Here is a 60,948-nt window from a genome sequence, read left to right on the forward strand (position 1 = left end):
CACTTCATGTGAGTCCATGATATCATGCTATACATGGATCCATGTATAAGCATGCTATGTAATATTTATAAAATGACTGAGCAACCAGGCACAACCTTAAAGCCTCTGTTTCTAAAATCTTGGTGCCAGACACGACAGTAAACCTTCAGAGATCTTAAGTAGTCTCATGTTACCTCAGTGGTTCAGAGCTATTTTGGAGGCACAAGGGGACCTACGGTATATGACCAGTGATTATAAGTCCTGTAATTGTCCCCTTGTTTTCCCAAGCACCCCCAATATTTATCCTGTGAGAACTGCACTACCTCTGCTGGCTTGTCTTTTACCCTGGTGCATCCTGGTGCTTGATTTCTCCTCCCCAGGTGGAGAGGTGTCAGCATGGTCACTCTGACAAGTCTGCAGATAGACAGCCACGTGTTGTACTGCATGTTTTGACATCTTTTTATCTTTTCCAGATAAAAGCATTAACTTTTCCAGCAAGTTGTGCTACAGTATGTGGAATTGGATCAGACAGGTTAGACAGACTTCCATGTGCGTTATTAGTCCTTTCTCATCCATGACCCAGTTACCAATTTACCAGTTATCCTTACCTGGACCACTTTTAGTAGGTCTAACAACTGCATACCAGTAATCAAAGTAAACTGCTGTTTTATTGCAAATAAAAAAAAATAAAAAAAACCTAATAAAAATGCTGTTTTGTTGTCAAATAGTATATTTGCATTCACTCTACAATTGGCATTTTTAACAGACATCATGGCAAAACAGTCAACAGTGAACTTTATATAGTTTAAAAGATTTAAAAAAGAAGAGATTTAAATAAATATTTCATTAACATTTTATATGTGAAAATATAACACTTGATTTTTCGGTCCTCAAGGTGTAATCTGATTAATAAATAAACACGCAAAGCTTTAAAATAATAAAAAAAAATTGCAGGTTCAGAATGATTAGGACCTGGGAGAATAACTTCCAAACATGGACATATATCATCTTCTACATTCACTGCTTCAATTAAAAATGTTCAGAAAAATTTATTGAAATATTTGAGCTACTATATAATTTGGTAAAACACCCCACTATATTATAAATAAGTAATTTAGACTTTAAAAGTTTATACTTCTTAAAACCTTTTTTTAACATTAGAAAACTGGTCCACACCCAAATGTGCTACAACTGGCCAGATGTAGAATAACAAGTAAGAGTAGGTCAATATGATACTATCAGTTATATCATGGTTGTCTCTGATTATGGAGAAGCAAAGCAATCTTAAGTCATAATTTAAAGTCATATCTTGATAAAAACGTACTGTAGTAGGAAATTGGAGATGCTATCAAAGCTCAACAGATTTTAAACATAATCTGCAATGGTTGGAGTAGTAAATGCAAGAATGTTAGGGGAAAAAATTTAAACAGCACTAAAAGGTAACATCTTCTTAGGCTGAGGAGTGCAAAACAAAAAATAACAAAATGGAAAACATAACAAAAATGAAAACAGAATAACAAATCCGAGAACAAACTAACAAATCAAAAAAGACGACAACAATTCAGACAAATCGGAAAAAGATATGTGTACAAGTAATATTGAGACATTTTTCACTTCAAATATAAAAGAAGTACTGCAGCCTCACAGCATTTAAATGTCCATGGTATTTTATTTCCAGATTTGTGGTTATGTTTTTGGTTTTATTATTTCGTTTTTTCAATTTGTTGGTTGGTTTCTGTTTTATTTTGTCACCATATTTTTTACTCATCATTAGTATAAATCAGTCATGTGATACTTTGTGCTATTCACAATTTAATTGTAACAAATCTCAGAAAATCAATGTGTGCAGAAAATTAACAGGTATACTGGTATTTCTGAGACTCAGCCGTTGACCCATTCAGACAAATGTTCGACCTATAATATGACCTCAAAAACCATTAAAAGCTTTTTAAACCCAAAGCTTTAAAAACTAAATTCACTATACACTATCAAACGGAATGCTGTTTTTCAAAATTATAAAAGCTGCCGTTTACAATAACAACTCTCAAGATGTTTACAAGTAATATTGTGAATAATAATGATAATGTGATACATTCTTGTAACTTTTTAGCCAGGTTTTAGTGAATGCAGGCTCGACATCTCCGTCCCCTGCTATGAGAAATGTTTATTTTTGATTGCTACTGTGTTGCCTGGACAACTGCTTTTAACTGCCTTTGCCAAGATAATATTTCCGCTCATGCTTCATTATTGCTGGACCTTAAAAGCAGCAGATTTGGCAATGGTGGTTGGTTCTTGCCCTTTTCAAACATCATTAGACAATTTGAAATGCGCCTGAAAAAAAGGCATGCTAAACATGAAGAAACGTGCCTGTATGGAACGGGTGACTCTGTAAAATCGTTTCCTTTCAGAGAGAAAAATCTGAGTTTCCAGAATGCTTAGACGTAGTGAGTCTACAAAGATGACTCACACTTTTGAGTTCCTGAACCAAACTAAAAGCAGATACAATCATGACATGCATGTTCGGGCATTAAACTCCATTGTTCCTGTTCTGATTGAATTGCAAATCTCACACAACAACAAAGCTGCAGAACATTTTTCCGATACAGCACTTTTCCAAATCTGTTTTTTTTTTGACGTCATTAAACTTTAGTTCCCATTGGAGAGATCATATAAGCCCATGAGTACAGATGCTTGTGCATGCAAACCCACACACACACACACACACACACACACACACACACACACACACACACACACACACACACACTCATATTACAGTCTATCCCCTTACCACCCCCACACACAAAACAACAACCCTGGAGTGAACAGGGGCCAAGGTGGGATTCCTGAGCTATGCTGTAATACACAGCTGTGAGTCCATAGGGTGCAGTGGAGAGACAGCACTCAGTTTGGCAGACCCAGCAAGATGGTTACTGTCTGTCAGAGAGAGGAAGAGAAGCATTAAAACCCAATAAGATGCCCAGCTGAAGTTTAGTTTATAAGGTGTTGATCTAATTTAATTTTATTTGTGTTGTGTTGCCAGTAATTCATGCAAAAACAAAGACATAATTTTGATTTCTTAAATAGCAATTATCACCACCCATATGTGTGATATTGGATAATAATAAGGTGTCTGCAGACTCTCTGCCATATAATCTATATACTGTACATAGACAGAATATTTGTATCTATAGTATTCTGTATATACAGTACAGAATGTCAGAGAAAGCTGCTCGGCCTTATGCCACTCTAACGGGCAGTAACACTGTTTGAGCAAACCAACATTAAATTATCTCAGCTAGACCAACGTCACTCTTTAACTAGTTGATGGGTTCTAATCTTAAGATTAAAAACTAGTAAGCTAGAACCCCTCTAAAAATGACAAAGAAGAGACTTCTGTTTGCAGTGATTGGGGTCCTGTCATAGTATGATAACCCACTACTGATGGCTAATGGCAACAGAAAGCCCAACATCCTCAACAACAGCTAGTACCACACATAGTGGCCTGGCTGACTCTGATTGGTTATTATAATAATGGCTACCACATGCGGTAACATGGTGGATAGCAATCTCAGTAAAACAAGCTTCCTTAAAAACACATGTGATACTGAGAAGAAGCTGATGGGTAGAACTTCAAATCAAAGCATTTCTTTAGACAGCGAATCTTACCAGGCCTTAAATTTAAATATATTTATATGTATATCTGGATTTCCATAAAGCTGCTTCGTGACAACTTCTAAAACACACAGAAGTGATACATATACCAAATAGAATTACATCAAATTGAATCTATATATTACCTTTAAACCTTCAGATACCAGCATCCTTCTTCTAAACACATAAGAATATTAAGAACAACCCAAAAGAGAAAAAAAGAATTATTGAGTCAAAGCAATAAAATTGTTGGCAATGGTTTTGCCATTGAAACATCACATGGCAGCTACTTCATGGGCATGCTTTGTCGTATGGCTTATTGAATAAGGGCAGTTGGATGTCTTCTCATGGTATGAGGCCTTTGACATTCTTTCCCTAAGGCTTGTATAAAACAGATGGTTCTTTTAGAAATGGGGCTTTAAGTTGTGGTCACCTAAAGTGCCACATATATGGTTTTTTTTTTGTTCTGGTGATTATGAAACCTGCAAGCTTGTATCTAGTGTCATTTACATTTAGTCAATTGGCAGATGCCTTTATTCAGAGCAACTTCCATTTTTTTCTCATTATACATCTGAGCATGCCTGGCCTTGGCCTGTAGTTGGACAGGACTTCAGGTTCCATATTGAACTTTTTGAGAAGAGGTGATCACTGCTGTTTTGAGAGATGGTGGGAAGCTTACAGCTTTACATTTAGGCATTTGTGTCATGGTGAGCGTCACTCTTTGGCCCTGCTCTAGAGAATGCAGGTCTTATTATCACAGAACCAGCTTAACCAAAGACACTAACAGCTAAGACATCCCAGACCCTTTTTCAGGCATTGATAAGACCACAGTTCATTATCAGGCTGCTAAGGCATATTAGTCTGAAAAAAACTGCTCCCCACTCCTAGCTGTAAAACTAAGACGTTAATTGTTTCACACACCTAAATCATTTAAGAACTTAAAAACATTTATGAAATGTATGATGTAGTCTTTGCTATTGGGCATGATTACTAATTTGAGCATTGCAAAGGTAAGAAGGAACGTGTAACTCAGTGGATATGATAACAAGGCAAAAGAGCTTTTATTGACCATTGATTCAGACTATTTTGGGAAGTTATTAATTGGTCCACCAGTGGAATTAGAAATGACTATTAGATTAATGCAATTTATCAATTAAAAAACTCAAATAGAACATTACAGATATGGTCTAATGAAAAGCTGTTGTCACTAATATAGATAAATTATACATGCTTACAGCAAAATAAACTTAAAATAAAAACAAGTACATATAATACAAAAACAAAAAAATCCCAAATCCCATTTAAAACTCTGTAATTAGAAAAAGACACAATATTCTTAACCTTCCTCATAAAGTAAATCTCCAGTGAAAACTTCTTTCCACCAGATAAATTAAATGTCCCCATTTATTTCCCACTCCGCTGTCAATTACTCCTCTTCCTCTTCATCCTGAAGTTCAATGGAGGTGGTGTTTCTTCCTGGGCCCTCCTCCTTCACATGCTCAATAGCAACAATGCCCGTGAGGAAAGCATAGCCCAGCATGGCTGCTACCGCTACCAGAACGGACAGCAGCTGCTTACGTCTCTTATAAGGCTCATGGTCAAAGTCACTCCCCTCCTTCGCAGTGGATGCTGGTTGACTCGTTCCTGCTGTCAACAAATAAACAAACCACATTTTTTAAAATTCATCTTAATTAACTGCTTCATCCTAAGTTGGGTCACGGTTCTCCTACAGCTAAACCCGAGAAAACTGGGCACTAGGCCCCTAGCTATGCATAATAACTATAAACCACGTTATCTCGGGGACTTTTAAGAGTATACAGTCATGTGTAAAAGCTAGCACTTCCTCTGTTAATTGTGTGTGTTTTTGTGCAAAAAAAAAAAAAAAGTTACATTTTAATTGTAGCAGGTTTTAGTATTAGGCAAATAAAACCTCAGATGAACAACAAAAAATAACCTTTTTCACTGTGGTATTTATTTATTTTACAAAAATGAAGCATAAAACTAAACAAAAACATGGCATTACCAAATACTCCCATGATTCAATAGCTTGTAGATATATCTTTAACAGCAATAATTTGAAGTTTTTGTTTCCTGTATGTCTATCAGTCTCTTACATGATTGAGGGGAATTATGGCCCATTCTTCTTTACATTATCATTGCTTCAGTTCATTGAGGTTTTTGCATATTCACTCATGCACAGCTCTCTTAAGGTCCCACCACAGCATTTCAATTTGAGGTCAGGACTTTGACTATTTAAAACCTTGATTATTTTCTTTTCAACAATTATGATGTAGATTTACTCTTGTGCTTTGGATCGTTGTCTTGTTTCAAGACCCAATTTCTAACATGTTTTAGCTAGCAGGCAGATGTCCTCAGATTTGCCTTTAGAATACCATGCCCAAATCATCACCCCATTGGTCTCATCTGTCCATAGTACATTGTTCCAGCAGCCTTGTGGTTTGTTCAGATGCATTTTTTAAACCTCAGGCTTGCTTCCATGTTCTGTTTAGACAGAACTGACCTTGGGGTGAATGTGCTGGGACATCCACTACTGGAAAGATTGTTAAATGTCTTCAATGCTTAAATAATCTTCCTCACTGTAGAACAATGAACTCCAAATTGTTTCCAGATTGATGTGCAGCAACAATTTATTAGATCATTGCTTATGTCTTTCCCTTGGCTTTGCGTTAACACACACCTAAAGACTGGAGACCAACTAACTGCAAAAATGTCTGCTTTTACAGAGGTCTGCACACCTGCAGGTGATCAGTTAATCGAGAGCTGACGATCAGTAGCACCTGGCTGCGGCTTACCCTCTTAAATCCTGTGGAAGCAGTAAGGCGTACTTGCCAGCATTTTTTTTTCTTTTTGGGTTCATTTTTGTTAAATAAATAATAGCATGTAAAAAAGGTTTTATGTTGTTGTTTGTTTGAGGTTGTATTTGCCTAAAACTAAGACTTATGAAAATCAGATGTTTTTTTTTATAAGGTGTTTACACAGAAATAAAGGAGGGGGAACAGATTTTTGAACATGACTGTATGCACATGCAATGTCAGTAAGCAGGATAATATCGGCTCTTGTGCAGCAAAAACTTTTTAACAGTTACTGGAGCCTCACCTCGATTCTCTTCAGGGAAGTACAGGGATAGGATGTTTGAGCAGAAGTTGGTCAGGTTGTCCAGTGTGTTCAGGTGCTGCTGTAATCTGGTGCTGGGCAGCCGCATTTTCAGTAGAGGTGCCAGATGGCCAAACACATAGGCATCAAGAGAGGAGGGCCTGAAGGGTAAAGTCAAAGTGAGCTCTTAACAGCCTTCAAAGCAAGAAAAAAATTATCAAGCTTCATCATGCACAATGGATGTACACTTAATGAGCACTTTATTAGGAACCCCTGGACACTTAATGATTTATGCATGTTCTAATCAGTCAGTCATGGGACAGCACTGCCAGCAGTTTTGGATAATCTTTATATCAATAATCAAAATGGGAAAAATATGTGATCTCAAAAATTTCAAACATGGCATGCTTCTTAATGCCAGATAGGCTGCTGATGATCTGGTATTTTCATGTACACTAATCTCTAGAGGTTTTTTAATGGTGCAATAAAGAAAAAGAAAAACTACCAGAGAGCATCAGTTCTTTGAATAAAAAAAGGCACTGTTGGTAAAAGATATTGAAGGAGAATGTCCAGACTGGTTCAAACTGACTGATAACCACTCGAGTTATGCCGAGAGACACAGATGGTTGAGTCTGAATTTGGCACTGACAGCATTAACCCAACCTGCCTTGTGTCAACAGTCCAGGATGGAGGTGGCGTAATGGTATGGGAAATAGTTTCTTGGCACATATGGGGTCTGTTAATACCAACTAATCATCACTTGAATGCCACAGTCTATTTGAGTTTCTATTGCTGATGACCATGTGCATCTCTTCATGGCCACAATTACTACTACTAATGACCAGTTAATATTTCTGATACTACATCCAACCTGATAAAGCTCTAGGTCATGGATCAAAAGTAATCTCAAACTGAATTTATAAACATGACAATGAGTTCAGTGTTCTTCAGAGGCATTCCCAGTCACCGGATCTGAGTCAAATAGAAATCCTTTGGACGTAGTACAAAAGGAGACTCTGAGCATGAAAGTGCACCTGAAAAATCAGCAGGAATTGCAATAATTTCAATATGGACCAAACGCACAAAGAGATGTTTCCAACATTTAGGAATCCTTGCTATCAAGACTTGAGGCTGTTTTCAGAGCAAAGGAAGGTATGTCCAGTGTTAGTATTTTGTTTCCAAGTGCTTGGTGATCATATAAACTGCTTCAGTATACACGTTAATTGAATTAAACTGAATTCTATACCTGATATAAATATGTGCAAAATAATTTTTTAATAAGCAAAGAATATATCTGACACATAATATAGTGATGAGCAGAAGTTTGCATAAGAATGAAGGCGGCAGAAAATACATTGGCAGTATGTCCACATTTACAGTGTGTCCAAAGGCAGGTATTCCCTTTTCTAAATTTGTTAAAAATGCAAAGTCATTAGATAATATTTATATCTGCCTCTGATGTCTTTACCATTCTCTGAGCTACAGGTTGGATAAAAGTGATTTCTTTTTCTTTTTTTTATGACGTCGGGAGATGTATTTGCTTCAGTGAATCCTTGATAAATACAACAAGCGGGTAGTTACTCAATATTTACTGAAACCCTTAATCACATTTGGTAACTTATTGATACCAAGTGAAAAAAAAAAAACATATTTGTCGAAAAAAGTATGTTTGTATTTTGTATTTGTATTATGTTTAACTTGTGTGTTTTTAAAATATTTTTATATATACACTTTAAAAATATATATATATTACTCTAGACAGATGAGGTACCACACTGACCTTTTGCAACATAAAAATGATAATGAAAATTTTTGAATTTTTGTGTCATTTAATTTAGTGTCCTATAGTTGGTTGACAGATTTGCTAGCTCACAAATAAACCAGTCATCAATATAGGAAGCAATGATTTGACCCAGAAAAAGAGAAGAGCTTAATCAAATCCATTCTCAAAAGTCATATTGGATCCTTTGTGCTTTGATGAACTTACGAGTCCCCGAAGAAAAATCTGTTTGACCTGAGGCGTTGAGAGAGAAGATTCATGCACTCCAGAGCATCACTGTACAGCTTCAAAAAGAAAGAGAGAGGTTTTTTTTCCATGCGAAAAAGACAATTATTACAACTATGTCTATAACATCATGATAAAATAAATCGAACTTGCAGGTGTATAAAAGTGTATTTGTGTGTGTGTACAGAAAGAATCTGTGGTACGCAAAGCAGCAGTTCGTCTCTCAGCAACGTGCCCTGTAATATTCCGATGATCAACAAGATCTTGTTTGGTTGGATTATGTTCTTATATTAGGCGTGGAAACAAACTTGGCCTTGTGGGCGATCCACAGCTGCATGTTATGAACACCTGGGGCTAAGATTGCTTTATTACACATTCTCAATCTTAGAGTCTCAGCCACTCAGCTTTTTCTCTCCAACCCATAATTCCATGCTTCCGCACCTCTTTTTCAGCCTCTTCACCAGCCTCTAGAGAGCTGTTTCCTCGCATGAGTCGCACTCTCTCCAGCTGCTGACGCTGCATGCGACTCGGCAGGAAAAAATTCAGTGGAAAGGAGATGTTCTCTGCATGCCAGCGACGCGTCACCTCAACATAGTTCTTAGAATCTATCCAGAGAGCATAAATCTGCAAGGGTACATAGAAAAAAAGTGAGTGTGAGTTGATTTTCATAATATCATTCTTTGTAAAAATGCTAATATTCTCCTTATCTAAATAGCAAATAAATGACAAAAGCTTGATAAGGATTTCCCTTCACCAGCAGTTTGGATGATGGAATGGTTAAAAATTGTTCCCCCATTGCCTCCAACTGAGAGGAAACTGCCTGGAATTGTTATACAGCAGCTATTAAATACCAGAGATAATAACCCAGTCACTATTAAAATACTAATGAACCACATGAGAAAGCAGATGAGGGGGGGGGGAGAGAGAGAGAGAGAGAGCTCTCTAGGACAACCTGCATATAATGAACGGTAATAAGAAGATATTTATATAAGATTGGCCCCCTTCAACATCGAGGGAACACTGGGCTCTTTTGCTTCAATCTCTTATCATTTGTACCATTTCATTTGTTCTCATTAACAACAGGACTACATCATGTATCTTTCTGAGCTAGCTTCTGTGCTCTCCTTGTGATTCTCACCAGAGCAGGCATCAGCTTTTCCTCCAGCAGAGAGATAAAAGCGAGTGTGTCGGCCCCTTCTTTTGCAGACAGATCATAGTCTGCATTGTACTTCTGAAACGAATATGACAATCATCGCACACAGTCATTAAGGTGTCATACTTGGATATGTTCAGATGTTCAGTAAGACAGCACAATATTAGTACAAGAAATAAAATACAAAAACTAAGCAATGACTGCAATTACTTTATCAATGAATGACATCACAATTATCTTTTTAAAAAACATTTATAGTAACATTTGATAGTTTGCAATGTCACTTTTACTGGATTTTACACTTTTATTATTGCAACAATGATAAACAATTCAACCAAAACATGGTACAATATTGATGCTCAAAGGTGTCCATAACACCATTTTTCACAATAATTAATGCTTCTTATCTTCCTTTTTTTTTTTTCTTCCTTTCTAATTTTTTAATGCAAATCCCAGGAGCGTACATTAGGTTTTTTGTTTCCATCTGAAAACTGGTCTGTGTACTATATTTTTTTTCTCTTTACCGCCATGCATATATTCTCCTGTACTGTTCTTTATTTATTAATTTAAAGTTATATATGGAAATACTGAATAATTTTGTACATAATTATTCAGACATGATAAACATATAAGAAAATTAGTACAGCATATAATAAGACTTTTGCACAGAACTGTACATCAGATAAAAAGAAATACAGTTTCATGTCCTTTTATGTAGTATTTTTAATTAAATATGTAGTAACTTTGTTTAATTAAAATCTTTTAATGATCTTAATTGTCATTCAGATAATACTTGGCCACTTTAGATTTCACATGAAAATACATAAACCTGAAAAAGTGTGTTATTCTAAAGTGCAACATTGTTAAGATATTGTAACAAGAATTCGACATGGTTACGAACACTATAAATTTTGTTGGCAAAAAAAATCCCTAACTTTGCACGGAAAGCTTTAAATTAAGCAACAATAGGTTATATGCTCCTAGAAGCTTATCCCAATTTTAGTATTAATACGCAAAAAAATATGAATAATACGAAGCACCTTGTTTATGGCAGTGATAAGGTCATAATTGTGTTACGAGGAGACTTTTTCAGCGAACTTTTTTTGATGTTTAATAAGCAATTATTCTGATCCATGAATAGGAGAAAAGTAAAGAGGGAGGCAAAATAGTTACAAAAAGATTTCGACTGTTTTTCAAATTAGAGCTTTGGTAAAAATGTACATGCCCTAAGCAAAAACAGGCTGAGAGCTACCTGTATAGTTAAGGAGTCAAGGACTGTGGCTTACCTGTTTCCTGAGCTGGATAATAATCTTGCTGGGTTGAGAGAAGCTTCCATCCTCTTTAGTCTTCAGAGCAGGAAGTGAACCTGGGAGCATGCAGCAACAGTCATAACACACCACACTACTATATTATTCTCGCATTACATTACTGTACTGCTACAAATGATATTTTTCATACAAAAACTGGTCTATATTGCTACTTTACTGATAGAACTAATAGACCTAACTTACTACTACTTTTTTCATCTATTATTATATACTGCTAACTATCACTAATAGCATTAACCTGTAATCAGTACTAATGCTTCTCATGCATCTAAAGGAAAAGCTCACCACTGCAAAAATTTAATGTTGAGTAAGGTAAATAAAGCATGTTTTATACACAGTATAAAAAGTCCTTTAGATGCTATGTCTATTTCACAATTGTCAAACCATTTTAGATTATCCTTGGTTTTCTGGGATTAGTGCCTTCTACTATTTGCGGTAACCTGATCATCCTAAAAGCATCATACTTGCATTAACAATGCATGCTGGCCAAGGAAAAAAACATTTAAATTTCATGAATCTGCTTACCTGTGGGACTTCTCCAGGGGTTGGTGATCTTATGAACTTTTAGTGGAGTTCCAGCAAATCGAGCATATGCCTGGAAGTGTAAAAGATTTCCATAAGAAGCCCACAATGTTACAGTATGAGTAAGAATTCTGCCCGAGGCTGGAGTTCGACAACATTGCAGAGGAAAGCTGTAGCTCATTCAACACAATTACAACTAGTTAGACCTTGATATTGGCAGCATTTGTTGTATTAGGAAACACATACACACACACAAATGTGGTCCACCAGGCCCTTTTTTGACTTTAATCCATTCACTGGTTAATGCAGCATTATTGAACATTAGGAGATTTAACAAGCAGCTTGCAAAAAAAAAAAAAAAAAAAAAACTAAGAACAGCAAAGGACACCGCAGCTACTAAGGTAAAAGTGCAATTATAGCAATAGGCACATAATATGCTGTGGTGATAAGCCTAGATAAGAGTTAAATTAATTGTGCATTTAATCGAATTATAACCATTAAACCTGCTGAGATAGAAAGCATTAACTCTCTTTACACTTTACAGGACATCTGTGGATGGGAAACCCAGCCAGGACATAAAACAACCCAGAAAGAGACAGCGTGTGTCTTCCTTGTGAGTCGGTTAGGAAGGTATACAGCTTAAAAACCTAATAAAATTCAAAAACCATAAATAATAAAAGCCTGTCCTCATACAAGACAGACACAAACACAGACGTATAACCATTTCAAAAGCTTTTTCCACTGGCAGCCTTATTTTTAGCATCGGAAATTTAGAACAGGATGTGAAGCAGTTCAACAGTTCAGCACCAAACCTGCAAGTACAGTATAATGAGACTAATTTTCAGTTCTCTTAGCCATGGAGGAAATATGCACATGTCCAGATTGGTGTTAAGGGAGCTGAGAAAGGAAAGAAAAAAAAAACACAGACTGGACCAAAAGCCTATGACAAGCAAGCATTTTAAACAAGCTTTTTAAACAGGTGACAGTTAAAAAATTCTGGAGTACTGAGCTAGAATTGAAAGAATTTGGACATTCCTTATATAAGCAAGGATCTGATTTAGTGCAATCTTGATTCGGGTTAAATTGACTTGGCAGCAGAAGACAGGAAGCTTTGCTTATTTTCTCTTAAAGAAAAAAGAAGTTCACGGCTCTTCTGGCAGAAAAAAAAACAAGTTACTCAACACTTCAATGCATGTGGACCACACTTAAACTCAACGACTTGCTGCAGTTTAATGCCTGTCGAAGATGTTGCAGCTACAGGACTGTGTTATTAACTAACAAGGGGATAAAGAGTACTCTCAGATAAATTCTATTAAGACAGAGACAAGAGTGGGGTGCATTATTGCTTGAGAACAGTTTGGGTGTTGTATACAATAATATGTAACCATGAAAGCCATTTGCATATTTTTGACAATTAAGTAGCAGGCTTTATTTTTTTAAAGGAGATAGTAGAGACATATAGTGTTTATAGTACAAAAGGTTAGTGGACAAGAGTGAAAGAGCACATGGGTATGCAAGAGAGAGACACGGGAAGAGACAGAGCGAGCGAGAGAGAGAAAGAGAGAGAGAGAGAGAGAGAGAAAGAGAGAGAGAGAGAGTGTGTGGACAGGGAAGCGTCATGGAAAACACTGCTTAATTTCTTCCACAATGTCTGCAGGTCTTGAGATTTTTTTTTTTAAAGCTAAGGAATTACAAAAAAAAAAGTGGACTGGGGGAAAAAGCAGCATGCCAGAAGGCAAAAAATCAGTTTAGTGGTCATGGAATTACATATCTAGTACAACCACAACAGAATATAAAAATCATTAGCTTTTGTTTTTTATTTCAAGTGATAATAAAATGTACTGCAAGATTGTTGTGACATTAAAACCTCCCCACAGTCTAGACCACTAAGGGCATAGAAATGGTCTATACAGTATTATACATAAAATTTAGTATAGCAAAACTTTAACAAATATCACTATCTTTTACAGGCTGAAAATTGAGTTCATCTTTCTAAAATTTTTTTTTTTTTTTGAAAATAGTTTTAAATGCCGGTTCAGAAAATATTGCCACAAAGTCCAAGAAGTTATATAGTACTGTGGAAAGCTACCACTCATTTCTTCATATTGAATTCAATTATGTTAATTAAATTAAAGAAATGGGAAGAAATGTTTTACTGTGACAGGCTGGAAAGTGCCTACAGGTACAATAAAAAAAATTGGTTGCTTATGTAACAACCTCATTTCCCCTCTCGTCTGTTCCAATCACTCAGCATTCGGCATCAATAGTATACCAATCACCAGCCTGATCATCTGGCATCATCTGCACCTGTTTCTCACTGGTTCATGTCTTAGGTTAGACGACTGCCTATGCTTGAATGATTCATAGGTCACTGTGTGGATTAGCCAACAACAACAAAAAAAAACATTCCTCTGAAACTGATCAGGTACAGGGACTGGACTAAAAATCCCAAAATGAGAGCCAGAAAAGGCCTTGAGGAAGCCTGGAGAAGTATTCCTCAAGACTACATTAAAATTACAAGAAGGTCTGGCTCTTCGGAAGAAAAATATGAAGAAATAAAGAGTGGTTTAAGACTTTTGCACAGTACTGACTATATATATTCTAAACTAAAGTTCTGGAACTTTCCATCAACTTTTTTTTGCAGTCTTATAAGTCAGAAATTAGAAGTCAAATGAAACCTGAGTGTATTTACTGTCACTGTGCGGTTCAGCGTTACTGCCTAAGTGGAAAGCAGTGGAAACAGAGTCAACGTGATGCAGCCAGTTGGAAAAGCACCATTACCAAAGACTGACATCATGCCTTCTGATTATTGGAGAATTCCTACACAATTTTAAAGTGTTTGTCGTAAAACCAGAGACATGAATGCCCATGTGCTGTCCAAGAGAAACAAGAACAGGAAAGTTGCTGCAGGCCAAACTGCTTCTGCTGACAGTTTAGTTTACAGCACAGCACCAGTTCGTATAAAAATGCCATAAGGACAATTCCAAATGGACTTTCTGCCGTAAACCATGCTAAGCTGCCAATTTCACCACATTATAAAATATGAGATTTAAATGTATTTCAAATAAATCACGCATACTGAATGAATGTATGATTTCCTGCTGGGTGTAATGTGCAGTCTCTTAAAATATGATCACACGTGTCAATAAAATATTAAACCTGAAACTGGACAGCACTGCAAATTACCTGAAATTGCTCAAAATTAAATGGCAGCTTACTAAAGAGTAGTAGAATATTAATATAGCTCACTGGCCTAAATTTAGAAATTAATTTAACTCCAGTTCAGGGATTTCTGAAGAAGGTGAGCCTTAAGACAGACAACACATCACTTATGCTTTTCAGTAATGGAAAAAAAAACAACCTTTTAATGCATGGTATTTGGCTAATTTTAAAACAAACTCGAGGACATGTGAACATTTGCTCTTCTGCTGCCTCTCACTCAACGTGGAAAACTGAATGGAGCTGGGCTATAATTTTCCAGACAGTGTGTATGAGAGTACAATGATGTGTCAGTAATTGCTTGCTGTTTTGGGAATCAGCCTTCACTACAGGGGGAAAAACGGCCACAGGCATTTTTCCAACCACCAAGAAGAAAGTTCTTCTGAACGCACCTCCTGCAAATAAGCCACATCATTTAAAGTTCAAAAAAGGGGGGATCCTGAAATAACAGAAATTAATTCCATGTGGCTACTATGGTGTTACAAAGATATCAGGAGGGATTTCCTGGTGAGACTGAGCCAGAATGGAAAAGTAAAAAAGTCAAGAAACTCTTTCCATAGTAAGTTTTTTTTCTCTGGAAGAGAAGAAGCCCTCAGAGCCACAGAAAATACCTTGAGCTGTCTGTGGTTTTATTTACTCGATTAAAATACTATTTACTAAAACAAAGCAAGTATCGGGTTTTAAATAGTTGGCTTAATAATAAAGTGGAAATGTGAAGACCTGCCTTCCCTGAGTCTCGTCAATGTATACGATGTTTAATGACCCCAGTGATCTGTACAGCTTTGGATCTGAACAGTTCCGCTGTATTAAAACTAACCTAATAAACACATTGTGGAACGCACATCACCGGCAATCACATTTAAAGAAAATGCACTGATGTTCACTGCTCAGTCCACACAGGATTAAAATCAATATTGCTAACCTGAAAACCTTTCTTCTTTCAATCGGTCATATTTGTAAGCAGTTTTACCTTGTTGCCGGACACATATTCTAGGGGCACAGATGTATGGGTGGGGCAGCATAATGAGGGATTTTAAATGACATGGGTTAAAGCGGTTTAATACATAGAAAAGAAATGTAAACTAACTTGATCCTGTCAGACAATGCTGTCTGAGAAAAAAAAAAATCTTTTGGTTTTAGAAAGCTAGAGAAAGTTCACATTCATAAGCCGACCACTAAGCCACCAATGCCCTCTAATATTTATACAATATAAAACCCTAAGGACCACAGTATCCACAACACAAAGCATTTAATATGGGATTATTTGCAAGCAACTATTGCCAAGAAGAGAGAAATATGAAGTCACACAGGAAGTTATAAGCCAATTTTTAGCGTAAGTATATGCCATCATCATAGCTGAAATAATTTTTTGATATATTGAAAAGTCCAGCGCAATTTTGCATTCTCATTGTCTTGAGATCCGGTTTGGTGGCAATCATTTAAATTCCACAGGAGAAGTATTTCAAACTTAATTGGGTTCGTTTTGCCCATGACATAAAATGCGAAATTTGTTCCGCTCACTGAATTCTAAATGTTTACCAGGGTACATTCAAGGGTGTATGAGCTATGCAGCAAAATGAGTGAGAGAGTGCAGTGAGACTTTATTCTTTTCCCTTCTTTATCACACCCACTTCAAATCAGAAATCGCTGCATCAGGTGTTCCGGGAGTCGAGAAGACATTAAAATATGCAGGGCAGGTGGTCAGGTGGTCCTCCAGGATCAAAGTTGAAAACCACTGGATTAAACCAATACAAGCTGTGAAGGAGTGGCTGATAAATCATTTTAGCCAGAAATAGAGCTCCAATGTTGGTTAAAATGACAGCTGAATGGCATCTTTCTTCTATATATTTTCAAGTTCTGTTTGATATGCAGTTTGGGACCTCTAGTATGAAAATAGTGCAATTGCATTAAATGAATAAATAACGCTGATATCTTTTAACAGGTGCTAACAAGCTACAACAACCCAGCTCAATGAATCAGACTAGAAATATTTGAATAAAGTTTACAAATTGCACAGGTTCATCAAAATATCTTCTATCACGCCCAAAAAATTAACTAGCTACAGTAGCCTGAATATACGAAAATATGGTTTGTCCATGGCTTAATGCCTTCTAAATCCCAGGACTTCATTTTTAATGGTTACAATTTAAAGAAAGCAGAGACAATAAGAAACAAGGACGTATGCTGCTGCAGTTATATTATTCTACTAAATCTGCCTGCGACTTTGTGGAATTTAATTGAACACTCATAAACACGTTTTCCAAAGTGTAAAACGCCATTTTTTAATTTTGGAATGAACTAATGATTTATTTTCAGAATTTATTTTTTTTTATGGAAGGGCATTTTCCATTTAAAGTTTTTTATTTATTTATTAGGATTAGCATATTTTCTAATCCTATAGACCAGTTGGATTGAAATTAAGCCTATGTTACATCAAGCTCAGCCAAATACACATTTGAAAACCCCATTCGAATTAGTTTAGTAGTCTTTATGTGACGCGTGCACAGACAAAAATTCCAAAAACCATCTTGATGTGTTCCATTACTCATCTTATATCCCCCCAAATTATTTTTCCTGCAAATGTCTTTAATGCACAGACACATCAACTTTACAGTTTTATTAGATATAAAATTTATAAATTATACTAAGATAATAGATAGAATTAAATAGATAGATATCATAGATTCACCATTAAGAATTCACAGAGCAGCACTTTGTATCAGGTATATTAAGGGATTGGACATGTGTTAATTGTGTTGAACCAGAAAAACAGCTGGGAACAACTGAAATTGTGGAATGAAACGTATTCTATTTCCTCGGGTCTATTTACTAGTTTAAACTGGCACTTGCTAATTTGATTGTGTGCAAGCTATTTGCACTACTGTAGTCATTAACTAACAAGTTGCTCTTTTGTGTGATATTCAAAATCCACCAAGGCAACTTAATACAGTACTTTCTGAATCCCCCTCATTGTTTCCGATGTCAGGATAGGTCTTCCAGAAGTCCTGTTCTTACAACCAGGTTTAAAGCAACAGTTAAACTTGTTTTTTAACCAGTGCTTAAATCCACACCAGCTGCTAGAAGGATCATAAAATATGTCCTGCAGTAAAAGTCTCCACACTCCACAAACTTGAAAGTGAGAAATTTGTTTTCCTAAGCTGTAGCTGGTGGGAAGTACATTTTACAAATACAGTGTATATCACATCATAGAGATTGCATACTGTACAGAAACAATTTTTTCAACCCATAAAAAAAATTTATAGTATGTGATTCCTTGGGATGCAGCCATGATAAGTTCTTACAAGCTCCCTTTGCAAAACAGACACCAAAAGTTCCTTATTATACAGTGTCAAAGGTTGATGCACCCGGTCAAATGTAATTTAACACAGAAAAACTTGTTGGCCACACTTCATATACAAGTAGAGCAAAATACTGACACGTGATGCAAAATAAATCCAAATCTGACTTCATGAGTATTACATAACTCAGAAACTCTTTGGGTGTTTCTCTGAATGTTTTCTTATGTGTCATTCCCTGACATCATCTTTTATACCCCTAGATTTATTCCAGTGTTTGAGAGTACAAGTCCATTCTTGTTGGAGTCATGAAACACGCTTTATTTAAAAAAAAAAAAAAAAAAAAAGATACAGAGGAGATACAGCTGCGACCTTAGCTTCAGGGGTCCTGGTTTGATCCCAGACTCTAGTAATGTCTGTGTGGAGTTTTGTCCCAACTCCCAAAAACATGCTAGTAGACTGACAGATTATTTCCTCCATACTTGGGAATAAGTGTGTGAATGTTACCATTACTTAGATTCGTTGACAATGGAGTAATTGGTTGCTTTACTTCCCAGGGCCCTCATGTACGAGTCTCTTTCTGGCTCTCTCTTTTAGTTATGCTGTCATAGTTAGTCCTGCTGGAGTCTCTGCTTGCACTCTACACTTAATATACATTCACATTTTACATTATGTGACTGAACATACCTAACTGTACTCTCTTGTTCTTTTTCTCTCTTACCTTTACATTCTTTCATTCTGTCTGTCACTCACTGTCAAGCTGCACATGATGCTCCTGAGTTTCCAGTGATCTAGATCCCCTCTGCCCCTGCCATCCTGGTGGCCCACTTTAAGTTGTAGATCTCAATGCATGCAGGCCCTGGGTGGTCTGCTTGGGATGCCTGTGGTGCACTTTACCATGTCAAATAATCTTGGACGATTAAGACAGCTGCACAACAGTTCCCTGTTGAGTCTGGTTCCTTTCAAGGTTTCTTCCTATTGCCATCTTGAGAAGGTGTTCATTGACACGGTCGCTCTCGGCTTGCTCATCAGGGACAATTTGATGATTATGATTTATACATATTTTCTCACACATTTCATACTCATTTCCCTCATCTTCTTTTCGAATCTGTAAAGCTGCTTTGTGATAACGACCATTGTTAAAAGCACTATACAAATAACAAATTAATTTCCAGATCTCAAATAATTGCTTGTACAACAAACGGAAGTGTAATTTTTATAGATGTGTCTCCCTTCTTAACAAGCATTACAGTGCAGTATATCCAGTTTTCCTGACAGAAGCCCTCCATACAGTATACTGCAGCCTGCAATGGCTGTTATTTGTTCCTTTTGTGCTCTTGCATGATCAGTTTGCCCCCTTTTCACTGTTCTACCCATATCTGAGCAATACATACACCTAAGAGAAAAGTCTAAGATTGTATCACCGACAGCAGCTAAATCACCCTGGTTATATTTAACAGTTATTAAGATGATTAACACCTGCTGAGTGCTGGCCAACAAAATATCTGATAAAGCTCGTTCTCAAAAAGAATGAACGCACCCAAACAATAGGGTTATAGCAGAGAATAAAACACAAGCAAGGCTTACCAAAACAATAAGACTGTCAGTATCAACCGAAGGTAGACCCCAACTCCCCTTCCAGCAAAACAACTCAAAGGGGGCCGCCATTTTGTTTAACTAATATAACCTTTGACTCGGAAGTGATATTTCAAAAACCGCCGCAGAAAACAACATTTTTGTTCGGTTCAACACAACCGCGCGCGCGCGCCTACATGCTCGCGCACCCACTGTACACGCACGCGCACCCCCATATCGTGACCAGTCAAACGTTTGATAAGTTTTCCATATTCAAAACTTTGAAATAACGTATCAGGTAATTAAGTAACAAGCAGCTGTCGGTTGTAATTTTAAGACGCAAAGGACGCGAAGAGAGACACCGTTTTTGTTTTCTATACTGTATTTACTCAGTGCATCTTTTAATATCCAAGTGAAATCTAACACCAACATGTCAAAAAAAGAAAAAAAAAAACAATCACCGACTGTGTTTGACAGTTATTACATTTTGTTATTATATTATATACGTTCAACATGTACGTTCACTACTTGATTGTCTGATGACTAGCTGTCTACAAATGGTTACTAAATTAATTAATGAATAAATGGTGGTAATACTGTATATATATGCACACACAAGTTACTTAAAATGGAATGAACTCTTGTCTACATGCACTGTAATTGTAATGGAAAGTCTACTCTGCATTAAGAGAAAACAAAAAGGGTGGAGCAGCTAATCATAAAAAGATGTTTAAAAAGTTTAATCATAAACAGAATCATATAGTTATTGTCTGCCATTGAATACACAGAAATTCTAATAGTTTGGTTTACTGTAAAATATATGTCAGTAACACCTACAATTTCCCCAGCTGCCACTGTTTATTCCTCCTTTTGTTGGACAAAACCTATTCTTACAATCACTATAACATTTCTCTAGCCGAGATGCTAGTAGTTGATGCTTTATCTGATGATAAGTAATAGTAACCCAAAATCTGAAAACAATTTAGGCACATTATTTTGTCATACATGAGGATATTGTTTTATAGCTGCAGAGGGACCGTAAGCTGGCCATTCATTTGTATATGTGTTGCAACAGTTCAAGACTGCTGCTGGCAAGACATGGGCCTGAACATTCACAAGACATGACATCACATGCTGTGTTCTGAGATAAAGGGGAGTTCTGTTTGTTTGCTTGGAGGACAGAAAGGTCTCCATGTTTCCGCACTTCTTGCAAAACTCATTTGAACTTGGTCCCTTTGACTGTTGAAATGACTGTTGTTCTGTCTTGTCCTGTGTTTATTACTATACAAATCAAGCTCAAGTTCCTTAAGAAATAAACCACATTCACAAATTCATTGCATTCTGTTCTTTGAATAGAGGCCAAAGAAACAAAATACCAGCTCAAACATTAGGGCAATTACAAAACAGCAAAATCACAGATCAAAGTTAACCAAAGTAAGTCTACTCTGGACACAATGCACCTCAGTGGCCTATGTATAAAGGAAAGTATGCTGCCTTCTAGTGGGGAACAGGATGATAGACAATGTCTTGACAAAAATGGCCAGTGTCCAGCACTGTTCTTGATTTCCTTCCCCAAACCTATTGATTGAACTTTTTTGACTCAACTCATATTGTACTACAAAACAGTCCTCAAAGTGGGGTATAGGTATCCTCAGGGCTGTGTGTGTGTGTGTGTGTGTACAATATATATATGTTTATATATATATATATATATATATATATATATATATATATATATATATATTACACTATAGATACTATATTCTTTATTTTTATGAGCTGTAAGCCACAGCCATCCAAAATAAAATATTTTTTTAATAGATTTTGCGCATATAAAGTTTTACAAGTTTTATTTTAATTTGGGGGGGCTGTGGCTTACAGCTCATAAAACTATAGTATCTCAAGAGAGCAGAATTTTTCATTCTGGAGTTTCAGTAATTTGCAATTCATAAAGTATGAACAATTTGTATTTCTCTGCCTAGTTTAGTACACAGAACCACTATCATGGGGAAAACTGCTGACTTGACAGCTGTCCAGAAGATCGTGATCGACACCTTCAACTGAGGGTACACCACAGAAGGTCATCAGTGAAAGAGGTTTCTGTTCACACAGTGCTGTATTGAAGGGATGATCACAGCCTTAAGAAGATTGTCAAGCAAAGCCGATTAAAGATCTTGGGAGAGCTTCAAAATCATTGGAGTGAGGCTGGAGACAGAGTATCAAGAACCACCAGACTCAGACATCAGGGCTACAGCTGTTGAAATCCTAGTATCAAGCCACTCCTGAACCAGACATAACAAGGAGGAAAAGAACTGGACTGATGCACATGGTTCAAAGTCCTCTTTTCAACTGAGACTAAATTTTGCATTTTATTTGGAAATCAATTCCCCAGCATCTGGAGGAAGAGAGGAGAGGTACAGAATCCCAGTTGTTTCACATCCAGTGTGATGTTTTCACAGGCAGTGATGATTTGCCATCTGCTGGAGTTGGTCCACTATGTTTTATCAAGTCCAGAGAGAGATTTTAAAGCTCTTCCTGTTTCTGTTAGTAGACAAGTTTTAAAGAGATGCCAAGCTTCCTTTTCCAGCAGGACTTAACACCTGCCCACCGGATTTTGATTTACATGAGCTGTAAGCCATAATATGCAATTAATCTAGAATATATGAGAAGTTTCATTTTTGAGTAAATAAAAAAAAAAACACAATATTCCAATTTTTGAGATGCACTAGTCTATAAAATGGATAAAATATTTCTAACAGCGTAAGTGATTTAACAAGTTAGTCACATATAGCACTGCAAATGAGCACTACTGGTTTAGGCTGTAGTAGCATTGCTTCACAATTTAAGTCCTCGAGAATTCATGCTGTGTGGATTATTTTTTTTTTCTTTTGCTAGTGGGTCTGTTCCACCTCGAAAGCAAAAAAAAAAACATTATAGTGCATGAGGTTCCATAACTTGCAATGAGCACTAAATACTTTTTCATTTACAGAGGTTATATTAATGATTTTATTTATATATTATAAAACTAAGTTTAAGTAAACTAAGTGTAAAAAAAAGAAAAAACAAACAAACAAAAAAAAATAAATAAAAATAAACAAACAGAATTATAGAATGTATAGGACCATCCAAAATAATGGTTAGCACTGAAGATTTTCCACAGGCTCAAGATTTTGAAACACGGCCATGTCTCCTGGATTCAAACATCAGGGTAGCATAGTGGGTCTCACCAGACGACTGCAAAAAATGATCACAGGTACATTAGAGTGTTTATTTTTGAAAGTAAAATAAGAATTAGAAAAGCCAGTTTCGATGTACAGTTTTCTACTATATAAGGTATATTTATTTGATATTTATTACTGTAGGTGCCAAAAACAGCTACATCATTTGGTAAATTGACACAAAATAATTTACACACAATGTGGTGCTGACCGAATGACCACGAGTAAATAGCTGTCATAATTCTATAACATTTACTAGAACAATCTTCCTGTAAATAAACATTATTATACATACAGTACATTATATACATTATATCAGTTATACAAACACTGATATTCCTTTTGTAGTTATTTGAAATTACATTAATATATTTGTACTTCTTACTTGTTGATGTTGCTGTGATGCATTACAGTCCCTCTGATGCATCAAAAAAGCTGAAGAAAATAAACACATCACTGTTGATATACTGCATCTATATACAGTATGGTATACTTTATATTATAAACATTCATATTTTCCCAAACGTCATACATGAATTACACTTTTAGTATGGTGTTTACAGTTTACTTAGTTGGATTAATATGACCAGCTACCTATAATTTTTTCATTTTGGATATCATTTTTCTTTTTTTTTTACTTTGCACACATTGATATAGTACCTCTTCTATAGCAGACACACATGGCTAGCATTCCCAAGATGATCAGAAGTGAGATCCCTCCCAAAACAGCCAAGGGGACCAAACACTGATATTCCTTAACTGCAATAAACCATTAAACCAGTATGTAACACAGTGGTGTGTTCTCCAGTTACTCAAACACTGTACTTAAAAAAATAAAAAATAAAATAAATATTATTTTATAATAATAATTATTATATTTTAGATTAAATTATATATAATTATATAATATATTGAAAATTATAAGTTAGATTAAAGGTATTATGACACCAAAATTCTCATTTCTACAGTAGGTAAGAAAGAAATGTTTAATGGGTTATTACTAATTATACTTTACACTAAAATTTATAGAAAAAAGGTTGAATTGGAAAACCTAATTACCTCTATAACTTAATTTTACAATAATTATAATCAGGAAACAAAAAGCAATACCTTGTTGTAAATCTGTCTTGTGGTCATTAATGTTCATGTTTTGCTTGTCGCTTCTATCTGAAGCAAAAATAAACAAAAAAGTCATTAAACACCAAACCAAACACTAGAGACCAGAAAAACATGTTTGTAAAATTTTAAATCAATGTATTCACGTATCATATTAAGGACATTTACCCATCACTGTTAGCGCTGTTCCATTACCCATATAATCCACACCTTCATTCAAAAGCAAACAATAAAATGTGCCGTTATCAGAAAGCCTGGCTTGGGAAATTGTCAGTGTACATAGTATTTCTTGATGAGTTTTTTTGGTAAAAGTCCTCGAGCCTAAGATGTAGACCTTAAGACCATTTTCATGTTGGTACAGGAGCCACCTAACTAAGGAGCACTGACCAAATGCATTTTGGATATCACATGTTAATGTGACATTTGTACCGACATCCACAGTCAAACTGGAAGACTGAAAGACCACACTCCCACCTATAACACACATTAACAATAATGAAAAGAAAAAGAACATTTTGATTTCAAAGAAACTGAATATTTATTCATTTAATAATTAAAAAAAATATTAATTTTATTGTTTAGTTACTGCCTTAGTTACTTACTGCCTTAGTTACTAATTGTTTAGTTACTTACCAGCATATCTAAGATGAAAGAGAAAAATCAGAGAAAAGCTGTAGAGCATCTTGTTATGTTGGCTAAGGATGTGTACTCATACTTAAGAAAAAACAAAAAACTGCAAACACTGGCATGTTAGCGTCTTTTAACAAAGCTTACCTTGTTGTGTGACCTTAATATAAAAACCGCAAATGGGCTACCTACTTTCGAATTTTCCGTAACTGTCTTTGATTGTTAATTATATCACATACAGCCATCTTGTTTGTGCTATGCATGCCGCAAGTGAGTTTTATTTGAGAGACTTTTTCCATGAATAGCCCAAGACAGTCTATCATAACAATAAAATTATAGGTTTTAACATTTGAATCAGAATTAACAGCCATGGCAATGAAGTTCCAATCTGAATCACTAGCAGGCAGTACTGAGCAGCATAAAGTATCCAGACGAACACTTAGCTGAGATGTTTTTGACTAAGCCATCATAAAAAATTATAGATTTTGTCAATTAAATGAAAAATAACTGCATGAAGTTCCAACAATCAATGAAGTTCCAATCTGAATCACTAGCAGGCAGTACTGAGCATCATACAGTATCCCCATGAACACTTAACTGAAAAGGTTTAAACTTATTTACCGACTCCATGGCCTCTTAAAACAATAAAGGAATCATAGAATACCAGAAAAAAAACAGATTATTCAGTGCCAATCTTTGTTTTTTGATAGTTCTTATAGAGAAATACAGTTATTTTTATCTTCCTGCGTAAAATAAATGATCTATGTGGATGTGGACCACTGATTAAGCAGATGGGTCCCACCCCAGCTCTTGCTCAGGTGCTCAAACAATAAAGGGACTGTTCAGTCTCACAGTGAGGCACTGCATCTAAAGTACTGTTTCATTAGGACAAAAGCTGAGAAGAAGAGTTTACAGGCTGAAGGATTAGCACTATATTATACTTTAATAAAGAAATGTATCTTTTTTGGATTATTGGGCTCCTAACGCTTCAGTCAGGTAAGGTGTTAATACATTTTTAATGTACAAAGATGAAAACAGATATATAATGGACAATTTGCATTTTTTTTATTTATGTGCATTTTTAAAAAGTACACATTACAAAAAGGTTTATAAAACAGCAATGCAAGTCAACCTGTTTACTAAAACGTATTACATGTTTATATTCTTTAATCACCAATAGGAAGTATGTATGGAAAAATATACTACTATGGAATTTACAATTATTCAAATTTCTAAGAATCTACGTTGACAACGAAAACAGCAACAGAGTAGATATATTTACTTTTTGTAAAATATTATGTAATGTCATTGTTGTAAGTTCTATCCAAAAATTCTTACATAATGTCAAATAAAAATTCCTGAATACAATGCAGCGTAACTTATGACAGCAATGAAATATGTTGAAATATGAACGATTTAGCCATTTGGAAGAGAGCCGATTATCTTGATGAATTTTTTTTAACGGATCTGTGTTTGCCCAGGTGTTATCACAGCTAGCAATGTCACGGCAGCGCCTGGATTTGGCACAACCAATTCAAATGAAATCTCTGCCTTTATTATTAGCATCAAGATAACTAACCGCATTTACAATGACTCACTTGAGGACCACCAATCAGAGAGCTATAAATTACTGCGCCAGGATGTTGAGAATGTGGTAAGATGTCTAATTTCTTATTAAACAGCAAGAAAACATCAGAAGACAAAAATATTATACTCAAAGAAATGTGTATTCAATGTAACTGACTAAGACTAACATTTTTGTTAAACCTTAAGGATTAAATGTATTATATTTGTTCAGTTTTTTGAGATATATAGATTTACACCATCAGCTCAGTATCAAGAGATTGCAGAGATGACATTCAGGTAAAAAAAAAAAGCTTAAACAACAAATATCTTACAAACAATTATAAAGTTACAATTACTTTATAATTCATATTGTAAAACAAAATCATTGACTTGTTTTTGTAAGCCATGACTTTCTGTGTACCTTTTACAATGGACTTTACGTTCCTCAGCAATGGATCCGTCATTGCTAATGCCACAGTGCTATTTGGAAGCAAGCATAAAAGTGGACAGGCTTTGAAGAACATTTTTGTTACCAATTATCAAGAACATCCCTCACTGACACTGGCTCTTAACATTAGCCATACAGCAGGTAAAAACATGCTTCCTATCATTTCTCATATATTTTTATTTCAATACAAGCCAGTGAGTGGTTTGAGCCCTATGTACAAAATAAGACAATGTTCTGAAGCCACAGTATACCTTAATGTTGCCTACAATGTAGGTTGTAGACTATACATTTTTAACAGATTATAAATACATTACATAGCCATGCATGATTCTAACTCTCGGTATGGGTTTGTCTTTCCTTGTAGATAATGAACCCATTCCTGTCTCATATGCTCTCTCAACAAATATTCTTGAGTTTATCTCCACTTTGGATTCAGCCAGCACCAGTCCTAACAGCAACGCCACCACAGATGTACATTCTACAACTTTGACCTCAGCCAGCAGTGACCCAGACACTTCAAGAGACATTAATACTTCTACAAGTACAACCCCACAATCTATTTTCACCACCGAAGCTATTAAATCAACCAAATCTTCTTTTCACACTATTTCAAATAATATCTCAAGCAGCAGCAGCAGTATTGCAAATGAAACAACCGACACCTCAACCATGTCAGCTCCCAATGCTTCAACCACGACAATGCACCTAAGCAGCAACTCGTCAACAATTTCTACTTCCAGTTCTTTGATCACGACTGTGCATGAAGCCAACAACGTTTCACTCATTCCTTCTTCCACCACAATGGTACATACAAGCAGCAAAACTTCAGCTATGCCTGTTTCCAGTTCAGCCACGACAGTACTTCCAGACAGGAATACTCCAAACATGTCTCTTTCTAATTCTTCAGTCACTCCAGGAAAGACTGTAACCCAAAAGCCCACAGGACATGAAGGGTCAGATATAGTTGCAACAGAGCAGGGTGTGCCCGGTTGGGGCATTGCCATCCTGGTGCTGGCAGCTGTCATACTTTTCTTCATGCTTGTCCTCCTCATACTCCTGGTGAGCCTCAGATAGACTACCAATTCATTCCAAATTTGGCCTAAGGTGCATCATACTGTAACATTTCTTTATGTTTCTTCTTTCCTACTTTGTCTTAAATCCATAATGAAATAGTGAAGATCATGTGATAGTTCTGCACTGAACCATTAAACCATGTCCAGCTATTGTTTTTTTTTTTTTTTTTACTTGTGTTTAATGCATGTTCATGTTGTTCACACTGATGTGCTCTTGCTGGAAATGAAATATGGCTGTTGGCTGTTGTGTCCCAATTGTTTGCTGAAACGTAAAATAAAGCATGCTCCTCCTCACAGTTGCTGTTTTGGTGCTGTTGGTGGAGACAGCGTGGCTTCATGAATGTGTCTGATCCAGACCCGACGGGCTATTATAACCCCGACATTCCTATGTACTCCACTCACAGCACGTATGACTCACACAACGGCAAGTCACTGGTGAGTGAATCTCAATCTATACCTCCGTCTTAATTTTTCACACTCTTTACATAACACAGTTTAGGGGTAATACTTACACCAGAACCTCCACATCTGCTGACCACAGATTGATAATGACATTTTGGCAAAAAAACAATAAGTTCTCTTTAGAAGGCCTGGGACCTGAGTGGCATCAATTACAAATGGATAAGGATGCAACCAGTGATGTCATTTATTTAGACAATATAAAAGTTGTAACAGCATTTGGATTATGTTTGTGGCCACTTCTTTCAGACTTGTAAACCACAAATCCACAAATGACGTTATAAGACTCATATAATTATGTCATTTATTACAACACTCAAATTATACATTTATAGATTGATATAAAAATGTAATCAAGTAATCCGTAAAAAGTAGCCAATTTATTATACAATCTTACAAATTTATTCAGCTCTGACTATTTGATTCTGTAATGCAAATTTACCAGCGCCTCCTTTAATCACACAAATATACACTCACATTATGTACACACAGCTATAAATCCTACATACTTATCCACATGGACTCACATGTAAAGATCTAAACGTAAGAATGGACTCTTACATGGACTCCCCATACATCCCATATCTCCAGGTTCATTCAGGCATAACTGGCTGCAGTTACTAAACAGCCCCCAGTCCCACTTCCCTCCCACCTGTAAAGGGCTCTCTTTGTGCCCAGCCAGCTTTGACAGGGAAACCTGAGGCGTGGGAAACTCTACTCCCGCTCTGTGTTTCTCTTTCCCGCAACTGCCTTGGAGCTTGCGCTTTATCAGACCTCACACTGCACACTACGCATAGAAAGAACTCTGCTTTCACTCACACACACACACACACATACACACAGACCAGTATCAATTAATACACAGTTGTGTTCTTTATTGAGAATGTGCCACTCTCACAAACATTTCTGCCATCTATTTTCTTTAAATGCCCTATAACTGATCTCTATTAAAACTTTTTGTCTAAGGAGATTAATAACTGAAACGTCCATTAAGAAAGAAGGGTGTTATTCATGGTGATTTATATGAATGTGAGCACAAGCTACATACCTATTAAAGAAATTCGCAAGTTTATTTACCTTTCATTGTACATATGATGCTGCATTGTTTAAACGATTGCCACTCGGACTCTGTTTGAAGTCAGTTGCTTCATTTCCCTCACACAAAGAGGCCATTGATAGACCATAAATAAGCCTGCATGCTGTCCGCACTACAACAAACTCGCACAGACCGCAGCTCCCGGATGAGGAGCTCTTTTTTACTCAGCGGAAACTAATTCAGTGAACTATGAAACCATGGAAAAAATGTTTGTGAAATTATTGCACATATTAGTCATTTCAGGAATCTATTAGGTACTAACACTCTAACAGAATCTTAATTAACAGGATTCAGACTCAGAGAGAACTCCTAAAAACCGGACTGGAACATACAAGGTGAACAAGTGAACACCCAGGGCTTAAAGTCAAATGGTGTGACTTTAGAATTAAACAATGAAAGACACAAACTACTCACCAATATTGAGCATCAACATGCAGCTGCTGTTTGGTGTCCATGCTCTACCCTCCACCTGCCAGACCAGCTATTGAAGAGGCACCACACAAAAGCTGTTCACAGACTCTAATGACAGATAACCAGCAGGGATACTCTTGTACAATATTCAGAAAGTATAACACTGATTTCAAAGCAATCACCAACCACTACATACAATACCATATAACTGTCACAGTTGGGCAATACAATCTTCTGTCACTGTACCTTTTATTTGTTTGCTTTAAAATGATTTTCTGCCAGTGATTTGCATAAATAAACTGTGCTGCTTCCACATCACTTAATGTTATCTATTGCAAAATGTCATTTCAGATTGGTCTGTGATTCTTTGCAACAAAGAACGATCAATAACAAGCTTTACTCTTTTTTTGATGGGTTATTTTGTTTAAAAAAAGAATATGTTTAATACAACGATAAAAATAATTTTTTTCTTCATTTTTAACCAAGGATTTCTCTGGTTAAACATTGTTGAATGGGGGCAGGTTTAGGGATAATGAGCTGTGCCAGTGTCCAGATCACCTCGGCCCCGAGGGTCATTGCTTCCTGGAGCTATTGTGCTAATAAAAAGGTTTCTTTGTGTGGATACGACCAGCTCAAAGATTCTCCTGCGGTCTCAAAGGAAAGAAGATGGAAAGAGAGAGAATGTTGATAGACAGACTGTCAGTTCTCCTAGAAAAGTGGAACATTTCTCCTAAAGAGTGTTCCTTAGTAAAAGGAAAAAAGTTTATCCCAAAGGTAGATTAAGAGTGTAAATGTGCAGAATAATCTGCAAATCTGAATTTCGTTGAATCTATGTAAAAAAAATTCCTCTTTTACATTTTTGTGGCTTATTCCCTATCTCTGCTTGCATCCTGTTACACCCAGAACTATCCGGCAGAGGCGGAGCTTTAACTGACAAACATTCACCTGTTACAAGGTGATTGAAAACACTTGTATGGCATGATACTGAAATATTTAAAAGCCATTTGAGGCATTACTCACTGGTTGCACTCAGGGTGGAACAGGGTGGAATTTTCATGCGCCTGTAGCTAAAAATCCATTTTGAATCACAATTAAATGTCTCCCTATTAATAAGTACTTTATTTAGAATTAGGATCTACCTATCTGAACAAGAACAATTTTGTATATGCGTGTATTCTAGAGAGAAATGGTATTTAAAGCCAAATGTAAAATGTACACAGATGCAGGTGCTCCTGTTGTACTGTTACCTGAAGTCTTTTCAAATCAAATTAAAGTGTTAGCTAAAATGACTTAATAAAACATTGTCTCAAAAAAGCTCATGATGTGCTTACATGTATAGTATTTCTTATTGTGCTATTGTTAAATTATTTTAGGCTATTCTGTTTTCTTGAAAAGCATAGAATGGCTTGGGTAATAAATGTCCCAGATATTTATTCAGCAGTTATTTGTTAGTTATGCAACTTGAGGGGGAAAAAATGCTGCTTATCAGTGATTAAAATAAGCTATATCACAGTCTAAGAAATTATCATGGTCCTTATAATACCAGGACAAGTCAACATGACCTGTATCAATGCTTTTGTTGTGGGAAAAATCCCTCCCAAAAAAGACCTGGTGACTTTGTGACATGCTTTATGTCTTTATCCTGCAGCATTCACAGGTTATGCAAGGTTCACACTACATTAGAATGAATTTTAGATGATTTATTAATATGTACAAAAAAAACATAATAAAATAATAAATCAATACATAAAACATTAACTACACTACTTAATTAGTAGGCTAAGTGTATATCTGAGGGAAAACTTTACATTTTAAGCAACTGTAGTCCTGTGTTTTGTATTCACCATTAGTTTGAGAGGTAACAAGAATCTTTGTCGCTCCCTTGTGGCGGACAAACATTGCATGTTCAATTAGATTAATTAAACTGTTTAAGAAGAAATGCTTAATTATAGGATCCTACAATCATCTTTTTGATTGCACTAAAAGATAACAAGCTGGGGGCATTTTAAAGGTAAATATACAGTGCTTATTTGGGTTCCACAGATTGAGAAAGTGTCTGCGACAGTTAGCTCTTCTCACATCTAGCTGCCAGGGTTCTTAGCCAGAGCTCTAAGGCAAACTTGGTTCCGGTGCTGACCCGCTCCAAATCCTCGCCCTCAGCTTGAGCCCGATTACAGAACACTGACACGGGCACTGTGGACTCACTCAGCTCACCCTCAGGAGACACCTCAGTAACACTAGCACAGAGAACACCAACAATGTCACAAATACAAGGACGAGCCACAAGCATTTAATAGTAAGACACTGTACTTGTAATCTGCACTTAAAGAATCTCAGCTATTTAAGGAATTTCACAGAAAGGTCTCCAATAACCTGATCAGCCAATGACCAATTCTTAGCACGACACTCTGATCATGTGTCCAGAGTGACTGTTACGGGAGTAAAATACTAATCAGACAATTAAATCGATGTGATGTTTACAAAAGGCAGTAAAATGTTTGCTGAACTGCTCATTAGTATGCTACAGGTTTCTGTGACATTAATAAAGTCCAGCCTCATCCAAATTTTAAGTAGATGTGTTCTTAGGCATTTATCTAATTAGGAACTGATGTCTTAATACCTGACAGATCGAGGAAGGTCAGTGGGTAAAGGAAAAGACTTTGCCTCCCCATCCACAGCAGATACGATAGCCCTGACCAGTCCTGCATCAACCCACGCACACGCACTCACCTCAGCAGGATCTGGCTTAATACAGGACTAAGAAGAAAAGAAGAAACACATTCACACATACTGTATAATAAAGATAAGCACATACAGTACAGTTACATGTTTTTTCTTGCCTCACTAGTTACATAAGTGTATTTTAGGTAGTTGAGTTTAGTTGTTATATGCTGACATTACCTGTAGTTGCAGGTGTGTATGGTTAGTGCAAAGCAGCATGTAGGTGACAATGTGATGTCTCTGGGGTGGTCCTCGGGAGAGCATGGGCGGGTATACGGACTGTGGATCAGACAAGAGTCTTATTATAATGCCCCACTGAAAAAAATACCATTTGGGATATTATATACTGAATCCAAATGCTGGATTGGAAAAGCATTGGACGATCAAGTAAAATGGTACTCGGCCTAATATGTGGAGATGTTTTGAGAGTATTAATCTCTGGTTTCAGTGCAACTCATATTCTCTCATATTACTATTTCTTTAATTGTTTACATAGCTGCTTTTTTATTTCATGCTGCAATGGTTTGGCCCATCAGCACTCTAAGCTCACCTCCCAGAGGCCCAGCAGCTGAGTGGAGGAAATGTCCTCAGCATCCAGTTTAAGTCCGGTCTCCTCCCTCAGCTCCCGCAGGCCTGCATCTAACAGCTGCAGCAAAACATATGAAAAGAAAGAAGCCATGTGTAATGTCTACAAGTTGGGAAATGTGCTCAGATGTTTATTTGGTTAATAAGCACAAGAAATGTGTTAATAAAGGATATTTACCTTTAACATAAGAAACAAACACAAAAAAAGAATTTGTGTACGCCATGGTTTTTTGGCACTCTTCATAAAATGTGCAAGAATGAATACCAGATACATTTTTGTACATACAGTATGGGCATATGTAGATACATTTTTTTGTTTTGGAAGATAAGATGGTTTTAAAATTCTTACCACACTTACAAGTACTAATCTGCGACACCTGCCCTGGAATAATGTCTTATGAACTTGTAGATGGATCTTTGTTAACTCCTCTGAGCATAACATCTTAAGTTTCTTTAAGTGAGGGGCAAGACATTGACGGGTATTTTTTAAAAACTTAGTTTTTTTAATCACTCTGTCCACATGAAAACTCAAAAGGCCGTGTTAAGTGCTGTCAGGAGCGTCCCTAATCACCAGGAGGCCAATCAGAAGCTTAGACAAAACGTCATTACCGGTTGTGCTATGAAGAAATCATCCAAAATAGGGCTCAAATGATTCCTTGAGTAACTCGAGGAAATTCAATTATAAAAGTGTAAAAAAATTCTGCCTCGAAGCTTCTTTTAATTAATTTTAAAAGCTTGCGTTATGTGTTTGCGCATTTATTTGTTTGGCGTGACACAGGGCACATCCGGATGCAAGCCGCCAGTAAACACTGACATGATCACAACATGAAGAAGAAGCGCTTACGTCACCCACAAAGTGGAAGGAGACACAAAAAGTTAGCTGTGTAGTGATGGTGAGATGAAGCTTCATAAAGCTCTGAACTGAAGCCTTCCAGCCAATTGGTTCACAAAAGGGTTCATTTCTCGAGGCTAGCGGTCAAAGAATGTAAGACAAGCAGAAGTGTTGCTGTACGGTCACGGAAATAAGCTGCTCAGCCGGAGCTAGCGTTCACTGATCAGAGCAGACACAGGGAGATGAGTAACTGTACCGGGAAACTAAGACCTTGCGCTTACAGGACAGTACTGGCGACATTTCGAAAGTTGCTAAGGTTTGTCTAAAAGTCGCTAAATTTGTCGCTATGCGCCTTTTTGAGAAAAAGTCGTCCAGTTGGCAACACTGGCCTTAATGTGGGGCCTCCCTAGTGACAGGGAGGAATTGAACACGACTAAATTAGGGAGACAATTGTGGAAAAATCCTCCAAAAAAAAAAACAATACTATGCACGAATTGTGCGGAAATTTATATATATATATAAATAAACCTCGGATTGCGATTAACACGGTTTGCGAGTGTTCCGCAAGACGAGCAAAGATTTTTAATAAACATTAAGTTGCACAACTTAATATAGTTATAGTATTAGCTTTTGTATAATTATTTATTTTAATGTGTGCCTTAGTTTTTTTGATACTTAAATTCCTTTAAAATACCTTTTTTTTATGTTTTGCATCTGAGAAAATGCTTTAAAGTAAGAATGTATAGCCCTTAATGCACTTAATTCATCTCAGTCAACTTTATGTTATTCTTTGTATTATGAATAATAACAAGGTTTATTTTTAATAAAATGCTGTATGCATTTAAAAAATAGAAGTTAATTTTTCTAAAAAGAAAAAAACAAATTAATCTTTGTTTCTCCTATATATTTAACGTTGCTGTTTAATTAAGCAAAAGTACATTTTATCTGTTTACTTGATTAATCGATTACATTTACACTCAACTGCTAAAATATTCGATAGCTACAGCCCTAGTCCAAAACCGACACTATCTGCAAGGGGTTGTGTCTTTGGAGTTTTGTATGTAGCAGCAGTGAGCTTTGTAGGCACCTCTGTTCATAAACAAAGCTGACGTCAAATCAAGGAGACAACGACAAAATCGGCACACAAGGTGACATTACTCACTCACTCATTGTCCATACCGCTTGGGTGACGTTACAACAAGCCAAAATCTCTGTTCCTCCTGTCTGTTTCCCCTGTTTACTTTGAAAGGAGTTTTCCAAAAGCTTCTGACAAAGTTGACCAAGTTGACCAAAACTGCATTTCCATGTCGATTAAAGGCCAAAACCACAAAAAAAAAATCTGTTTTTAAAAATACCCAGCTACCTGTTATAAACTGTCACAACAGATATGCTTGCTCACAAACTGCTAAAACACATAAACTGCATAGGAATGTACATTATGAGTGTAGTATTAAAGAAAACCTGTTCAATTATACATTCCTTGTTTTTTTATATTTAAAATGCATTCATAAAAAAACATTTTAAAAAATTTAACACTGAAAAAAAACAACAACAGCTGCTTCCAGTCACAATTTATCAAAAAAAAGAAGATAAAAACAATCATACCATGATATACTTCATACACATGCACAAACTTAGCATCTCAAGGTGCTTGATCAGATTAACAGCTGGGGAATTTGGAAATCGAAATAACAACCTTAAACTTTTTGCCTCCTAAGCATCAGGTTGTGATACCTTTCTGTTGTGGCAGCATTGCCCTTTTTTTAACAATTTGTGCTACATTGGCCTTTCTTTCGGATTGAACCAGGCAAGCTGGCTTTTCCTCCCCACAGGCATAAGTAAGCCTTGGGTGGCCATGATCCTTCCCCCAGCTTACTGGTTTATAACTGATAATCAGTGTTATTCAGTTCACCTCTCTGTGGTGTGAGTGTTGCAGTTTTTTCACTAAACATGCTCTTGCTAAGCATTGCCAAAAATTTAGATTTGGTCTGACCCAGACGAAGGATTGCAACAGCAGTTTCAACTTGTTCTTGGTTGAAACTTTTATCATGCAACTAGGCTGATGTCATGAATGTGAATAGTGACAACATTAAACAAACTATCAAATAATGAAAACATGGTATTTAAGTCATCCTTGGTTTGCCTAAAGATACCTTTTAACCATTTTATTAAAGGGTGCCAATAATGTTTTTGTTGACTATAGGTCAAATTGTACCTTTTCATCCAGTTCCACATGCCCACCTGCAGGATATAAGAATGGCATTTAGTCAGCAATAAGAACTGCTTAGGTATGTCAACAATTACAAATGTGAAAAAAGTTAAACCATTACAGCTGCTTAGGTATTTAAAAAATTAAGGGCATTTCAGGGAATAACCTTTAACCAGAGAGCTTATAAAGCCTGAGCCTACAAAAACAAAGCACGCAATTTGTTCTCTCCTAAAGCTGCAGTTTAATGTGACACTTAGAAAAAAAAAACAGAAAGAAAGCAAAGCCACTCTGCAGTCTTAGCATCACACTCACCAGGTGGGACCCAGACATTGGGGAAAATCCTCAGGGTATGAGCACGCCTGGTCAGCAACAGCCTCTGATTGGCTGACTGCAGCAGTATGGCCACGCCCACATCCACGCCTCTGCTGAGTGTGCACGGAGGGAGCGAGACCGCCTCTGAGGGAGACAGCAATTTGATTGGACAGAACGGCGCCCTCTAGAGGCGGAAAATAAATTTTATCCACAAGCAAATACCGGAAAAAGCTGATACATAACAACACACGGTCAAATCAGCATGTCTAAATGTTATTTTACATTCCAGACCTTCATTTTTTTTTACTAAATCACAGAAATTCAATTACAATATGAAAAGTATAAAAGTACTTCAGAAAGATTCAGGTAAAAAAGATTAAATTTAACAAATAACTATCAAGCATTCAATAGAAGTTACACAATATAAGCAAACTTAACAAAATATACAATTAAATAATAACAGTAGACAGAGTAAACCGAAAAATAAACATACAAATAAATAACCAAAAAAAAAGTAAAAGAAAACAGATTAAAAAAATTAACTAACTAAATATCAGGAAAGAAGTCAGTGTTTAAATCATAATGTTAAGACAAAAGCACAGAGTTGCCAGATGACATATAAATGATTAATCAGTTAAACTATGACGTAATGGGGTAAAGAGCAATGACGTCACCCGAGTTTACGTCTAACCTGAAGAGGCACGCCCCTCTCCTGACTTCCCTCAAACAAAAGAAATCTGTTGTTCTCCAAGGCATAATTCACAGTTGTTTGGTCTTCAAGATTTCCAGTAAAATGTCCAGTAATGCTCTAGGAAAATCAAAACACCTGTCAGATAATGTGTGCAAGTCTACATGTGTGTAGAAGGGTTGAGATTGTTTGACTAACCTGGACAAACTGGGCACAGTATGGAGCTGTGCTGTCTTTGGATAAATGCACCAAAATTCTTCGTACTTTCTCCATTATTAGCAATATAATTAAACTGAATTTAAACTCATTAAGCTGTTTAGCCAAATAACAACAGACCCGATATAGCCCCAAATGTACCTTAGCTTGCATACATTTATTGTAGAAGTTAGTCCAACATGAGTGTAATATATAAAATGTAATATATAAAGTAATCCAAAATTAGTTGTCAGTTAGTGAAAATACTAAACAATAAAAGCCCAACTGTATCAAAAACATTGTGTCGCGGTTGCTACTAGACTCTCCTCTAAGATGGCTGCCGATTTTTTAAAATAAAAGCCCCCACTGTTTCTAACCCGTTGTGCATGAAAGGTAATTTATTCACCCATGTACAACAGAAAGTAAATAAAACAGTATTGTAACAGGAATATGAAAGGTTATTAAAGAAAATTGTTTTATTCACTACTTTACACGGGTTTGTTCCTCACTCTGCGCTACTTTTATCAAGTCATATATCAACATATATCAAGGTCAGAAAAGTATCCAAGCCTAAACAACGCATGTGTTACTTGACAATAAATAATCTATTCCTTAGAGAGAGTCTGAGGAGAAGTCTGCAGGAAAAGTGCCTTCTTACCTATATTTCTCAACAATATTGTGAACAAATCAAAAACAAATATGCGCTTCCGTTTGAATAGGGAATTTATACATATGTGTGAAATATGTATATTTTATGATGCATTCCTGTGTTAATGCACCACACTTCCAAGAGAACTAGTTTATATAAAGTAATAATAGCAGCTGTTGTTAGTCTTTTTGCTGCTCCCGTCGAGGGGTCGCCACAGCAGACCATCCGATCCGCGCACAAGTTTGCCACAGGTTTTTCGCCAGATGCCTTTCCTGATGCAACTCACATTTAATCCGGGTTTGGGACCAGCACAGCATCCAGTGGCTGGAAATTGATGCCGGGCCTTCCGCATGGAAGATGGGAAAACTACCACTGAGTCAGTCGTTAATAATAGTAATATATTGGCTAAAACATTAATATTAATGCGTATGGTCTATACAGTTAAACCTTGGATTGCAAGTGTAATTTATTCTGGAAGTTTGCTTGTACAGTATATCAAAGCACTCATATATCAAAGCGAATTTGCCCTATAAGAAATAATGAAAACTTTGATGATTCGTTCCACAGCCCAAAATATTCATATAAAAATAATTAATACAAAATATGAAGTAAAAATAAAACAAATTAACCTGCACTTTACCTTTGAAAAGAATCATAACTGGTGTTAGACATGAGCAGAAGCAGATGGGATTCTTTTACCCCCATTTACACACACACACACATCCGGAATGACTCCTCTAAACAGATTCATCTCCTGCACTGCTACAGCTCTTTTTTTCCTTACAGAGGCCGTTGTTGCAGTACAGTTACTAAAGAACTGTCATTACACATGAACACAAAAAAAATTTATAAAAACTGCTCTATGCACACCTACGTCACAATGTTATAGTAAAGAGTACACGCGCACATGGTAGTGATGAAAAGTTTGATTTATTTTTGTCACTTGGTTCTTTGAATCTTGTTTATCAAAAATTAACAAATCTTTTTTTGAGTCATTTAGTTAATTTCGTTCTTTTGATCAGAAATAAAATAAAAAGACTTCTAATACGTCTACATACACAAATTTTGGCTATAGTTTCAGTAATGCAAATATTACAATCAGCTAAGGACATATTATAATAAACAGAATGAGTAGCTCACCTCTCATATTTTCCAGTCTAAGTCTTAAATCTATTGCACTACATAGCATCTATGGGAGTCAAAAGAACGATTGACTCGGAGTACACGAGTCATTAAGAAAGAATCAATCAATTCTGTTTCCTGTACTTAACCTACAGAGGTTTTGTGATGATTTGCGCATGCGCACCCAGTAGAAAATTAACGAATCACTCTCTGAGACTACACATTCAAAAAGAACAAATCTTTCATGGACGACCCATCACAAGCACATGGATGTTGACTATATGTGTGACGCATGTGCACTGAGACATGGGATATGATTACTCACAATCCCACAGCGCAAGAGTGAGAAGAACCATTGGCTCAGTTATGATCACGTGAAGCCGAGACGTATATCAAGACCTCCCTCTTTAAACAAGTTAAAATTTATTTAAAAATTTGCTTGTCTTGCAAAACATTCGCAGACCAAATTACTTGTAATCCAAGGTTCCACTGTACTTGCAATAATGTTTTGTTCAGTTAATTATAGTTAATTACACAGTGATGCAGCAGATAGTGCTGCTATTTTACAGCTCCAGGGCTTGGAGCTCTTGAAACACCCCTTGTTCGATGCTGAGCTTCCCTGCATGCTCTCCTTGTGTGCATGTGAGTTCACTCCCAAAAAATATAACTACTGTAATGGCTTGGATATGCTGAATTGTAACCCAATAAAATTAGACAGCTTGTTAAAACAGCTGGATTCACTTAAGTCACTTAAACGTAATGCTTTGGTGACCAACAACATATAAATGTACACACACACACACGTATATACTGTATGTGTGTGTGTGTGTGTTGATGTACATACTGTACACTACTACCATATTTGCATCTATCAATCAGTCTATTTATCAAAACCTTAGGGTGCATCTCCTTGTGCTTCTTCTTGAACAACTACTGTAAGAGAAGCAAGAAGGTGTATTAAAAAAAAGAAAGAATCAACCATTTTTATTTAAGCACAACGATAAAATGGCAGACCCTAAAAAATTGTCATACTATAGTAGGTGATAGTTTTAGACACAGGTGTTGATGGCTGATAAGGCATTAAAGTGTTTGTCATTATACTTGCTTGTATGTTGTTTGTAGGTGCATGTTATTCACAAGTTCTGACGCGTGTCTTTAGTTACACAGTGTCACTGACGACATTAGACGTTTCGTTGATTTCTTTGTCTCTTGTTTTATTTTCAACATCAAAAACAACGGTTGTTACAGTTTCTTGCATAAATCCACTGTAGTCACGACAAGTCGCTTGCTGTGTTCTGTAGCTTCAATAGATTACAGTTACAACAACTTATTTTACTGTATTCCTTTTAGCTTACTGTCTCACGTTATCACGGTCAAAAGCTTGTGTGCTCCACACCTTTCTGTATCCTTCCGTGTCTTAACAACAACTACAACTAACGTGCGTGATAGACATGGAACTGCATAACTGTGGGATGATGTCACAGAACAACCCATGAAGTGATGTCACAATACAAATTATATTTATGATACTTAATGCTTAATGCTTAACTACTAAACTGAAATAAGATAAACATAACAACAAATCACAAGAATAAAATATGGCCCTTACATTTCCAGCCCCTAATTGACAGGCAGGAAGACTGACAATTACACACATTTTTTGTTTGTTGTTTTTTTTTCTTTTTTTTTTTTTTTACAATTGGGCCACAACATTTACTATTGGATTAAAATTTGAATTAACTTTCTTAACACTTTAGAATTAACTTTCTTAACACTTTAGAATTAACTTTCTTAACACTTTAAACATTTTTTTTTAACGGTTTAACTTAAGGTATTCATATTGCTGCTTACCAAATGAAAGGAACATGACTACTTTATAAGGTAATTAACAGTCCATTTCACATATCAGGCACAGCTTATCGATGGGTCTTTCCAGGGTACTGGTTTTAGTTTTGACCAGTACACGCCTCACAAGTCCTTTTTTATCAGGGAACACTTTCGTGATCCGTCCGACGACCCATGAATTTCTTGGAGAAGACTCATCAATTATTAGAACTACGTCTCCAATCGAGAGGTTTTTTTTCTCACCTGAGACCATTTTTGGCGCTCCTGAAGCAAGGGCAAGTATTCACGCACCCATCGCTTCCAGAATAGGTCGGCAAGATACTGAATTTGCTTCCACTTGCGACGTGCGTAAGTGTCCTCTTTTTTGAAAAGACCAGGGGGCAAGTTTGGCTGTTTTTTCATCAGCAGCAGGTGGTTAGGTGTCAGGGGCTCCAGGTCTGTGGGATCGTCTGTAGCGGTGGTGAGGGGACGGTCATTTATTATAGCTTCCACCTCACACAGGAATGTGTGCAAGCTCTCGTCGTTTAGTGTTTGTTCTTTTAGTACAGACCTCAAGATTTTTTTAACTGACCTTATCTGCCTTTCCCATATTCCACCGAAGTGAGACCCAGCAGGAGGATTAAATATCCATTGTATCCCCTTTTGCATGAGGACGCCTTCAATTTTTGACTGATTCCACTGTTGGATAGCTTTACGCAATTCAGTCTCAGCGCCTATGAAGTTTGTTCCATTATCACTTCTCATAACTGACACCTGGCCTCTTCTGCACATGAAGCGTCGAATAGCATTTAAGCAGGAGTCTGTATCTAATGACTGCGCGACTTCAATGTGCACGGCTCTTGTTGTCAGACAAGTAAACAATACGCCATATCTTTTAACATTACTTCTACCCCGTTTGACCTCGAAGGGTCCAAAATAGTCTACCCCTACGTTAGTGAACGGTGGGTGATCTGGTGTTATTCTATCGGGTGGCAGTTCTGACATTTTTTGTTCACTATTCTTCGCTCTGATCTTTCTGCATGTCACACAACTGGACAGAAACTTTCTCACAAGGGAATTTGCTGTCGGAATCCAGTATTTCTGCCGCAATTTTGAAAGCATATAATTCCTTCCACAATGTCCGACCTGTTCGTGAGTGTTTCTTAAGATTAGGGTTGTAATGTGTGAGTCTTTGGGTATAATGACAGGGTGTTTTGCATGCTCAGGCATTGCAGACCTACCAAGACGTCCTCCTACTCTTAGCACTCCATCCTGCAGTACTGGATCTAGTTTGGAGAGACAACTGTTTCTTTTTACGGAAGCATTACCCTTTTGTAACATGGAAATTTCGTCTTTGAATTTTTGGTTTTGAACGAACTTAATGACTTCGTTTTCTGCCCTTGTTAAATCCTTAATTGTTAGAGACTTATGGTTTTCTATTATTGAGTTGTTTGCCTGTCCCTTAATCCTTCTCGTTCTCTGTTTAAGCATGTCTTTAACGCAAAGAATCCAGGCAACAGATCTTTTCAACTTATACCAGTCGGAGTGATAGTTAATCAGTTTACTCACGGCATCTGTGCTCTCTGTAGTTTTTACGAGGTTCGCTGAGGCTGAGTGTTTAATCTCAATGTCATCCTCTTTCGTCGACAGATCGTGAATGTTTTCAGGCCATTTACTCTCTGGTGTTTTAAGAAAGGGCGGACCATGGATCCAATTGTTGTTTTTCATGAATTTTTCACAGGAAACTCCTCTGGAAGCAGCGTCGGCTGGGTTTTTTAAAGTGTTGACGTACCTCCACTGCTGTGGCTTGGTTGACTCTCGTATGATGGAGATTCTGTTAGCGACAAAGGTTTTAAAGCGAAGTTTTTCATTAACAATGTACCTCAAAACAGTTGTGCTGTCGGTCCAAAACACAGAGTCCAGCAGTTCTATTTCCAGTTGGCCTTTCAGCATTTTGTCGTTGTTTACGGCGACCACTGCCGCTGTCAATTCCATTCGGGGGATAGTAGTTTGTTTCAAGGGCGCTACGCGAGAATTCCCCATCATGAATGCACAGTGTGTAAGTCCATCAGCATTTACTAACCTAATATATGAGACAACTCCATATCCCATTTCACTTGCATCTGAGAAGTGGTGAAGTTGTGCTGTATTTGTGACTCCAAAGTCAACTGGTTTTACGCATCTTGCTACACTAAACTCAGACAATTGATGCAACTCGTGTAGCCAGGCCCTCCATCTTTTTATAAATTGTTCGGGAATGTCATCGTCCCAAGCGAGTCTCTCTTTACATAACTGCTGCATTAAGATCTTAGCTGGCAGTATGACTGGTGCAAGGAAGCCTAAGGGGTCATAAATTGAACTAGTGACTGACAAGATTCCTCTTCTAGTCACAGGCCGCTCTTTTAAGCTAATCTTGAACTTGAGCGTGTCTGAATTAATACACCACAGCACCCCTAGAGCCCTCTCAACAGGGAGGACGTCTTTACTCAAATCTAAGTCCCTCATGTCTTTAATTCTCTCACCCTCAGGGATGGAAGCTAGCAACGTACGACTATTACTTGCCCACTTGGTGAGGTGAAACCCTCCACTTGCGCACAGTTTTGTGAGATTACTATATAGCGCAACTGCTTGGCTATGACTAGAGACAGACTTCAAGCAGTCGTCTACATAAAAGTTTTTAAGTACTGTGTTGACTGCCTCGGCAGATGCATTGCTGCGGTTTTCTTCTGCTGTTTTCCTAAGGGCGAAGTTAGCTACACTTGGAGATGATTTTGCACCAAACAAATGAACGACCATTTTATACTCAACCAAGTCCTGACTCACGTCTCCGTTCGGCCACCACAGGAAACGCAACAAGTCTGTGTCCTTTTCCGGAACTCTGACCTGATAGTACATGGCTTCCACATCTGCCATCATGGCAACTTCTTCTTGTCTAAAGCGTGCGAGCACCCCAATGAGTGAGTTTGTCAGGTCGGGTCCCTGCAGAAGCTCGCTATTTAATGATATTCCCTGATAGCTAGCAGCACAGTCAAAGACTACCCTTAGCTTTTTCTTTTGAGGATGGTGCACACCATGGTGAGGTATGTACCACACCTGCCCGTCTTGTCGACTTAGGTGGGGTGTGGGGACCTTGACTGCATGACCCTTCTCAAACATGTCATTCATGAAGTTTAAATACTCTTTGTGAAAGGAGAGGTTATGCTTAAACGTCCGTTTGAGGTTCAGAGCGCGCTGCATGGCTGCGCTTCGGTTATTGGGCATTTGAATAGCTGCTTTCTTAAATGGGAGACCGATGTAGAAGTGATTATCGGTAAATTGCAGGGAGTTAGTTACAGAGTCTAAAAACTGATAGTCCTCTTGTGACAACTCAGCTTTGTCATCACAGTTCCGTTCAGGAAAATCATGGTTGTACTGTTGTATCAGCATTTGTTCTACACTTTCGATGGAGACTCTGTTGACTGCAACGCTCACTTGCTCATTGTCACATGTGCCTTCCTCGACCGACTCTCGAAGAGGTCCATTTATGGTCCATCCGAGAGCAGTCTTTACTGCATATGGCCCATTGTGCCTGCTGTTAATCACTCGCCATGGTTCTAGGAGCCTGTGCTCTTTGTTACCTATGAGAATTTCAACGCCAGCATTAATGTAAGGCAGTTTTACTTCGCTGAGGTATGGCCACTTATCGATGTCGTGCTGTTGTGGAATATTTTCCACTGAGACTGGGATACTCTTTTGTGTGAACACTTTGGGGAGTTCAACAAAGGTGTTTTCTTCCAGACTGCTAACCTCTAGATCAGTAAGCACGTAGCTTTTTACTTGTTTCTTCGCGTTCAGGGTGCTTAACATGATGTCAATTTTTTTACCTTGTACGTTTAATCGCCTTGCTAGTGACTCTGTACAAAATGTAGCAGAGCTACCTGGGTCCATAAAGGCGTATACTTTTACTGTCTTGTTGCCTTTTTTGGACTTTATTTTAACAGGTACTATGGAGAGAATACAGTCATCTCCAGCCCCGACACACGCACTCGTTTCGTGACTCGCTGCAACAGGCAATGTTTGAACTGGTTCGGTTTCGTCAGCCTTTGCGATCGCTTGAGCTGTGTCTTTTGCTGCAATGTGTAGCATGCGAGGATGTTTCTTTGAGCACAACTGGCAGGTAATTTTCTTCGTGCAGTCTTTGCTTAAATGTCCTTTTACTAAACAGCCAAAGCAGAATCCATTCTTTTTTAGAAAGTCCAATTTGACCTTATATGTCTCATTGTTAAACTTGTGGCATTCGTCTAGGGTATGATCTTGCTCACAGGATGCACAAGGTTTAGTGAAGGCACTAATAACTAATGCACCACTACTCTTTACTGTGATTGAGTCTCTATGATTTTTACCAACCTGTTTTACGCCGGTCGCAAAGCTGCTGCCCCTCTTTTCTTCAGTTTTTTGCTTGAATCCTGGAGAGGATTTGCTGCTGTGTTTTTTACCACTAGTCGTTGTACCACTAGTTGAAACGTTCAGGTCTCCAAAGAGTGGGTTGGACATTACCTTTGCTTCTCGTTCTACGAATTTCATCAGCTGCACAAACTTAGCTCTTTCCTGATTGCGCTCCTCGTACTTGTATACGTGGCTTCTCCATTTTTCACGCAATTTGTATGGCAGTTTTGAGGCAACACCTCTCAAGTTGGTAGCATTGTCTAGCTCATCCATGTAGTCGATGCTTGACATGGTATTGTAACATTCTACTAGGAACAGGGAGAAGGTTTTTAGCGACTTTCCGTCCTCTGACTTTATTTCCGGCCAGTTGAGTGCCTTTTGCATCAGCGTTGTAGCGATTATTTGTCTATTTCCGAAATTGTCATGTAACAGTTTCATAGCCTCTGCGTAGCCACGATGTTCTGGCATGAGCAGGCAGCTTCTCACTAGGTTCTTAGGCTGTCCTTCAGTATACTGCTCGAGAAAGAACAGCCTATCATGATTGCTATCAGTGTTGGTTTCGATGGCGTGTTTAAAGGCTCTTACGAAGGACGTGAACTCAAGAGGGTCACCATAGAATGGAGGAACGTTGCGCGAAGGTAAGGAATGTTGCCTCTGACTCTTTGCAAACATTTCTGTAAGATCTGCCTGAATTGGCATCCTACCCTGAGGCTCCACTATGTCAGTGTTGTAAAGTGAGTGTTCGTTACCTTGGGTGGGCCGTTCCATTAAGGTGCTTGACATTATGGGTTTGGTACTCACTGGCATGCTTAAGTGGGTTGCTCGGAGGCGTGATGGCAGCTCGAGGTATTCCGTTGCCGAACTGTGGTTGCAGTGGTCGTTTTGCTCTGGTTCCGAGGGGCATGCACCACTCGTTTCGACGACCACGCTCCGTCTGGCAGGATGTTGTTTTTTGCGGTTCTGGTAAGAATTTAGTTCAGCGTCGGCCATTGCAAGCGCCGTTTCAATTTCCAGCCTTTCCTTTTGTGCCTTTAATTGTGCTTGTTTAGCCTTTAGTTGTGCTTCCTCCAGCTCCAGCGCCTGCCGATCTCTCAAAGTTGCTGCTTTAGCCAGCAAAGCTGCTCTGTTGGCTTCTGCCTTTTTTAGTCGAGCTTCGGATGCTGCTGACGTTAAGGACCTCTTGGATGCCGATGACGTTACGCTTCCTTGCCTTTGGGGGGCAGGCGTCTTACGCTCCGCCATTGACACACTGTCGTTTGGCGAGACTCCATCGTCAACTGTTTGAGACGGCTTAAAGCGGTTACTAGTGTCCGCGATCCACGACTCCACTCTTATCATGAATTCCGTGCAGCGCGTTAATCTAGGGTGATACCAGTGGTGCTGATCGGTTTCACGCTCTTCATCCTTTACGCACGATCGCACTGTTACATTACTTTCAATAAAGTCTTTTAGCAGCGCTTTATATTGGCGGCTCTTGGCCTTAACGTCATGCAAATTACAAGCATTGTCCATAAGCGCCTCTAGTTCATTGTATAATACAGTCAACTGACTCCACTTGCCTTCTCTGGCGCTCTTCAGTTCGTCGAGCACCTTCACCTGCTCAGATTCGGCGATAGCGGCGTTGTCCTCGCCGTGTGACATGGTGAAGTTTAAGGCAGGCAAGTCCTCTTCTCGCTTTCGGTTTCGGTTGATGCGCGTTTTTGAAGTCGCACGCGCGCTCTTCACAATCTTAAGTCACTTATCTTCATTTCTGCGGCGGAGCAAAGCTTTTGACTTTAATGTAGGTGCATGTTATTCACAAGTTCTGACGCGTGTCTTTAGTTACACAGTGTCACTGACGACATTAGACGTTTCGTTGATTTCTTTGTCTCTTGTTTTATTTTCAACATCAAAAACAACGGTTGTTACAGTTTCTTGCATAAATCCACTGTAGTCACGACAAGTCGCTTGCTGTGTTCTGTAGCTTCAATAGATTACAGTTACAACAACTTATTTTACTGTATTCCTTTTAGCTTACTGTCTCACGTTATCACGGTCAAAAGCTTGTGTGCTCCACACCTTTCTGTATCCTTCCGTGTCTTAACAACAACTACAACTAACGTGCGTGATAGACATGGAACTGCATAACTGTGGGATGATGTCACAGAACAACCCATGAAGTGATGTCACAATACAAATTATATTTATGATACTTAATGCTTAATGCTTAACTACTAAACTGAAATAAGATAAACATAACAACAAATCACAAGAATAAAATATGGCCCTTACATTGTTGTATGATCTGTTAACTGGGTGATTACAATGTTAACATTACAATTTCTACCTTTGGGATTAATAAAGTAATCAATCAGTCAATTAGTCTATCTATCTATCAATCTATCTATCTATCTATCTATCTATCTATCTATCTATCTGTCTGTCTGTCTGTCATACTGCATTCATTATTTAAAAACCCCAGCAAAAAATAAAAAAATGATGCACCAATGAATGATTTACACATTATGTCTCTCAGATGTTTTGTATTGCAGCTGATCTGATGTGCATTGCCCTATTATGACAGTAAATGTGTTTTTGATTATTTGTTGCAAGGAGAAACAGTGTTTCTCTTAAATTATTACATTTTGCCTGAACTATTTCTTTAATATAGGCTATGTGAAGGTGCATCATTAAGCAAACTCCCATTGTTTTCTCGAAGGCCTCTAGGGTACTAATTTGACATTTGACATTACTGTTATCTGCTTTTTAAAAATAAAACAATGATCCATAATACAATTGTAGGTATATATAGTGAATATTTATTTTACTTCGTGGGTGTAACATTTTTCTTCATTTTGTTTTTTATGCAGAAAGTTCCCATTGTTTTTTGTCTGGCAAATCAGGTTTATTTTAAACATCAATCATCCATAAACACGCATGAAACTGTCTATGATTTTTCATTACAACATATAAAGAAGTCGGAGAATACAGGCAAAATGTAAATCTGACATGCTGTTGTAAAGGCAATGACACACTGACACAAACAGCACTGTGAACTGGTAATATGCTTCCACAAGAGGAGATTACACCGGCTGAGCCCTTGAGTGAGGCTTCAACCTCTTACTCTTTGTTGTTAGTGTCCATTAATTTTGGTCACAAGTGGTGGCACTTACAGAGTTGGCAGTCATCATAGCTTTCCTGAAGTATCAGTAAATATAAAACAGGATGACAAAAAAGCCAAGCAATGCCAATCATTCGTTAACATTTAGATGATCTGACACAATTCTCCCTTATTAGAAACATCCTTAATTTAGACACTGGGCAATATTTATCAAGTTTTCATTCTTTTGTAAAGTCTGTCAATTATAGGTGACATATAAATGCAAATATCCTTACAAATGCACTGCCTTTGCTAGTGTTCGATACATATTTATAGTGTATAATCTTAAGGTTTTCCTTTGATTTGGACAGATAAATTCCTTGGCAAATATTTTTGGACCCAGTTTTTTAGAGGGAAAACTTAATAAATGTTGTTCAGTGTTTTTATCATTGCTAGCCTTAAATTAGACTGATGTTTCATGCAAATGATGTTCTACAGCACCCCAGCACAGACTTGCATTAATAATACTCTATATAATACATCTTCTTTCATATATCTCTTTCTGTGTTATTATAGCAGTTATCGTCTAGTACGAACATGGATTATGCAAATAATAATTGCTTCTTTACATTCTTATTTGTACTACCTACGTTTCTTAACAAGTTCATTACTGATACTACATAAGCAATTTCATGCAAACAAACTTGTTTATTAGTGCATAATAAATGACGCCCTAGCAACTATTTAGCCATCAAAATTCATTGCAGAGTGAGAAAACAGCCAAATAACAGGCGCTAAGAACAATTTTACAAATTATTTACATTGTCACGAAAGTTTTTTTTTTTTTTTAACTGTGTGGTGTAGAAGTGAAACAGATGTTTCATTTAATTGGTATGAAACTGTGCTAATGTCATGGATCTTGTACTGTGAGTGTGTTTTGCTCCGTCAGTTCCCATTACGCACATTAGTCCTGGCCTGTCCTCCAGCTCCATACTGTGTGTTTGCAGTGGAGTTAGGAATAGGTGTCATCTCCTAAAGGCAAATGGTGGGGGGGGGAAATGCAACAAAACAAATACAATAGCTCTACCAAGATACTGTAAATGATATCAACATTTAATTACAATAGCACATTGAGATCATACCTAATCATAAAATATGGTAATTCACCCAAAAGTTATATTTTTAACAGATTATTTGCGTTGTTATTTTGTATAAGGCAGCTATAACAACTTATTTATATGAAATGACATCTTACCTTAATAGCACTAACAGACAGGGCATACACTCCGAAAAGTGCCACAACCAAACCGATAATGCACACCAATACCAAAGAGCCAATCAAGGTGCCCAAAATGCCATTCACCAGAAACTGCAAAAAGATTAGGGAAAAATGTAAGCGAACATGATATAAAAAATAGCACATTAGTTACAAAATCTAAAAAAAAAATATATGTAAGAAACGTAAACACAATTTTACTCTTTAATGAAGACACATACACCAACTGAGCACTTTATTAGGAACACTATACTGATTCTGTGTAGGGCATCTTCAATTCTTCATGGCAGGAATTCCACAAGACATTGAAAACATTCCTGTGAGATTCTGATCAATGTGGACATCACACAGAGGTCCACTTTTATGCTTAGCATCTCATGTTCTACAACATCCAAAAGGTGGTCTATTGGATTTATATGACCTTGTTATGCTCATGAAGCCACTTTGAGATAACCTTTGCTTGTTACATGGTGCACTATCATTGTAAAATGAGCCATTAGAAAATTGGCTGGCCATTAAAGGAGGCACTATTACATTACCATCCTGAGCCTTGACAGATCTGTGTGGTTTACCAGGAATTAAAGTTCATCAAATAAAGCTGCATTTTTCCAGTAAAGGTTCTATGCCGTCTTCTGATGTTGTAGCAGAGTAGACCAACAATAATTATTCTACAGTTAAAATCACTGAGATCACCATTCTGATAACTGATGTGAACATTACCTGAAATCTCTCTCTTCATGTCTGCATGATTTTATGCACTGCAGCTACACAATTGGCTGATTAGAAAATTGCATAAATGTGTAGTGGTACGTGTTTCTTATAAAGTGTTCTGTTAGTGTATAAAAAACTCTTCAGTGTTCGATGCTCAAAGGCAACATTGGAAAATGTTATACTTCAGGTAAATAAATAAATTGATAAACTTGTTACTGGCACAGTGGCAAATTTAAAGTGACAGTTATAAAAATTTTTTAAAAAAAACCTCTTATGGTCTCACAAACCTTTAAAACAAATGCCAAGAATCCTAATGGAATTCATAGGCAAAAATACTGTACTGTACAATCTGACCAATGGTGCATATAAAAAAATCACAGAATGTAACTCACCTCCTTATGCCCCCCTTTATCTCCTTCTCCACAGCAAGCCCACACTGAATGGAGTGGGTCACAACACCACTGAAACGAGCAGGGTAGAGCCTAGAGTCACACCTTCCGCACAGGTGATACACACCTTTTTAGATATCCTTCATCTATTTATGTAGTTTGGAATTTGGTTCATCCAACTGGGAATGTCCTTACATTCTAATGAATTCTTTTTCTTTTTATTATATACTGAATGCATTATACACTGCACAGACAAGAAAGAAAAGTCACCACCAGGATTGAACTAAGCATCCAGGTAAGAGACTTCCATGGGATAATTACTGCAGTCCAATGGTTCAGGTGGCAACAAATTATCTACCCCTGATGCAGTGAGGAGCTTCTGGTTTGTTAAACAACCATGTCAGAACTAATTGTTTTAGAAGGGTCAAATTACTGGACTGCAAAGAAAACTTGATAAGGAAAATTTTATTGTTGTAATCAGAGATTAGTTAAATGTTTGGTGAAATCAAATCATAAAAAACAACAACAGTAGAACTCACGGCTATGTTTAATAGTAAAAGTAAGAGCATTTCCACACACAATATGAAGAGGATTGGTACTAAAGAGCTGTGTAAAATTAAGAAGAGGCTAATCAAAAAGAAGAGGCTAACCAAAATACAGGCTTCAATTTGCTAGGGAGCATAAAGAATGGACTGTGAAGCATTGGTCCAAACTGACCCTGTTCCAGAGTGATTCCGTCATGCCTAGATGGAATGCCCCCAAGCCTGTGGGGGCAGTGTTATGATCTGGAACTGCTTCTGCTGGTCAGGTCTAGGTTCAGCAACGTTATATTCCCCCCAAAAAAGATCATCTGCCTACCTGAATACACTGAATGACCGGGTTTTTCCATAAATGTTTTTCTTCCTTCCCTGATGGCATGGGCATGTTCCAAGATAACAATGACAGGATTCTTCTGGCTCAAAACATGAAAGAGTGGTTTAGGGAGCATGTGGTATTTATTTTCACGTGAATTGGCCACCACAGAGTAAAGATAAAACCCCATTGAGAATTTTGGGATGTGCTGAAGAAGACTTTACGCAGATTCTCTCTCCAATTCTCTTATCACCAAAACAAGATCTTAAATAGAGACTAATGTGACTCTGGATGGAAATAAATGTTTTGACATTGCATAAGCTTATATAAATGATGCCATGGCGAATGCATGCCGTGTTACTTTCTTTGGTCAGTATATCTAGCAGGACATACTGTATATACCATGAACTTACTAACTGTAAGTATATATACACGTAATATATATACTGCCCGGTCAAAAAAGTCACACACACTAATATTTCATTGGCTTTTGCTTTGATTACGGCTTCGGCATTTATTCGATGTCACAACAATTATTTCAGTCAAGAGTTAGATTAATTTCTCTCCAAGGTTTTATTTTCATTCAGATCTGCGTAAAGCCTTTTTCAGCACGTCCCAAATATTCACAATGGCGTTAAGGTCTGGACTGTGTGGTGAAATTCATGTGTGAAAAAGATGTCTCATTCTCCCAGAACCACTCTTACAGTATAGGCATATAAAAGCCTTTTTTTCTGATTATCCTCACTGATAAGTGGTTTTCTTAAGACTACACAGCTATTTACGTAGTCCCAATCCATTGAGTTCATTTCACATTATGTGTATGGAATTGCACCTACTTTCACTATTAAACAGTTATGAGTTCTACTGTTAATTTTTTTATTATTAGACTTCACTAAGCCATTCAGTGAGTGTGTGTATGTCTATGTGTGTGAGCCCTGCGATGGATTGTCCAGGGTGTACCCTGCCTTGTGCCTTAAGTCTCCTGGGATAGGCTCCAGGTCCCGTGACCCTGAATACAGGACAAAGTGGTGTAGATGCTGAGTGAGTGAGTGAGTGAGTGAGTAAGTGAGTGACTGAGTGACTGAGTGAGTAAGTGACTGAGTAAGCCATTAAGTGATTTCCCACCACGCTTATTCAGGATATTATTCCAACCGCATTTCTTCCTCACAGATAATGCTTCCCCACTATCCTTACAGGTTTAAATAATGCGTTTTACAGTTCCTAACCAGTTTTAGTAGTTTCAATAATCTCCTTAGCTGTTTTCTTTGCTTGATGCTGGACAATAATTTGACCCTTCTGAAACAGAGTAACATCTTTGCCACAACCACAGTATATGTCTTCTGACATGGTTAAGAAATGAGAAGCTCCTGACTGCATGAGTTTTCACTGCAACCATATTAATCACTGCAGTAATTATCTAATGGAAGTCTCTTACCTATTTGATTAGTTAAATCCAGGTGGTAATGTACCAAATCATTTTTTTTTATGGCAGTTTATATACGTGACATTAAACATGATCAAGAAGATAATGCAATTAATTAATTTATTTAAATATTCATGCTTCACAGATTAGGGCTGACAAAACAAAATAAAACAAAAACTACTGATTATATATTTTGGTATGAAGTGACAGTACATTCATAAATATGAGGAAGTATAACATTTTCCAATGTGAGCATCACACATTTGAATATACTGGAAAGTTACTGTTTATAAATAAATGCATGTATATAACTCCAACAGAGCAAAGTCCATGACATGAACATATTTTTTAAAATAATTCTTAGGTGATTTTGCAGTTTTTGATGTTTACTTGCCATTAGCATATTGAATTATGGGAAGAGATTAAGCTTTGTGATATTGCAAATATCTTTTATTTACCTCAGTGTCTCTGTAATAGTAGGATTCCCCACGAAAGGGTACATGTCGGGCTATGAGACCGAATCCGACAATATCAAATGCTGCGGTTAGCAACTGCAAAACAATGGTCGTACCAACCTGTCAAAACGGAAAAAAAAAATATATATAAAAATGTAAAAGTTTCTGTATACAAAAATGCAAATCTACTTGTAAATTTTAGTTGTCCTCTGCTCTATACTGCAGTGTCGAGTACAAAAGAGTCCAGAGTGAATGACACTGGACACATTCCCAGAAGGAAGAGACTGAGCAGCAGAGTGTCAAATGCGTTGTACACAGATAGTATTGATACTGGCATAAACTGGTAGGATCAGATTACAAGAATATGTAACAAACATAAAAAGTAAAAAGGTACAGAGATCATAAAGCAATTTAAGTAACAGCAGATATTATACATTGTGATTGCTATAAAGCTATGAGAGCAATACAACAATATATCTGCCTTTTTGCCGAACTGTTATATTGAAGTGAATTAAGGAAAGTGCAGTAAAAGATGAACCTTTAAGCAGAGAAAATCTTACTGAACGCATTACTGCATTTAAGTGGCATTTCAGTCACAGTGCTCAAAGTGGCATTTCAGTCACAGTGCTCAAACTTCTAATCATCATCATCATCATCACAACATTGATGTGAAATAATGGAAAAATACTAATTTAATCTTTGGTCAAAATAAAAAGATAAAACAGATGTGAACAAACAGGATTTCATGTATCAGTCAGCACTGGGTGCTGTCCAAGGGGCAAGATTGCACTTGCGTGACATTTTCTAAAATTAAAGTGCTTAACAGATTTTACATATGTATTATGGTAATTATATGACGAATTCCTTTTACATTAGGGGATACAAAAAATTATACCAGACATTTAGATGGTCTCCTCCCAGCATGCACCAAGACAATTCCGGTGATAATTAGCTGCAAGGAAGAGCAATACAGGACACTGTATCACTTCAGTAAATCGAGCAAAGACAACAAAATTGTTTAATAACCCTAAATATTAGGGTCATATAAAAATAGATAAGCTTTATGCAAATGTACGGTTTAAGTAGCTGTAGAAACACAATTTCCGGTCCTATGACAATGTGTTACGACAAAGTGTTAACAGATCAATCTACATTTTTAGTTATTTTGTCATTATCACAACACATCTATGTTGTAGTGAACAAGAATTCATTTTATAATGAGTTGATAAGTTAATAAGAGGCTAGGCCTTACTTGAGCACCATTCAGGATGAGGATGATGACTTCCCTCTGGATGTGATAATGCAGTTTATACACAATCGTGCTCAGGATGACGGCCAACAAGCCGATGATGATCTGTACTGCCTTTTAAACAGACATTTCAGCATATACACCAGTATGTTATGAGGATTTGGTTCAACTGCAGTACAATTACAAAAAAAAAAAATATGAATTTCAATACTATTTGATATATCATGTGTGTATATATATATATATATATTTATGTCCTGTGTTATGCAGATATATGCAAAACATATAAGATGCCTATTAAAGGTCATTATAGGTATTTCCTGCAACTATATGCAGTTGTCAGGTATATAAATTGTCAGTGGGCTGCAAAACATTGTAATAACATGTGCAGTCCATGCACTCTAAATGTGCATTATGGCTGATGGATCTGATCCAAAACACTGCTGCATCTCTGCTCGCGTGTGTGTTTATGTGCGTGAGTGAGAGAGAGAGAGAGAGAGAGAGAGAGAGTTTGTTGATATGGGCGTTTCCTTGTGTAGTCAGTGGTAATTCAATCACAGACGTACATTTTGACACACAATCAGATGCACAAGCTTCACTCCTTAATATTTAGGTCACTGGACGTGTGGCAGCCGTTATTCATGCCGTACAGACTATTTTCCAGCAGAATCTAATATCCTTCTATCAGTGGGGGAAAAAAGCCCGACTCACCCCGAGGGTTTTGGGCTCGCTGCTCTTGAACGCCTTAATCTGAGACGGGTACAGCGACATGATGGTGCTCTGTGTGTGAGCCGAACACAGGCAGCAGCACGACATTGATCCGCACAGCACACACACACACACACACACACACAGAGAGAGAGAGACAGACAGAGCATCCTGATTTGGGACTGATCCGCATCACACACACGCAGAAGTTAAACCTACTGCAGTCATCCTGCTAATCAAAACTCACCGATTCTGCATGCACACAGTTCCCACAAACCTTACCTTCAACTGTGCAGATGCGGTGTTGGAAAAAAGAAAACCCGAGTAGGAGTCCAAACCTCTGCAGCACTCCTAACGTGAAAGAGACGAGTCAATCCGGACACAGCCGAACCAGGGCGAGCTCACTACAGTACCTTCCTCTAGAGCTGGGCTTCTAAAAGCCTGGTATGAATTATGAATAATGTAAACACTTCTTCTAGGGGCTTCAGAGCCCAGCTGATAATCTGGTGTGGCAAACTGCAGCAAGGTCCACTGCTGTAGTGTATTTACACTAGTGTGCTACGTCGTGGGTGTGGGAGGAGAAGGAGAAGTACTGTATTAGGATGTTAAAGAGCCAACACAGCCTGGTTCACTAAATGCGGACACAGCAAGTGAGCAAAGGTGTTGCCTCATCCCACTATTATGCTGTTTAAAAAAAAAAAGGAGCACATTTACAACAAAGTGCTAGACATTATTAAATATTTTGGTCCATTCTGCACATCAGGAGATGATATTCCCAACCCTGGTGATATACAGTATCTGTTTCAGTTACTTAAGGGGCTGTGTTGATGCCTGATTGTCATTCATACACTACAGGCAATTTGTGAATGCCATTTAGTCTAACCTGCATGTCTCTGGATACCCACCAAGCGTGGGGAGAACATGCAAAGTGCACGCACACAGACCCAAAGATGGGAATCGAACCCCAACCCTAGAGGTGCAAGGCGACAATGCTAACCACTAAGCCAGTGTGCCGCCATGGACACTGTTTCACAAATATATTTCAAAAACATCTCACTAAATCATACAATGGTAAGGAAGGTGTACATGTAAAGCACTTTAGAATTTATTGTAGAATTTATTGAACAGAGATGCAAATTTACAGCAGGCAGTTTTAAAGGTTAGATCAATTTGTGCAAAGGTGCAATGTCAAAAGCAAAATACATGAAAAATTAGTGTGATATCAGTTAATCATACACTGGTGTCCAATAAGGTGCAAGTACTCCATTAAATATGAGATACAATACCAAAACCAACAGTGTCACTTGGAACACTGGACACCACTGGTCTAAACCATGAGGTGCTTTCATAGGATGGGTTTACTCAGGGCTCATAAGCTGAAGGTGAAGCCACTTCACTGTTTAGCAAAGCTTCCTGGCTCCTAAATTCCTCGTCCTGGACCATCACCATGGCCTGCAATCAAAACAACACTTACAGTATGTGGCATGCATGTCAACAATGTATTTCTATGACATGGTAGAGAGGAAATGATTATTGCTTGGATAAAGCACTTTCACTAACACTGACACATGTAAATTAACTACACTGTATTAACACAACCTCATGAAATCATTAAACCAAAATTTAAGCCGCAAAGGAGGATTACTATCAATATGTAAACTGATCTCGTGTGTGTGTTGGGGTAATGTATATCCCTGGATGCTTAACGCTTTGTGCAGCTTATTTATAAAGGACAAATAAAAACAAGCAATCTGCTGAATTAAAATCATTCCACCTATTGCTTTCGACTTTTATATAGTCATATGGACTTTTCCTCAATTCAAACTTTTTTTTTGCGTCAGATAATTAACCTTTTGGATTACTGAAGCAGCATGTACATCAACTGCTAGCTTTTGCTACACATAGTCAAATGACAGCATGGTAAACACATACATAAATACTTTTGTAAATGACAGTATGGTAAACACATACTTAAATACTTTTTTAAAAAGTAAATCGGTAAAAATAATTTATGTTTCTTTTAGACGTTTAAGAAAAAAATGTATGACGTTAAATAACTAATAACTTCCAAACTGAGTGAATTGCTTTTTGGAAATTATAAATTCTTCCTATATGCTTATAGGAAATTATACATTCATAGTGCATAATCTTGACGGCAGTGAACATAACTGAAATTAGGCTTTTTTTAATGTTTCTTTCAATATGGTTTATGGAAAGAGGAAAAGTGTGGCTTTTATTATATGAAAAGCAGCAGTACAATGCAGTCATAAAACGTGCTGCACACATATCTCCAAATCAGGATATTGATGATATAAATGTATGTTGCACTATATACTATTTTAACCCAAAAATTTAAAAATGTTGATGCATTAAAATGGTATCAAGTATCAGCTTTATTGACACTGATTTTTTTTTTTTATCTAAGTAACATATAGTACATATTTAGCCAGTTAGTTAACTGCTATAAACTATTATGCATTCATCATCTTGCATCAACAAGAGTGGGATTTTAGTTTCTGAAAATTTGCATTAACATTTTCTGAGCAATTTGCATTACAATACTCAAAATTGACATTGACTGGACAATCATGGACACATTCATGCAATACACATTTATATATCTGACCATTGCACAAGTCACTTTTCATGCATATTTGCACAGCCATTGCCACTTTAAAATTTTTATATATACTTTTTTTCTTCCTTCCCCCCCATATTCCTATATTTCTATATTTTGTAATATTTTTATTATGCCCTTATTTGTACAGTTTATTTTACTAGTTAAATTTATTTTCTTTCGTATTTCTTTTTTTTTATATTTATTCTTTATATATAGTTTTTTATTTTCTTTTTAAGGTCACTGGCGGTAGTACAAGCATTTCACTGCATATCGTACTGTGTATGACTGTGTATGTGACAAATAAAATTTGAATTTGAAATGTATCCTAACTATATTCCTGTTTATCAGTGCCTTGCTAAGTATGCTTAGAACACATATTTTGTATGAGAGGCGAGAGAGGCGAACTGCTGAATGACGGAAGAAGTAAGATATACAGCCAGTTAGCCTTCTTCTTCTTCTGAAAGGCTTACCAGTTTGGTCCCAGAGGCTTGTATGTTGGCCTTACAGGAAAAGACAATAGTCGTCATGCACACGCACACCTCCAGCACAGACAAAACCAATAGTATGCCATTTATTCCATTTATTAGGACCTGAACAAGGTAAGGATAAAACAGGAATGAAAATAACTATAAGTCAATCCAAACAAACTTATATACCGTTAGATGTATGGTTGGGTTGTAAACAATATAGCATCATTTAGTCATATTTAAACACAGGTAAATATTTTTTTAGGGAAAAAAGAACAGTGTCACTCAGAATACGTACCTGCAGAGTTTTATTTACAAATGTGCAGTTAAAAAAGTCGTAGTTGTTGATTTCCTGATCTTTGTGACAAGGACTCAATTTAAGTTTTACGGTAAATGCAAAGCAGAAGTAGCAGATGCCAGACATGGCCAGCAGAGCACTGATGGTGTTCAGGGCAACTGTGCTTATGATCTAACAAAAGACAACATATTAGACAGACAGAACCCCATCTTTTATTCAGAACTAACGAAACATGATATTTAGATTTCAAACACATAAATAAGTTTGTATATGTAGTTTACAATAAAATGGCACAAAGATCACACATTTCTGGAAGAAATCTGCTGCAATGCGATTGATGCTTGTTGAATTCTGTCACATGGATTACTTACCATACGAGAACTGGTTCCCTTGTGTGCACACAAGGTTATAGATCCAGAGAAGACAAACTAGAAAATAATAGTAAAAAGTTTATATTGTACAGTAGTTTTTGGCCTAATATCAGCTGATAGCCAATCTTATAATCATCCATTTACTCAATGACACATCTCTATACTGCATTATCCAGTATACAGGGTGCTGGGGCGTCCGAAGCCTATTCCAGGAGACTTAGAGCACAAGCCGTGGTGCCTCCATGGATGGGGTGCCAATCCATCACAGGGCACGCACATATACACACACACACACACACACACTCATTCACACACTATGTGCAATTTGGGAACACCAATTAGCCCAATCTATTAATTAATCCAAACAAACAACACAAATAATGAAGTAACTGACTTCTAATATGGTTTCTGTGTTTTGTAGACATATTACAGAATAATACAAACTGTTCCATTAGTTTTTTATTTTACACAGGCTTTCAGCAGTTGTGTCTATTTTGTCAGTTGTGAAGCTGAAGCTGGTAATACTCACTGATACTCCAAGGCCCAAAGGGATTTCACCATACAGAGTTTGTGTGAACCAGGTAACTGCTCCCACAGCTATCATTACAATCCCAATCAAGATCTGCACAGTCTAACAAAGGTCAAAACCGAAATCAATCAACACAGATCATTAAAAAGTATACTCAAGAGGGTTATTTATCACTTATTCTCTATCAGCCACACCTTTAGCATACACTGCCATATCTTGTAATAACATTTTTGATTAAACTTTAAAAGCAATGGATTTAAGTTTAATACTCTAAAATTATAAAATGATTAAGAAATAGCTATAACTGAACTGAGAAATGTGAGAACTGAAAAAAGAAACATCCACATCATCCTATTTTACCTACTGTAGGTTACTTGGTGTACCAATTGTACAGATATGTATTGGCAAATTTAGGCTTAACACAAAAAAAGGATATAATACCCTCCTTTTGAACCCTTTTGACTGAATGTGCATGTTTGATTACACAGACAAAAATTATTTTTTTCCCGTCAGTAACAATTTTAAGTCTACTAGCTTTTGTGTATAAAAAAAGAGTCTGGTGTTATTTTATGACTAAGTATAAAAGGAATTATTTCAGTGGTTGGGATGGCTATTCTTACCCCTAATGCAACAGGCTCTCCCTTCAGGAACATCCTGGTCATGTACGGTACTTCAGGGACTTTAGTCTTGTACTCTTTTTTCTCACTAGGACACTGGACAGCCTCTGAACCCACCAGAGGGATGATTGGGGTTAACACTCTGACTCCATTGGCATCGGTGGTCAATGAGGTGGCCATTTTTCAAAAATATAGCCCCAAAAACAATTAGTGTCTGAAAAGCAAAGATGTTCATAAAGCATGCTTCCAAAATCTACTGACTGAGTGTTTTTAGATTTTAAAAGATATATACCCAGTAGAAACTAATTTACATATACATTTGAGAGATGTGATTGTGATTTAATTTCCCATTGGTCAGCAGATCACTGGCTACAGGGCATTGTACTTTTTACTGTTTGCTTCATTCCCTTATTTGGCATTTCACAAATAAAAACTCACATTCAACTAATCTACTTAATAGCGGTGTGAAAAAAAAATTTATGG

At 37.1% G+C, this 60,948-nt stretch overlaps 4 protein-coding genes and 1 long non-coding RNA gene across 9 annotated transcripts; 1 reads left to right on the forward strand and 4 right to left on the reverse strand.

Annotated features, from left to right (window-relative positions):
- Positions 1-4,670: 4,670 nt before the first annotated feature.
- mtx1a (metaxin 1a) lies at positions 4,671-19,982 on the reverse strand. 2 transcript variants are annotated; one of them, XM_053493659.1, is made up of 8 exons: positions 19,858-19,982; positions 11,759-11,828; positions 11,192-11,271; positions 9,891-9,983; positions 9,194-9,376; positions 8,735-8,811; positions 6,751-6,908; positions 4,671-5,277 (listed from the first exon to the last, which is right to left on the reverse strand). In XM_053493659.1, exons 1-8 carry the CDS (start codon positions 19,936-19,938, stop codon positions 5,060-5,062), a joined length of 960 nt encoding a protein of 319 aa, XP_053349634.1. In that variant the 5' UTR covers positions 19,939-19,982; the 3' UTR covers positions 4,671-5,059. The 2 variants fall into 2 exon arrangements, with proteins under 2 accessions (XP_053349634.1, XP_053349633.1); XM_053493658.1 differs by having other exon boundaries at positions 4,671-5,280.
- A 7,790-nt stretch (positions 19,983-27,772) lies between these two features.
- Positions 27,773-29,870, forward strand: LOC128520363 (uncharacterized). Of its 2 annotated transcripts, none has more exons than XR_008357930.1 (3): positions 27,773-27,879; positions 28,191-28,328; positions 29,736-29,870. It is a non-coding gene; the product is annotated as an uncharacterized LOC128520363 (long non-coding RNA). The 2 variants fall into 2 exon arrangements; XR_008357931.1 differs by having other exon boundaries at positions 29,721-29,804.
- Positions 29,871-31,544: 1,674 nt separating this feature from the next.
- nudt17 (nudix (nucleoside diphosphate linked moiety X)-type motif 17) lies at positions 31,545-37,728 on the reverse strand. Its single transcript, XM_053494562.1, has 8 exons — positions 37,405-37,728; positions 37,210-37,326; positions 36,519-36,702; positions 36,213-36,238; positions 33,131-33,226; positions 32,761-32,859; positions 32,480-32,616; positions 31,545-32,096 (listed from the first exon to the last, which is right to left on the reverse strand). The coding sequence occupies exons 1-8, from the start codon at positions 37,573-37,575 to the stop codon at positions 31,925-31,927; spliced, it is 1,002 nt and encodes a 333-aa protein (XP_053350537.1). The 5' UTR covers positions 37,576-37,728; the 3' UTR covers positions 31,545-31,924.
- Positions 37,729-48,952: 11,224 nt separating this feature from the next.
- On the reverse strand, positions 48,953-56,513 carry si:dkey-7j14.5 (uncharacterized protein LOC556563 homolog). Of its 3 annotated transcripts, XM_053494437.1 has the most exons (8): positions 55,846-56,513; positions 55,567-55,635; positions 54,859-54,969; positions 54,502-54,558; positions 53,610-53,726; positions 50,880-50,948; positions 49,756-49,869; positions 48,953-49,532 (listed from the first exon to the last, which is right to left on the reverse strand). In XM_053494437.1, exons 2-8 carry the CDS (start codon positions 55,624-55,626, stop codon positions 49,446-49,448), a joined length of 615 nt encoding a protein of 204 aa, XP_053350412.1. In that variant the 5' UTR covers positions 55,627-55,635; positions 55,846-56,513; the 3' UTR covers positions 48,953-49,445. The 3 variants fall into 3 exon arrangements, with proteins under 3 accessions (XP_053350412.1, XP_053350411.1, XP_053350413.1); XM_053494436.1 differs by having other exon boundaries at positions 55,567-56,513; XM_053494438.1 differs by lacking the exon at positions 50,880-50,948 and having other exon boundaries at positions 55,567-56,513.
- Positions 56,514-56,646: 133 nt separating this feature from the next.
- On the reverse strand, positions 56,647-60,712 carry si:dkey-7j14.6 (uncharacterized protein LOC556585 homolog). The gene is made up of 6 exons (XM_053494435.1): positions 60,469-60,712; positions 59,849-59,950; positions 59,320-59,376; positions 58,949-59,119; positions 58,654-58,773; positions 56,647-57,015 (listed from the first exon to the last, which is right to left on the reverse strand). The coding sequence occupies exons 1-6, from the start codon at positions 60,643-60,645 to the stop codon at positions 56,926-56,928; spliced, it is 717 nt and encodes a 238-aa protein (XP_053350410.1). The 5' UTR covers positions 60,646-60,712; the 3' UTR covers positions 56,647-56,925.
- Between the last annotated feature and the right edge of the window lie 236 nt (positions 60,713-60,948).

The sequence above is a fragment of the Clarias gariepinus genome, chromosome 4 (genome assembly GCF_024256425.1).
Source record: "Clarias gariepinus isolate MV-2021 ecotype Netherlands chromosome 4, CGAR_prim_01v2, whole genome shotgun sequence".
In the NCBI taxonomy this organism is placed as follows: domain Eukaryota; kingdom Metazoa; phylum Chordata; class Actinopteri; order Siluriformes; family Clariidae; genus Clarias; species Clarias gariepinus.

Coding starts and splice junctions, on each gene's coding strand:
- mtx1a (XM_053493658.1), bottom strand. CDS start 19,938: ATGGCGGCCCCCTTTGAGTTGTTTTGCTGGAAGGGGAGTTGGGGTCTA. Junction 11,829..19,857: donor CTGACAGTCTTATTGTTTTG/GTAAGCCTTGCT, acceptor TTACACTTCCAG/GCATATGCTCGATTTGCTGG. Junction 9,984..11,191: donor TTATCCAGCTCAGGAAACAG/GTAAGCCACAGT, acceptor TATTCGTTTCAG/AAGTACAATGCAGACTATGA.
- nudt17 (XM_053494562.1), bottom strand. CDS start 37,575: ATGCAAGCTAAGGTACATTTGGGGCTATATCGGGTCTGTTGTTATTTG. Junction 33,227..36,212: donor ATGTGGAACTGGATGAAAAG/GTACAATTTGAC, acceptor GTTTTGCTGCAG/CTGTTAGATGCAGGCCTGCG. Junction 32,860..33,130: donor AGCTGCTGGGCCTCTGGGAG/GTGAGCTTAGAG, acceptor TCTGATCCACAG/TCCGTATACCCGCCCATGCT.
- si:dkey-7j14.5 (XM_053494436.1), bottom strand. CDS start 55,671: ATGTCGTGCTGCTGCCTGTGTTCGGCTCACACACAGAGCACCATCATG. Junction 54,970..55,566: donor GCGAGCCCAAAACCCTCGGG/GTGAGTCGGGCT, acceptor TCTGTTTAAAAG/GCAGTACAGATCATCATCGG. Junction 50,949..53,609: donor ACTATTACAGAGACACTGAG/GTAAATAAAAGA, acceptor TGCTCGTTTCAG/TGGTGTTGTGACCCACTCCA.
- si:dkey-7j14.6 (XM_053494435.1), bottom strand. CDS start 60,645: ATGGCCACCTCATTGACCACCGATGCCAATGGAGTCAGAGTGTTAACC. Junction 59,951..60,468: donor GAGAGCCTGTTGCATTAGGG/GTAAGAATAGCC, acceptor GACCTTTGTTAG/ACTGTGCAGATCTTGATTGG. Junction 57,016..58,653: donor AAGCCTCTGGGACCAAACTG/GTAAGCCTTTCA, acceptor TTTTGATTGCAG/GCCATGGTGATGGTCCAGGA.